This window comes from Bufo bufo, chromosome 7 (genome assembly GCF_905171765.1).
Source record: "Bufo bufo chromosome 7, aBufBuf1.1, whole genome shotgun sequence".
Classification (NCBI taxonomy): domain Eukaryota; kingdom Metazoa; phylum Chordata; class Amphibia; order Anura; family Bufonidae; genus Bufo; species Bufo bufo.
The window spans coordinates 45,445,806-45,517,894 of NC_053395.1; the positions used below are offsets into that span (position 1 = coordinate 45,445,806).

The 72,089-nt window shown below is 44.9% G+C and overlaps 1 protein-coding gene across 1 annotated transcript; it reads right to left on the bottom strand.

Moving 5' to 3' along the window:
* Positions 1–13,627: 13,627 nt before the first annotated feature.
* LOC121008187 (zona pellucida sperm-binding protein 2-like) lies at positions 13,628–55,261 on the bottom strand. Its single transcript, XM_040440589.1, has 18 exons — positions 55,200–55,261; positions 55,025–55,086; positions 50,342–50,428; positions 50,124–50,209; positions 48,003–48,140; positions 47,651–47,698; positions 46,982–47,158; positions 46,811–46,907; positions 46,528–46,709; positions 46,332–46,443; positions 46,030–46,214; positions 44,711–44,802; positions 43,994–44,121; positions 43,738–43,927; positions 43,028–43,160; positions 32,618–32,711; positions 13,825–13,914; positions 13,628–13,750 (listed from the first exon to the last, which is right to left on the bottom strand). Exons 1-18 carry the CDS (start codon positions 55,259–55,261, stop codon positions 13,635–13,637), a joined length of 2,079 nt encoding a protein of 692 aa, XP_040296523.1. The 3' UTR covers positions 13,628–13,634.
* Between the last annotated feature and the right edge of the window lie 16,828 nt (positions 55,262–72,089).

The following is a 72,089-nucleotide window of genomic DNA, read 5'->3' on the forward strand; positions in this document are numbered from 1 at the left end:
ATCTGGTGACTGTGGGGGCCATTTTAGTACAGTGAACTCATTGTCATGTTCAAGAAACCAATTTTAAATGATTCGAGCTTTGTGACATGGTGCATTATCCTGCTGGAAGTAGCCATCAGAGGATGGGTATATGGTGGTCATGAAGGGATGGACATGGTCAGAAACAATGCTCAGGTAGCCCGTGGCATTTAAACGATGCCCAATTGGCACTAAGGGGCCTAAAGTGTGCCCAGAAAACATCCCCCACACCATTACACCACCACCACCAGCCTGGACAGTGGTAACAAGGTATGATGGATACATATTCTCATTCTGTTTACGCCAAATTCGAACTCTACCATTTGAATGTCTCAACAGAAATCGAGACTCATCAGACCAGGCAACATTTTTCCAGTCTTCAACAGTCCAATTTTGGTGAGCTCGTGCAAATTGTAGCCTCTTTTTCCTATTTGTAGTGGAGAAGAGTGGTACTCGGTGGGGTCTTCTGCTGTTGTAGCCCATCCGCCTCAAGATTGTGCATGTTGTGGCTTCACAAATGCTTTGCTGCATACCTCGGTTGTAACGAGTGGTTATTTCAGTCAACGTTGCTCTTCTATCAGCTTGAATCAGTCGGCCCATTCTCCTCTGACCTCTAGCATCCACAAGGCATTTTCGCCCACAGGACTGCCGCATACTGGATGTTTTTCCCTTTTTACACCATTCTTTGTAAACCCTAGAAATGGTTGTGCGTGAAAATCCCAGTAACTGAGCAGATTGTGAAATAATCAGACCGGCCCGTCTGGCACCAACAACCATGCCACGCTCAAAATTGCTTAAATCACCTTTCTTTCCCATTCTGACATTCAGTTTGGAGTTCAGGAGATTGTCTTGACCAGGACCACACCTCTAAATGCATTGAAGCAACTGCCATGTGATTGGTTGACTAGATAATTGCATTAATGAGAAATAGAACAGGTGTTTCTAATAATTCTTTAGGTGAGTGTAGTTACTGAGTTATTCACTGAAATCTGTCTGTATAGCGCCACCTGCTGTTTGTTCTTTTTCTAATTTCTCTGTCCCGCTCACTGAGGTGGATGCACATGCTCAGTTCCATCCTTTAACTGCCCGCTTGCAATAAATCTAGCCAAGCAATTCCAGCAATGAATGGGGAGATCTCTGGATCCATGTGAGGTACAGGGCTGGTTCTAGCTTTGTTAGAAAGAGATTGTCATGTACTATATGATGTCTGATTTTAATTTTTTTCTTTAATCATAGGATAATCCCTTTAATCATTGAAAAATACATAAAAAGTACATAAAAATTCCAACAGGACAGACAACATGGCAAATATAGACCATGGCACTATCACATGTAATCACCAAATATATGCAACACTTACAACAGTATTATATGGACTGTATGCAAAGTCATGAACAGCACTAACACCTAAACCATAAGGGTATGGTAGAGATAAAAATGATAATGCAAAACAATTTGCATGCAAGTAGAATGAATCATAAATACAGACCAGAGTGGTGGCGCAGCAAGAACCCCAAGGGGGGTTCATTGTACTCACGTGCAAATTGTAAAGCTTTATGATTTTTATCTCTACCATGCCTTTTTAGTTTAGGTGTTAGTCCTGCTCGTGACTTTGCATACAGGCTGTATAATACTGTTATACTGTTTATGTATTTTTTAAATGACAAATTAATAAAGCCACATAACAATTAAGAAAAAGCTGCTCTCACCTGCTCCTTCTCTGCTGTGAGCACGGAAAAAAACGCACCTGGATGCGGGTAACTTGAAGTCCAAACGAAAAGCAATATCCAGCTCAGTCTCGCAGAGGTAAAATCAAAACTTTATTGAAGCGGTATAAAAATACATCCAGGAAAAACAATCTTTTTAGTCTACGACATGAGTAAGGGCTTACATTCTAAGTAGCCCGAAACATTTAGACTAAGATTGTTTATCCTGGATGTATTTTTATACCGCTTCAATAAAGTTTTGATTTTACCTCTGCGAGACTGAGCTGGATTTTGCTTTTCGTTTGGACTTCAAATTAATAAAGCCGTATTTATATTGGCATCATTTATGGCAAAGTGTAGTCTTTTTTGTTAGTTTTGGGGTATATGATCTTGAGTAAGCATGTGTCTAGTTTGAGGAGAAGATCATTTAAGGGATTATGGACAGTTGGATACAAAGCTTTGTGTATGGAGCTTGTATGGCAGAGCATGGAGTCACACAGCATTCATTCTAGGGTAGAGTACCTCCATACAGTACATAGGTCTGCAGGGGCGTAGCTAAACGTTCATGGGCCCTGGTGCAAGAGTTCAGCTTGGGCCTTCGTCCCCTCAGTGTTTTGTGGCCAGGAGCAGGGAAGTACATAGTCTTCGTGCTGCCTGAGGCAAAAATTAAAACAGTATCCCCTGCATGCCAAATTCTTGACTTAGCCCCTTCCCTCCAGTCACAGGTGTAACTTGACTTGTATGTACTTTCTATAATACGAGTATCTTCTTATGTGGCACAAGGGTCTTTGGGCCCCCTCAGGCTCCCCAGCCCGGTAGCGACTATTACCTCTGCACCCCCTATAGCTACATCCCTGTAGGTCTGATAGAACATGCCGCAATGTTGGTTATGTGTGCAGTGCAGCCAATGCCTGCACACAGCAGTGATGTGTCTCTCCAAGTAACACATGACCCAGTGACATGCTGCTTGTGCAACGATACCGCCCCCCAGGAGCAATGGTGTCCCAGGTTGATAGAAATGCTGAGTGGTGTGGTGCAGCCTTAAAGGGAACCTGTCACCTCCCAAAACCATCCCAAGCCGCCAGCAATACCTGCGTGTAGCCCGCAGTGTGTTTCTGATGATGCTGAAAACGTTGTTTTATCCCCTGCCCGGCGCGCTTCTCCACACATGCTTGAAGTCACGGAGGCAGCGGCCTACTTGCTTCAAGAATCGGTAACCACGCACCCTTCACTGCCCCTTCGCATATTTTTGATGCACCTGTTCCACTTTTTCCTACAGGTGACTTTTTTCATGACATTTTTTTTTTTTATAACAGTTTCTTCCGCTTAATAAAATAAAACATCAGAAATTTTGGGGCATTGTACTTTGCATTCCACACTGCCTAGGACTGTTTGACGCACACATACATATGTAACGCCCCGCTAGGGGGGCATTACCATTTTTTTCCCCCATCACTGATTCCTATGGTAATGTAATGTCACCATACTTAATTACTGCAAGTGTTTTATAAATGTGCATTGATTTCCTATGTAAGTGTTGTGTTCATGCAGTGTGCCTGGTTCACCAGCAGATGGCGCCAACAATGGCAGAGCATGTTTCCCTAGAATGGAACCTCCTATCCATTCTAGCTTTCTCTAGAGAGGGAGGAGTTTAGTTATTGAAGGTCAGTCTAGCTTACCCCCTCCAAGGGGAAGCAGCAGGCCCTCGTCCCTGCTGGACGAGCCTGCAGTAGCAGGCCCAATCCCTGCTGGGTCCGGAGGCCTAAGCTGAATGCCTCCAGAGTCAAGAGTAAGGATTCCCTGAATAAAGACAGAACTAAGGATACAGAGATAAAGAGAACGATAAAGCTAAAGATACCAAGACAGAGATAAAGAGATAAAGTCAGAGTCAGACTACCAAGCTAAGTACAGCAGAAAGGAAACGTTTCTATTTGATCTGATAGCACAGCAGAGCTAAAGAAAGTGACAGATGTAGCAGTGCCAAATGTGTTGGCTTGCCAGAACTTATGCCAAAGCCTGCTGGTGACCAAGATAAAGTTGGAAGATTGTTCTCTGATGCAAGTTTATTCAAGTAAAGCTGTTTTCAATGTTAATACAAGTCTGGACTCAGTTTATTTCATCCTCCCCTTCATCACCTATCCATCTTAGTTTCACTGCTGCGGACGACTACGCCTGGGGGTTCCAGGATATCCAGGTGGGAGCACCGTGACATGTACACAGCCACACCTCAAGGGACATTATAGGCAACCCTTACACCACTCTGGCGATCCTACACCTGGATACCACCAATACCATCTACTTAGGGGGACCCAGTCCCTCGAAGAAATGCAACTGGTGTCACAACAAACTCTTAACCTTTATTAACATCTTAAAGGGACCCCCTGGCCGACGTCGCACTCGTGGTGCGCTGCACATACACATAAATTGGTGACTAAGTTTTGCTATTGGGCCCTATAAAATCTGTGTACCCCCTTGACTGGAACCTTGTGGTGGAGGTATATGTTGGGAAATTAATATATACCCCCCAATGGAAGGCTTAAACACAGTGTGCATGAAGCATAAATTACATACAAAAAGAGTAAAAATAGGTTAATTGAACCTGCAGATGTAATTCATTTATGTTATAAAGGCAAACTTTTTGGAAAGGCTGCACCTGTTTAATATTCAGACTGGTTAGATTTCCAGTTGCATGAATTGGGAAGAGAATGTATTTTTATTCCCCCAGATGGTGTGGGTGGAAATATCTATTAGGCTGTACGGAAATCCATTTGTATTTCTAGCTTTAAAATCTAGGCTTAGTATTATTTAGCATGCAGCATTTATGTCCGCTCTCTTGCTAATTGTATGCCGAGTAGGACTACTTCCCAGCTTCTGCCTCTGATGGTATATCGGAGTCTGCCACTCAAGTCTAATGAGGGATTCAGATGGTAATTCCACTTAAACAGAATCTGTACATTTAACCTGAGTACATCATTTATTTCCATGGGGTTCACCAATGTTAACCCTTTCACCCCCAGTTACTTTTATTCTACAGGTCAGTACGAATCCGACGATACCTTATATGTATAGTTTTTCTTGCGTTTTGATAGTGATAAAAAAATTAAAATGTGGGGGAAAAAAATCTGTTTTATTTTTTTGTCGCCATATTATGACCCCTATAACTTTTTTGTAATTATGTGTACGGTGATATATGGGGGCTCAGTTTTTGCTGGGCGATCTGAACTTTTCAGTGAAACCATTCTGGGGTGTGTATGACTTTTTGATCACTTTTTATTAAAAAAAATTGTAGAAAATGAAGCGATCAAAAACGGAGAATTGCCCATTTGGACGCTTTTTTCAGTTTTGCTGTTTGCCGTATGGGGAATATATTTTTATATTTTTATACTATGGGCGTTTTCGCTAGCAATCGGACATTTGTCACCTATTGTTGGAACAACCCCTTTAATAGTGTCATAAAGTTAGACTGCATAAATCTAAACTTTTATTTTTTTTAATCCAACCCCAGCCAGCAGGACATGTATATAAATCTTTACGTACCTGGCCTCCACCTCTTCGTTCCTGCTCACTAACTCCTGGGCTGTCTTCACTTGACTTCAAGTCTCCATCTGCCAACTTCCTCCGCAGATGGGCTCACCAGCACCGCTTGGGTGTACGTGACCGTCTGTGCAGGAAACTGACTGCATTCAATACATAGCATTTAACACATGAACAGTATGCAGTAAGTTCCTGAGCTCCCCCTGGTGGTGGCTGCAGGAAGTGAAAATGCTACCATTTGGCTGTGTTTTTGCAGTCATGATGAGCCCATGCTCATTGTTTTGAGAGCCGTTAGCCTTCAATATGGGTCAGTGCATAGGCATTGACATTTATACAGCAGGGCATTTATGAAACAAGCTATAAATGCAAAAAGACATCTCTATTGAAAATACAGGGGAAGCCTAATGTGCTTTTCTGTGGAAACTGCTGCGCTTGCTGCATTTTCGAAACTAAATTTCCCAGTAGATTAAAGTAGTGAAGAATATATTTTAACTCACAGCAGTTGCAGTCTCTAGACTCCACTGTGTGAGTCAGAACATTTACTATAGGAAACATAACAGATGCTGATTAGCTATAACGGAGTGGATGTGGATCCACTGAGTCATTGGAACAGATCTGCCCTGGAACTGCTCCTAAGTGCATTATCTAAGTGCCCGTCTGGTCTTTACCCTTTAAGCCCTGTACAGGGATCTGGACTTCGGATCAGGGGAACCACCAGGCCGCTAACTTTTGGAGTAGTCTCTGTTCAAGTGACTGCTGAATCACAATGGTCAAGAGACACTGGAGCAGGGCACCGAGGGATTAGGCAGAACACAGTGAGCAGAGCAAGTACATAAAAGTAACCCTAGTCTGATTATATATATATTGATGGTTCTTGTCACTTTTTTCTTCCCCATATAAAGAACTGAAATGAGGACGCAATGAAACACAGTCAGGATTGAAGCAGCAGAGCCGGACACGATGGCGGATAAAAAAAAGTCAAATGTTCTATTATTTGATCAGAAATGAATGACAACCCCTTTAGGTATAAGGAAACATTGCAAGCAAAGTCATCCTAAGCCTGAAGCTCACTCCATTAACCTTCATTTATAGGATCTGGTGGGAGCATCAAGACCTTCAAAAAAAACAATTCTGTTCAGATAAACGCCTAAGGAATCAGGTAAGTGATTGGAGTGGGTAAGACTGTGCCCCTATGAATACCACTAAATTACAATTTTTGTCTGGCTAATAATTTCAATCACTCTGGATAGCCATGTCAGTCTACAGGAGTCTCTATGGTTGAGATGACCTCACGGTCAAGTCTATAATATCTTTGAATTCAGATCCATATGGTCGACCTTGTAGCCTCATTCTATTTTAATTTGCTGTTACTTTTAGATGTGAACATAAAAATTAACCTTATTTCCATTTCTGATCCAGGCATGTAGTACTGCAGAATAGCAATCATACTATTTATATTACCAGCCAAGTAAGCTCAAAGCCTATTAGTAGCCTACAGTATGCGCAGCACATATAGAGTGTTAAAGCTCACCTTGTTAAATGAGCTACTGTAAGCCCCATGTACCGTAGTATTCAATCCACCATACCTTCATATATGTATATTTGTCATGCAATTTAGAAAAATATCTCTCACAGAAAATGTCATGTTGAAGGCTTATTATCTGAACATGTTCTTTTTCCTCTTAGAAGAATACTGTGCATTCCTACTAAAAACTTCCACTTTTGTCTCATTTCTTTATAGAATGTTTTCTCAGACACATTGTGGAGCATCTTGGTGGTCATAGTGCAGTGGCTGTGTTTGGGGTGGTCACAAAGCTACGCTGTGTCCCCTGGACACTGTTGAGGTGCTGCTGCTCTCCGGAAGGTATGGTAAGGCATGGTGCACCCCAATACGAAATTAGTCCAGATAGTCAGGGTCTGCAGTAAACCAGTGTGCTTCTTTACTGGAGGAACTCCAGTGCAAAATAATACAGGTGAGGCATAGGGCTGGCTTGTCCAGTCTCCTCCCTGGCAGAAGAAGTTTTGATGCACAGGAAAGGCCAGTTGTCCCTCTATCTCTCAGAAGGCTGGTACCCTGGACAAAGGCTGGTGATTCAGGGTCTTTGGCAGCGTATCCCTGTATCAGCGCCTTCTTCTGGTCACTCAAGTAGTCTGGCAGTCTCCTCTTCTAAGCACTGTTTCCCATGGTTCAGATGACCTCACTGTCAAGTCTATAATACAGTTGCAAGAAAAAGTATGTGAACCCCTTTGGAATGATATGGATTTCTGCACAAATTGGTCATAAAATGTGATCTGATCTTCATCTAAGTCAGAACAATCACAGTCTGCTTAAATGGGTTGGCCACTCTTTAAATACTCTCCACTACAGTGTGGCAGGCAGGGAAAAAATGAAGTTCCTAATATAAATCATTAAACACATCTGCCTGCTTCTCCCCCTTAGTCCTGCTCTACCTTGCAGCTGAGTTCGTCCATGGCTGCACAAGACATTGGGGGAGCTTGAGAGGAAGCTCGTCCATGCGCATGTGCAGTCTGCTCCTGTCAGTGGTCGGGTCCCTGCTGCCCGCTCCAACTGTGACAGGAATCAGCTGCTTGTTCCCTCTCTACAAACAGCTGATTCCTGTCAGAAGCTGGCTGTAATGAAAACCTTCATAGTCCCTACTGCAGAAGCTACTTAGTCAATCCCCATCCCCCCTGCACTATCACTACACAGCCGACCCGCTAAGCCACGCCTACCGGTTCCATTAGACCACGCCCCCTGCAACCAACAGGGAAAGCAGGACATCTAGCCAGGAACTATGATTTTAAACATTGCGTCCATATGGGTGAATAATCTTTTTTCTATTTTCATCTAATGAGAGTGCTGTTGTTTTGCTTTAAATGTATATATATATATATATGCACACGTGTGTGTGTGTGTGTGTGTGTGTGTGTGTATATATATATATATATATATATATATACACATACATATTTATTTATACACAAAGTATAACACACGTGTTTAATATATTTATATGTGTATATACATTGCGGTCCGCAATGCATGGGCACTGACCGTATGTGTATATATATGTATATATGTGTGTCTGTATCTATATGTATGTGTGTGTATGTATTTATGTCTAAGGGTCCATTCACAGATCTGTGTGTGTTTTGCGGATCCACGGATCCGCAAAACACGGACAGCGGCAATGTGCGTTCCGCATTTTGCGGACCGCACATTGCCGTCACTAAGAGAATATGCCTATTCTTGTCCGCTATTGCGGCCCTATAGAAATGTATGGGTCTGCAATTCCGTTCCGCAAAGTGCGGAATGGAATTGCGGATGTGTGAATGGAGCCTAAGTATGTGTACATATAAATATATATATACACTGCTCAAAAAAATAAAGGGAACACAAAAATAACACATCCTAGATCTGAGTTAATTAAATATTCTTCTGAAATACTTTGTTCTTTACATAGTTGAATGTGCTGACAACAAAATCGCACAAATAAAAAAATGGAAATCAAATTTTTCGACCCATGGAGGTCTGGATTTGGAGTCACTCAAAATTAAAGTGGAAAAACACTACAGGCTGATCCAACTTTGATGTAATGTCCTTAAAACAAGTCAAAATGAGGCTCAGTAGTGTGTGTGGCCTCCACGTGCCTGTATGACCTCCCTACAACGCCTGTGCATGCTCCTGATGAGGTGGCAGACGGTCTCCTGAGGGATCTCTTCCCAGACCTGGACTAAAGCATCTGCCAACTCCTGGACAGTCTGTGGTGCAACGTGACGTTGGTGGATAGAGCGAGACATGATGTCCCAGATGTGCTCAATTGGATTCAGGTCTGGGGAACGGGCTGGCCAGTCCATAGCATCAATGCCTTCGTCTTGCAGGAACTGCTGACACACTCCAGCCACATGAGGTCTAGCATTGTCTTGCATTAGGAGGAACCCAGGGCCAACCGCACCAGCATATGGTCTCACAAGGGGTCTGAGAATCTCATCTCGGTACCTAATGGCAGTCAGGCTACCTCTGGCGAGCATATGGAGGGCTGTGCAGCCCTCCAAAGAAATGCCACCCCACACCATTACTGACCCAATGCCAAACCGTTCATGCTGGAGGATGTTGCAGGCAGCAGAACGTTCTCCACGGCCTCTCCAGACTCTGTCACATGTGCTCAGTGTGAACCTGCTTTCATCTGTGAAGAGCACAGGGCGCCAGTGGCGAATTTGCCAATCTTGGTGTTCTCTGGCAAATTACAAACGTCCTGCACGGTGTTGGGCTGTAAGCACAACCCCCACCTGTGGACGTCGGGCCCTCATGGAGTCTGTTTCTGACCGTTTGAGCAGACACATGCACATTTGTGGCCTGCTGGAGGTCATTTTACAGGGCTCTGGCAGTGCTCCTCTTGTTCCTCCTTGCACAAAGGCGGAGGTAGCGGTCCTGCTGCTGGGTTGTTGCCCTCCTACGGCCTCCTCCTGATGTACTGGCCTGTCTTCTTGTAGCGCCTCCATGCTCTGGACACCACGCTGACAGACACAGCAAACCTTCTTGCCACAGCTCGCATTAATGGGCCATCCTGGATAAGCTGCACTACCTGAGCCACTTGTGTGGGTTGTAGACTCCGTCTCATGCTACCACTAGAGTGAAAGCACCGCCAGCATTCAAAAGTGACCAAAACATCAGCCAGGAAGCATAGGAACTGAGAAGTGGTCTGTGGTCACCACCTGCAGAACCACTCCTTTATTGGGGGTGTCTTGCTAATTGCTTATAATTTCCACCTGTTGTCTATCCCATTTACACAACAGCATGTGAAATTGATTGTCACTTAGTGTTGCTTCCTAAGTGGACAGTTTGATTTCATAGAAGTGTGATTGACTTGGAGTTACATTGTGTTGTTTAAGTGTTCCCTTTATTTTTTTGAGCAGTGTATTTAGAGCGCTCTTGAGGACATAGGGGTCCGATGCTGATAGATGACGTTTGGCTGGGGGGGGGTCCTCTCACCATACACATTTCAGAGATCTCAGTCTCCTTCCTCAGTGGTTAGGAGACCCCCAGATATAGTAGACCTTTTATAGTGTTATTAGGTCAGTATCTTAGATCGGCTGGAAAACCTGATATGGACTCATTCTGCCACTGGAGATGGTATAGCTATATCTGAAGTAGATGCGGTTTAACCAAACACATTGCGGTTTTTAGATATACATTTAATTTAAAATACAGAATTATAAATATGTGAAAAAGAAAATAGTAGGGTAACCAGTTTGAACATATGACAGATTTAGTGAAGTTATATGATAATTATAAACATAGATCCTTTTATACAATTGTATGTGATCTAATTAGGTAGTGATGTGTATACTAATATATAAGAAAAAAGGGGGGGGGGGGAGAAAAAAAAAGATCAAGTTCTACCAAGGGATGGTTGAGGGGTGCAAATTTTAGGTAAGATGATTGGGAACCAGACCTTCACATTAGCATTAATGTTCTAAGACTTTATCCAAGTTTTTTTTTACCATCCACTGTTCTTGCAGTTACCACAAGTACTCCACAAATTTAGGCTAGGTTCACTTCTGCAGCATGGATTCCGGCAGAGAACAGCCTGCTGGAATTCTCTAGATCTGGCCCTGGCAGATGCAAACATAATGCTTGCTGACCATATTAAGTATAGAGGAGTCTGGCAAAAATGCTGAGAATCAGCTGGACACAAAGTGATGCACGCTGCGGTTTGTGTCCAGCTGATTTCTGGCATTCTCTGCCAGATCACCGTGCAGCAGATGTGACACTAGCCTTACAGTTCTTGTGGTAAAGAAGCCTTAATGCCTTTTGAGACTGAACTTTTTCTCCTCCAGACAGAGTGCCTCCTTGTTTTTTTAGAGAATTTTACATGGAAAAGCTTGTCCCCATATTTTTTGTACAGCTCATTTATATATTTGTAGAGGTTAATTATGTCCCCCCTTAGACACCTCTTTGGAATCTTTCCTCATAACTAAAGGATGCCCCTTATCAGTTTAGTCAGTCACTCTCTAGCTCCAGGGCATCCTTTCTATGGACTGGTGCCCAGAACTGAACAGCATATTTCAGATGCCACACCAACGCTTCGTAAAGTGGCGATTAGTGTTGAGCAAACTTGTGTTTTAAGTTCGGCGTCTAAGGTTCGGATTATCAAAGAATCGCATTATGGATTCTGCTACCACGGACCAGAACTTTAGACGCCGAACTTAACCCAAGCTTGCTCAACACTAGTGGTGATCACATTTTTTTGATGTATGGGAAACTATGGGAAGACCTAGCTCATGGAGACTCCATGGCCAAAGTTACAGGATCCATGTCCACAACAATTCCAAGTACCCCAAGACTGTATGACATGGCACACCACCCAACTTTTTGGATGTTGAAGAGGGACACTTGTAGCTTAGTTTTACAAAATAAGCATTTACTGGCTGAAACCGGTCATTGTTGCAGTCAGTGATTGAACAGCGGTCTTAGCAATTTCAAGATAGCTGAAAGTGAAGGGCAGCAGGGACCTAAAAGCCGGAACTGCAGCAGCTGGGGGTGGGGGGGAATCTGAGGCAAGTAGGAATTTATTTAATTTATTTTTTCTACAGCTTTGGGAGTTGTTTTTTTTTGCGCTTCACTAGGACTCATTCACATGTGTTTAGATAAACCCACAAGTGCAACCTTGTTAGTGTCCACTCCTAACAAGGTACAATCAGTATCAGTCACATAGAAGTGGATTACATGAGCACTACATCTCCAATCAGACCTCAATCCCCAAAACGCTAGGATAGGTGATGTGTTTGTTGAAATGACCCCTGTAAGGATAGCAATGTCAACACTGAAGAGGTCTTTCAGTGTTGGCACCATTGTATGCAACTTAAGGTAGCACTCCGTACAAACATTTATACATATTGCAAGATCTTAAGGCCCGTTAACAGAGGCCAATGATCAGGGTATTTATTAGAAGGAACATTAATGGGAATGCTCAATAGTGCTCTGTGAAGGTGTCCCCGATCATCCGGTGAACAAGCAAACATTTGCTGATAACATGAAGGCATTTCTAAATCAGTCATCTAAATCATTGATTCTGATCAGTAGAGGATGCTGTGTAAGCCAGAATTAGATGCCCAGAAATAATGAATCTGTATGGGGGGGGGGGGGGGGGAGCAATAAGTAGTCCCCCACAAAGGAGATGACAGCTCACATCCTCTTATTAGCAGGCAGTTATAAAAACTGAAAGGTTCATTTCTGAATAAATGCCTGCAAGGTTAGCCCATGTAAATGGGCCTTTGGAGGTGGTTCATGACCATGGTTTCTCTAAATCCTTGCGAGAAGGACCAGGCCAGGACCAGGAGAGGCAGCTTTAGCCAGATTGTAGAGTGAATGCCAGAGAACAAGTCGTTGGCAGCACAAGACCTGGTTGGTGGTGATCAGCTTTGTTATATGGTCCACAAAGCAGCATATAGGAGACAGTGGCACACAAGAGCATCAATTCTTTGTTCTACCAATTGAGGCTTTGGGGGGGTTCTGGTGGTGTTTAGCAAGTTTCTGCAGCCTGTACCCTGAGAGTGAAGATTTTTACATATTCTCTACACCTCCATTGTGTCCATATTCGTCCCCGCAATGTTCTGGCAGTGCATAGTGACATGCACTGCCATAGCTAATGACTGGCATCAGTGGTGATATGCTTCTTGTGGCCACAAGTGTTGGGACCAGTCGATGGCTACAGTGTAAAGGACTGGAGCAGTGGGGAACAGGCAAATATGAATTTTCCATTTCAAGGTGCAGGCTGGGTACTTGCTAAGAAATTGATGGAACCCTCTTTAAAGAAGTTACTGTGAAAAAGCTGCAGTCCATTAACTCATGGTCTACCCAGTTATAGCCTCCACTTATTGTATGCAGCGAAACTCAGATGTACACACGGAGCATATACAGTGTTCGACTGACATGCTAAAATTGTAGTTGGCAACCTTGGGACCTGAAAGCCCTGGACTGGGAATGCTCCTAAACCTACATGGACCACCTGTGAAATTTAGTGACCGTCCCAGCAAATTCAAGACTGCTGCCAACTATGCATTGAAATGGAGGACATGTGTCCTTATAGCCTCCAATCTACAAAGATTTATAGCAGGTACACTTTTTACAGTGTACTCTATTGGCCTGTATCTTAGTTAGCCTACACAGTAGGCCAAGTCAAATACCACCAGGACTTTTCCAAAATACAAATCAAATGTACAATTTACACAGTAGCAGGGTTGTGTAGATATTAAGCATCTCCTTCTCAGCTATTCCTGCTGGGTAAACATTAGGGGGCACGATCTTACGTACACATTTGCAGAGGACACAAGTTTTTCTTTTTTATATTTATTCCAAAAAGTGCTTTGAGCTCAAGATTTTGGTTTGCATTTGAGGTTTATGAACACAGCAACTAAGGCAATCACAGCAACCAGGGCAAAGGCAGGTAGGACTCCAATGGTCACTTGCGTTATAACATCTTGCTCATCTAGACGAAAGGAAAAAAAGTTACCACTTGTTCTTATTTAGAAGGTTGGGACAGAGTACAGGGCAAGATCTTACCTTCAGAAGTCAGGGAGGCCTCAGAATCTAACAGCCAGACAGGACCAGGAGGACTAGCTAAGGTTGAGTGTCTGTGCAGGAAGAGCTCATCTAAAGAAGAAATACTAGTCAGCATAGTTATACCCACTACCTCATGTCATTAGATAAAGGGCAACTGCACTACATCTTGTTGCATTTGTCTGGTATTGCAGTTCAGGCCAACATGGCAAATCCTAGTATGGGCCCACTGTACATGCGTCAAGCACTACCAGGCAATGCAGAACATATGCAACGTCCCAGATTTGACAACTTAGTTTTTTAAAAAAAGTGGAAGAAATTTCAAAATATAAAATAAATCTCAAAAAAGTTGCATTTAGCCTCACTATCTGACTTGTGTTGGAAATAGTGGAACAGGTGCTTCAAAATATATGCTGCTCATGCTGACCCCCATATTTGTCAATGTATTTACACCTGAAAACTAGCAAAATACAAATATGTTCTGTTTCTCTTCTGTTACAAAGCTAGCTGCCTGAAGCCACCACTAGAGGGAGCTCAGTGAAAAGGAATTAAATACTGCTACCAAGGAAGCTGTAATCTTTGCATTGAGCTCCCCTAGTGGCAGCTATATGAAAATTCAGTCTTCACACAGGGAAGAGAAGAGCAAGTGTGTGGGGCCCCCTCCCTCTGGGCCCCATAGTCACATGGTCTGCCTCTATTGTAGGTATACCACTGTCCATAGACTTGAATGTTATTAGCTGCAATACCACCTAGAGTACATGGACAAATGGCATTCCTTAGAGGTGTGGGGACAAAAACTATTACACTTTCCTTTTCATGAATCCCTATGACATTCCATGAGAAATGACCCTTCAACCAGATAGGGACAGGAAGAGTAAAATTAGACCCTCCTCCAGTTCCCCCCAGTGTCTTTCTGGACTGAGCTTAGAGAGTCTTATCACCAATTACTCAAACTAATAAATTTTCTAAATCTATACAACTTAGAATTCATAGGCAAATTGTAATTAACCGGTAAGTGTTATCCAGTTTTTCCATTTCATCCTCCACAACGGCATACCATGAGATTTAAACAAAACAACTTTTAGTGTGGGACAATAGCCTGCAGTACTTTCCTGCCAAGTCCTAACCTGCACTGATATCTACTCTAGTGCGCTACAGATTTGTTCAATAGTTGCATCCACCTTCTCAGCTCAAGAAGTTGCGACTGATCTGGTAGAATGCACCTTAAAAACTAGGTTCTTTATTCAAATTTTTGTAGCCCTTAAATTGCTGTTTAACAAGTCGGGCAATTTAACAGTGTGCCCCTAGTTTGTCTCTTGAAACTGAAACAAATAATTAGATTTCCTTAAAGGGAATCTGTCACTAGCAATTTACCATTTTTTTTTTTTCATGAATCCATGTTTAACAGAGTACCTTTTTTCCCCATCGGTCTTGTTCTTTGATTTTCCATCTTGTCATTTCTTCAAAAAATCGATTCTTGTGATATGTAAATGACGCTGTAAGGAGCCCAGAGGGGCGTTCTTCTTTCTCCACGGTGCCCAGGAACGCCCCTCTGAAGTGCCGTGCCCGGCTAAATTTGAAATCTAATAACGCCTCCAAGTTCATCTAAATCCCCTCCCAGAGGCGCGGCTAAGTGCTCAACACCCCCCCTCCTCAGCGCCGCGCTCTGCGGCAAACACCCCGATCCTCCTCTCGCCGGCATCCCAAATCCCGTGCAGGCGCAGTGCCGACAGTAATCTTATTATAGCCCAGGCAATCGCTGGCACTGCGCCTGCGCGGGATTTGGGATGCCGGCGAGAGGAGGATCGGGGTGTTTGCCGCAGAGCGCGGCGCTGAGGAGGGGGGGTGTTGAGCACTTAGCCGCGCCTCTGGGAGGGGATTTAGATGAACTTGGAGGCGTTATTAGATTTCAAATTTAGCCGGGCACGGCACTTCAGAGGGGCGTTCCTGGGCACCGTGGAGAAAGAAGAACGCCCCTCTGGGCTCCTTACAGCGTCATTTACATATCACAAGAATCGATTTTTTGAAGAAATGACAAGACGGAAAATCAAAACAAGACCGATGGAAAAAAGGTACTCTGTTAAACATGGATTCATGAAAAAAAAAATTAGGTAAATTGCTAGTGACAGATTCCCTTTAAGGAAATCAAAGTGGTTGCCAGGTATTTGAGGACCACACGTTTCACAACAAGAGAATTAAATTTCTCTTCCCCCTAAAGATTTTGGATGTTTGCAGAAAGGGGACAGATTTCCTCCTGTCTGAAAAATTACTACTTTTGGTAGAAAATATGTATCGAAACAAAACAATCTTGTGGAACATTTTTTCAGTGTTTTCCAGACCATCTTCAGAGCCTGAATCTCACTCTACATGTAATAGCAACTAGCAGTTTAAGGCTCCATTCACACGTCCGCAAAATGGGTCCGCATCCGTTCCGCAATTTTGCGGAACGGGTGCGGACCCATTCATTCTTTATGGGGACGGAATGGATGCGGACAGCACAGTGTGCGGTCTGCAGCCGCAATTGCGGAGCGCAGCCCCGATATTAGAGTCTGCAGCTCCGCAAAAGATAGAACATGTCCTATTGTCCGCAACTTGCGGACAAGAATAGGCATTTCTATAGGGGTGCCGTGCGGGTGTGTGGCGGATCTTCAATTTGCGGTCAGCAACACACCACGGACGTGTGAATGGAGCCTTAAGAGTAAGAAACTAAGAAATTACAGAGTGGTTCAAATGGAGACAGAGTCCCAACATCAGGTTGGGGGTCCCAGGGAGGTACAAGGGGTCCAAGAGTGGAGTGCAACTTATCTGCTCCTTTAAGGAACCCAACTACCCATGGGTGGTCTGCAATCTTTATATCAATAACTAGACCAAAATGTCAAAAGTTCACATTTCAGCACTAAGATCAAAAGACTTTAAATCCCAATACCACCTCAATGGAAAAATCTTGGGACAATTTAGATTCAACACCAGGAGCAGAACCTCCTCCAAACTTTAGAATTTTTGGAAGTAGATTCCTTCCTATTAGCCACCATAATGTTATAGAATCTGAAAGACCTTTAGATCTTAATGTTACTCTTTCAGATTCCATGCCGCTAAGGTGTAGTTTTTGCATAGGGATGGCAGACTGGTCCCTGGCTTAGGAGGTCTGTCCACCAAGGATGGACCCAAGGACTGAGAATGGATAAAAAAAAAAAAAATTTAGAAGAGGATACCACGATTTCTTTGGCGATAAGGGGGCTATTAGACATGAGCCCTCTTGCCAAATTTTTTAGCACTCTTGAACTAGTGGAAGAGGGAATGCATATGAGTGGAAAATTCCACCTCTGGTTAAGTGCATCCACCCCAGCATTTCCCTTATTAGGATTCAGAAGGAGGGGGGGGGGGGGGGGTTTAAACACACCACACCTTAGATCTGTTTGCTTCCTCACAAAACTTCCATCTTGGAGTGACAGATCTGAGTGAAAACCTCCCTGTGCAGACTACTCCCCTGACTGGAGTCAAACTCTGCTCAGATTGTCAGTTCACTTGAAGGACCATCTAAACATCTAAATGTAATGGCTGACTAAGATCTCAGGTGATTCTCTACCCAGGAAAATAATTTATTTAGCCTAGGATCACACTTCGTTCCTCCCTGTTGATTCTGGTATCCTACTAGAGTGTTGTCAGATTATATTTGTACATCTTTCCCTGGTAGCTCCGACCACCCTTTTAGCTCTTCCCAAACTGGCAGAAGTTCTTTGGTCTGAGGAAAATCCATCATGCAGAACTGAACACCGTCTCTGTACAGAGTTGCAGGCAAGGCACACCCCAGCCCCAATGACTTGTGTCTATAGTTAGTTACTAAGTCCTTGAAGCTCCAGGGAGCCACCAGGTTAGGGACTCACCAGCTGGAGAAAAAAAAAAAAAAATATATATATATTATATATATATAAAAAAAATAGTTTTCCCAAGGTGTTCTGGTCCTTGTCCCAGCTCTCCAGTAACGACTTTTGAGTCACCCGAGAATGGAACTGGGCCCATTTGACTAAAGGAATACAGAAATTCAGGGATCCTAGTAGAGACATGGCTTCCCTGACCAGGACTGTTCCAAGAAAGATACCTTGGACACTAACCTTTTACCCGTTGGGTAGGGCATGGACTAGACTTTTCCCAGTTTATTAACTATCCTAGCTGATACAGTAACTGGAAGGTCTGAAATACATTGCTTTCTAAAGATGCCAAGGTCCCTATTACCAGGTTGTCTAAATGGACTATGATGACGTTCAGCCTCCTCAAGTGATCCACCAAGAACACTGGAATAGTACCCAGTTTCTATTTGGTTTTGTGGTATACAAACAATCGCATTTAGATGTAAGAGTTCTGAAAGGTCTTTCCAACTTTAATTGGTGCGATTTCAAAAATATTTAAAGGAGGGGGTGATTAAAAGAAATGCCATAGCCTACTTTTAGGATCTCCAACATCCACAGATTTGATGTAATGTTACCCAATTTCCCTGAAAAAACCTTAACCTTCCCCAACCTCGCTTTTGGCGTCATTGTTTAGAGGGTTCTGCATTTTTGGGGTTGAACAATAAACCTCTATTCTTGTTTGTTTCTGGACTTTTAAAAGAGAAAAAAAGGGAAGTTTCCTTTCCTGCATTTACAAAAAGGAAATTTCCATTTCCTCCTCCAGTGGGAAGCATTTTCTTGTATCAGAAGACTTCAAGGATTTTTTTTTCTAGATCCTGGCCAAATATCTCACTGTAAAACGGGAACATTAAACAATTTGTTAAGTCACTGGCCCAAGATGTTAACTGAAACAGTGAGCAGTTGATCTAGCAGTCTTACAGATTCTGCAGTCGTGTCAGAAAATCTATTGCCTTATGTTACATGCACACGACAGTGAAAAAAAAAAAAAAAAAGGACACATTAACGGACGTTTCTCATTGATGTCTGAGAAACTTAAAGACAGACCCATTCAATTGTATGGAGCAACCTGCAAGTGAAAAAACAGACAAGCTAGAACATGTTCTATTTGTTGATGTCTGTTTTTCCACTAACCATAAAATAAAAAGCCATGTGAATAACCCCATAGACTACCATTGGTCTTAAAATGGACGTGGGATGACTGTTAAATGTCTGTTTTTCACTGTCATGTGCAAGTAGCCTTAACCACCTCCGGACCACCTAACGCAGATTCGCGTTCCGGAGGTGGCAGCGCTGCGCACAGTCACGCATATACGAGTCATCTCGCGAGACTTCGCTCAAAGCCGGCCCGCGCATCGCGGGCCGGCAAAAGTTAAAGAACAATTTCGTCACCAGCCTGCCAGCAATGATCATTGGCTGGCAGGCTGGCGATTTTCAAAAAAACCAATCACAAGCCATATAACAGATCATATTAGTAAATATGATCTGTTATATGGCTTGTCTGCTCCTCTGCTGGTCCTTTTCGTCGGTTGGATCCAGCAGAGGAGCAGACTGAACTGTGAGTAGCACCAACACTACACCTTAGCCCCAGATCACCCCCTGCACCCCAATTAACCCTTTGATCGCCCCTGTCAATCACTTAGTGAAAGACAAAAAGTGATCAGTGTAAACTGACACTTTTTTTCACTAGTATTGGCTGTTAGGTTTTAGGCTAGTTTAGGCCCCTTGGTTAGGTAGTTAGCGATCGGTTAGCGCCCAGCCCACCGCAGTCACTGATTCGCTGATTAGCGTATCGCTAATCAGCATTTGTACTTTTATAGTATCTGTAAGTGATCAAAACTGATCACGGTCAGATCTATAATTGTATTAGTGTCACCTTAGCTCACCCTCCACCCAAAACGCAGTGTTTGCCCGATCAGGCCTGATTGGTTACCCACACGTGCATTCACCCATGCCCGCCCCACCGCAGTGACAAAAAAAAAATATTTTTTGATCACTGCACATTCATTTTACACGCACTGCGGCGATAAAAAAAAAATCAGTTTTGATATTTATCAACCGCAGCGGCCTCCGGTACTTCGCTAGCCTCCCCTTTGTAAGACAGGCTTGCTTTTTTCTTGGGTAGTCTCAGGGAATACCCCTAAATTTAGTAGTCCAAAATGTCAAACAGGGGGTATTCTTCTGAAGAGGCCTACAGGATTCTGACCCAGTCGGATGAGGAATGGGAACCCTCATCTGACGAATCTAGCGGGTCAGAATATGAACCTGTAGAAAGCAGTGGCTCTCTGACCCAAAGTTCGGACAAGGAGGTGGTGGTCCCTGATAGCACCAGGCGTACCAGGCCCCGTGTCGCTAGACCACAGGTTGTGCAGGATCCACTTCAAGAGCAGCAGAGTGGGGCTGGTGCTGCCGGATCACGTGGTGAGGCATACACCAGCAGCGCAGCCCTGCCTGGACCTAGTACCAGCACTGCTGTACAACATAGTGAGGTGGCGAGCACCAGAAGGGCAGTTGAAGCTGGTACGTGCAGTAGTTACCCCGTCGCAGCCACCGCACAGACAGGCCAGTAGAGCCCCTAGAATCCCTGAGGTGCTGGCAAACCCTGATTGGCAGTCACCAACTTCAGCCGCACCATTAGTTCCCCCTTTCACCGCCCAGTCTGGAGTTCGGGTTGAGACGGCTCAAATCGGTTCAGCCCTGGGATTTTGAGCTGTTCTTGACTGCGGAGCTCTTGGACTTAGTCGTGGCAGAGACAAACCGGTATGCCACACAATTTATATCCGCCAACCCGGGAAGCTTTTATGCCCAGCCTTTCCGGTGGAAACCAGTCCAAGTTTCCGAACTTCAAATTTTTTTTGGGCCTTCTCCTCAACATGGGTCTAACTAAAAAGCATGAATTGCGGTCATATTGGTCCACGAACCAGATTCATCACATGCCCATGTTCTCTGCTGCTATGTCCAGGGCACGATTTGAGGCCATCCTCCGTTTCCTGCATTTTAGCGACAACACCACCTCCCGTCCCAGAGGCCACCCAGCTTTTGACCGGCTCCACAAAATTCGGCCCCTCATAGACCATTTCAACCAGAAATTTGCAGATTTGTATACCCCAGAGCAAAACATCTGCGTAGACGAGTCCCTAATACATTTTACCGGGTGCCTTGGCTTCAAACAATACATCACAAGCAAGCGTGCCTGGTATGGGGTCAAATTGTATAAGCTCTGTGAAAGGGCCACAGGCTATACCCACAAATTTCGGATCTATGAGGGAAAAGATCAGACCCTGGAGCCGGTCGGTTGCCCTGACTACCTGGGGAGCAGTGGGAAGACAGTCTGGGACTTGGTGTCACCCTTATTCGGCAAGGGGTACCATCTTTATGTGGACAATTTCTACACAAGTGTGGCCCTCTTTAGGCATTTGTTTCTAGAACGGATTTGCGCCTGTGGCACCGCGCGAACTAGTCGCGTGGGCTTCCCCCAACGGCTCATTACCACCCGTCTTACAAGGGGGGAGAGGGCTGCCTTGTGTAACGAAGAACTGCTCGCGGTGAAATGGAGAGACAAGCGTGACGTTTACATGCTCTCCTCCATTCACGCAGACACGACAATACAAATTGAGCGAGCAACCAGTGTCATTGAAAAGCCCCTCAGTCCACAACTATAATGCGCTCATGGGAGGGGTGGACTTCAATGACCAGATGTTGTCTCCGTATTTAGTTTCCCACAGAACCAGACGCTGGTATAAGAAGGTGTCTGTATATTTAATTCAATTGGCGCTGTATAATAGTTTTGTTCTCTACAGTAAGGCTGTGAGAACACGATCCTTCCTCAAATTCCAGGAAGAGATCATCGAGAACCTCCTTTATCCAGGAGGTTCCGTGGCCCCATCCACCAGTGTAGTTAGCCGTCTACACGAGCGACATTTCCCCAGTGTCGTTCCTGGTACCTCAACCCAACCGTCACCCCGAAAAAGATGTCGTGTCTGTAGCAGGAGTGGAATAAGGCGTGACACCCGCTATTTCTGTCCTGACCACCCTGCCCTATGCTATGGAGAGTGTTTCCAGAAGTACCACACACAGGTACACTTAGCATAGGGATTGCATCTCACAGGACAGGCACACAGGGCTATTAGGGCCCTTTTACTCACAGCTGCTGCAAACCTCTCCTTTCACCTGGGATAAAGTGCATAACGTACTTCGCCACATCTTTGGGCGATTTGCGCTTTGCACATTGTCCCATGGGGAAGGAGAGGTTTGTTCTATAAAAGGTAAAAAAAAAAAATACCGGTAAGTAAAAAGGTTAACGTTCAGTTAAAAAAAGTTTATATGTTCTGTTCAAAAGTTAATAAATTTATTGCGTTGCGGCCTGGTTTTTTCTTTTTTGTTTTGTTTTTTTTACCTTCCAGGTGGACCAACCGATCGACTAGCTGCAGCACTGATGTGCATTCGGACAGAAGCATTGCACTGCTGTCAGATTACACGCAAGTCGGTGTATGCGGCGCTGCAAGACGAGATTTCTCCTCTGCAGTAAAAGATACGTTTGCCGAGGCATATGAGCTGAGGAGGTGGCGGTGTTCATATACTTTGGCAAACACTTTGTATATATAAAAAAAAATCCCGGCAATGATTTATTCATCCACATCGATTGATGTGAATGGAGAAATCTGGTTTGCCAGGGCATACGAGCTAAGTGGGTATGGATGTTGGGCGGAGCTCCTATGTCCTGGCAGACGCCTTTCCCCTCCTTTTTCTGGCAGAGATTTTTTCATCCACATTGATCGATGCGAATGAAGAAATCTGTGCCGTTCATTTTTTTCTTTCAGCCCAGAGGCTGAACGGAAAAAAATAATCTCATTACCTGTATGCTCAATATAAGGAGAATAGCAGAAACTCCTAATGCTGGGCATACATGTAATGATTGCGGAGACCCTCAAATGCCAGGGCAGTACAAACACCCCACAAATAACACCATTTTGGAAAGAAGACACCCCAAGGTATTCGCTGAGGGGCATATTGAGTCCATGAAAGATTGAAATTTTTGTCCCAAGTTAGCGGAAAAAGGAGACTGAGAAAAAAAAAAAAAAATAAAAAAAAAAAAAATCAATTTCCGCTAACTTGTCCCAAATTTTTTTTTTTTCTATGAACTCGCCATGCCCCTCATTGAATACCTTGGGGTGTCTTTCCAAAATGGGGTCACATGTGGGGTATTTATACTGCCCTGGCATTTAAGGGGCCCCAAAGCGTGAGAAGAAGTCTGGTATCCAAATATCTAAAAATGCCCTCCTAAAAGGAATTTGGGCACCTTTGCCCACCTAGGCTGCAAAAAAGTGTCACACATGTGGTATCTCCGTATTCAGGAGAAGTTGGGGAATGTGTTTTTGGGGTGTCATTTTACATATACCCATGCTGGGTGAGATAAATATCTTGGTCAAATGCCAACTTTGTATAAAAAAAAGGGAAAAGTTGTCTTTTGCCAAGATATTTTGCTCACCCAGCATGGGTATATGTAAAATGACACCCCAAAACACATTCCAACTTCTCCTGAATACGGAGATACCACATGTGTGACACTTTTTTGCAGCCTAGGTGGGCAAAGGGGCCCACATTCCAAAGAGCACCTTTCGGATTTCACTGGCCATTTTTTACAGAATTTCATTTCAGACTCCTTACCACACATTTGGGCCCCTAGAATGCCAGGGCAGTATAACTACCCCACAAGTGACCCCATTTTGGAAAAAAGACACCCCAAGGTATTCCGTGAGGGGCATGGAAAGTTCCTAGAATTTTTTATTTTTTGTCACAAGTTAGTGGAAAATGATGATTTTTTTTTTCTTCTTCTTACAAAGTCTCATATTCCACTAACTTGTGACAAAAAATAAAAACTTCCATGAACTCACTATGCCCATCAGCGAATACCTTAGGGTGTCTACTTTCCGAAATGGGGTCATTTGTGCGGTGTTTGTACTGTCTGGCCATTGTAGAACCTCAGGAAACATGACAGGTGCTCAGAAAGTCAGAGCTGCTTCAAAAAGCGGAAATTCACATTTTTGTACCATAGTTTGTAAACGCTATAACTTTTACCCAAACATTTTTTTTTTTATCAAAGACATGTATAACAATAAAAATTTAGAGCAAAATTTATATATGGATGTCGTTTTTTTTGCAAAATTTTACAACTGAAAGTGAAGTCATTTTTTTGCAAAAAAAATCGTTAAATTTCGATTAACAAAAAAAGTAAAAGTCAGCAGCAATGAAATACCACCAAATGAAAGCTCTATTAGTGAGAAGAAAAGGAGGTAAAATTCATTTGGGTGGTAAGTTGCATGACCGAGCAATAAACGGTGAAAGTAGTGTAGGTCAGAAGTGTAAAAAGTGGCCTGGTCTTTCAGGGTGTTTAAGCCATAGGGGCCGAGGTGGTTAAAGAGCAAAGGCTCATGCACACCGCCGTTGCCCAGCCCACATCATGGATGCAGACCCATTGTGGTCCCCAATGCACAGAACTGCCGACAATAATTTTTCAAAGATCTTAGAGGTTGCAGCAAGATTAGGTTTAAATAATGCAGCTGCCGAATCCCAAGATCTTTTAAGGCAGGCATCCACCTTTTTCATTCATGGGATCCTTTAAGGGCCCCACGTCTTCAAAGGGTAGAACTTTACCATTTACCAACTTGGTTAAAGATACATCCATCTTAGGGCACAGAGTTAGTAACATTTCATCTTCCTCACTAAACAGAAGTCTACATTTAATGGTTCTAGGAATGAAAAGTTTCCCGTCAAGTACTTTCCATTCCCTTTTAATTAAAGGATGTACATTTTTGTGGACAGGGAACACTGTTACAATCCACTAAACATTTCATCTTGAACTGATCTATGAATTCTCTCATCTCATAGGAGGTTCCAATTCCCTTAATTAGCTCCTTAGTACCTTCCAAGGAGAATAAAAAAAAAAAAATTTAAATTCAGATCCAGACAATTCATCTGAATAAGCAGTATCAGCCTCAGAAGCGAAATCTGAGGAAGAGTAGTCAGAGGTAGCAATGGTTTACTCACTAGAAGGAGCGGGTTCAAAGTGCAACTGGAAAGTGCTGAATGTATCTGCTTCATAACCTTCCTCAATTCTTCTTTCAGGGAAGGAGCAATATCCATAATATTTCCAGTACATTTTAGGCATAACTTGCTTAAAGAGGATTTAGGTAATTTAGCACACTTTCTAATCTTAGAAGCTGCCTTTGTTGTGTGAGCCTTCTGATGGGATATATGTGACTCCATTTTGTCTCATTTAGCCACGTGTATTACATTTGGTTAGTGTACTACAAAATACCCCTTCCCCCTATGGAATGTGAGACACTTCCTTAAACTGTTTCAGGAAATCCACACATGTTGAAAGTTTGAACAGCCTTCCTACCATAAAAGGCCATCTGCCTCAACTGTATGCTAGCCTATGTGTATATACCTGATTGGTCAAATGCTGTTACTATGAGTCAGCTATTATGTTAATGCAGAGCTTATGTGTGACCATACTATTGGTCAAATACTAATGCTAACATATGATTGGATGTAAAGGAAGCTCAACCCCCTCTATTAAAACTGTTTGCCCGCTGTGAATAAACCAGAATGGATTGGAAATAGACATGTGTTCATCTGGTCAATCTAGTTCATTCTCCCGGTACCGGTAAGACTTAATTCAAGCTGGCCACTGAAATCATGTGTCAGGGACACACCGTTAGGCAAGAGAGCAAATTTTCCTAACAGCTTTGGGGGCTCAGTTTCCGGGATTGGGAGGGTCAACTCTTCAGGTCCACAGTGAAAGACATCAATTCTTGTCCGCCTTGGACCTGGGAGCAATGACCAAAATCCCATTCAAGTAAGTCGAACCATCTATTTATGATTTCAGTGGACTGCGATGTCTGGGACACGCAAATGTTGATTGTAAGCGGCTCATATCATTGAGTCCATATCGTTATAAAATGTTGATTGTAAGAGGCTCATTTGAGTCCGTATCGTTAGATAGTGCACTAAGAATAATCTGTTCCGGGAACAGAAGGATACAAGCTTGAATTAACTCTTATGTATATATAGTATAAGTATTTTAGAAGTATTAAGATTATCTGTCTGTGTGAGATGTTGGCCGGGTGGTAAGTTTACGGTCGCATCCCGCTTTGAAATCATTCTGTTTCTATCACTGCCAACATGTAAACTTTGTTGCACGGTCTAGTCCCACAAATTATTTCCTAGTTAACACATGAGTAGACAATTGGGCTAGGGTGAGTGACAAGACACAGCAGAGTCAGGAAGTTAATTCATGGCAAGGAAAAAAGTGTTTCAGTGTTTGCAATTAGAAAGGGCTTGTGTTAAACGTTCAGAAATGAACTGGTTAAGTTTTGTTGCCCTAATGATCTGTGTGTGTTTAAATAGTGACGATTTATAGTCCTAAAATTAGAGATTACAGCACTAAAAGATGGACAGTTAATGCATAAGTGTATTGATAGTTGGAGAGAAGTTGTTGAAGGATAATAATAGCCTGGTGCAAGCTGAGTTATGGTGAAAAAGTGTATAGGGAAGTGACAGAGAACTTGAAGTTAGAGAAATGAAATGAGGAGCATTTCTTATTTCAAGATGGAGGATTTTGAATCCTATAGAGAACAAAGAAGTTGCCATGAGGCATCCCTCCCCCCCCCCCCCCCACCACATCTGCAGTGAACTCCAAAATGTCACTTGTAGTCCCACAAAAAAAAAAAATATTTCTTCCTGTTCTGTCTGAGATGTGTTTTCAGAGAGAGCCCCCTCCCATCTCACCCCCCTCCTCTGCTCAGGAATTTCATATGGGGGTTGAGGGGGGGGGGGAGGGGGGCTGCTAATTGCTAAATGCATGAGCAGAATGTGAAGATACTAACCTGTGTTATTTCTAAGATATTCCAGACAGGGCTCCAGTATTGGATTAGATCTTTCCCAATTGTATGTTCCGATGGTTTAAAATGTGCCTGCAGTGATGATGCTAATTGGAAGTGTCCACTCGTATCAATCTAAGGTTGCACCCAATAAGTCCTTATTCAGATGTGAGTAAAAGTTTGAGGAACATGTGGTACAGCTGAACGTCTTGATGTATTGCTTTACTTCCCCTGTTTGAACACTCCTGAAATGGGAGACGCAAGACAAGAGGAAGTAGAAGGCATGGTTGTGTACGGTGGGGGGCGATGTGTGTAACACTAAACAAAAAAACTACATGGCATATAAGATGATTTGTTAATTTTAACAAAATGACTGTATGATTAACATGTACATTGTTTTACAGTGACAGACCATCAGCAATTCTGGGTGTGGTATGAATATTTGCTTCCCGGAAAGCTGTGTTTGTCTGTGCTGCAAATTTTGGAATGTAACAAAGATTGTGTGATTGGGTGAAAGATACATGATTCAGTGGAATGTGAATGGGTGTGGCTCTGAGTTGTATGTACGTAGCAGAGCTGTGTGTGCAATTCATATTTTATGTATAAGGGCGTGGTTATGAGCTGGTTTGTGAAGATGAGTACATAAAAATGTATATGAATGCGTATGTAATACGGTATTTGTTTTTAAATATGCGCATTAAGAATTTTATTTTATTGGAAGTTTTTTGGTTTTTTATTGGTACCAACAGCATTGATCAAGCTGTACATTTTTATTTCAATGAAAAGTTTTTATGGGCCCTTTGTGTGTTCATGTCTGTATTGTCAGATCTGTTTGTTTCAATGTTTGCAGTTACATGTTACATGTTCAGTGTTGTGCTTAACATCAGAGCTCTGCTCGTATGGACAGCTAAAGATACTAATGGCAGAACAGAGGACAGACCAAAGCGTCCACCAAAAGGGGTGGACTTAGGTGACTCAGAGTGGGAGGAAGGAAATGTGAGCCCTCTATGGGAATAAATGGGGTACCGACAAGGACATACAGAACAGATTCCTTACCAGTAGAAACCATGGACAGGGAATACATCATGTCATGTATTTAGCATTATACTAGATTGCCCAGTCAGCCTATTAGGGAGAGATTTGTTCATTAAGCTTGACTTGCAGGTATCAGCAAAGAATCAGGACATAGGAGTACACTCAGGTCTCATTCCAGTCTCTACACCAGTGCCACTGATTCTTGCAAACATACAGGACCACCCAGAATAACATTAACCCTGCATTATGGTCCTCAAATGAATATGACACAGGATTCATAGATTGCACACATTACACAGCTACTGTGAAACCAGGTGTCATCTCAGTGTTCCAGAAACAATACCTGCTGTTAAAAGAGAAACTTGATGGGCCTAGGCCAATGATAGAAGAATTCCTACAAAAGGGAATCCTGGAAGAGGTGATTTCACCCTACAGCACGCCCGTGAATCCAGTGACAAAGGCAGATGGTGCTGCCCGCTTTGTACAGGATTTAAGGGCCATCAACAACATCATTGTGCCTATAGCCCCTGTTGTACCTGATGTCACTTAATTATTATCTGCCATTCCAGCAGACGCTGTTTGGTTCAGTGTGATAGATCTGAAAAATGCTCTCTTTTCTATCCCAGTTGATAAGATAACCAGACTACTTTTTGCTTTTTCCCTTGACAGACGCCAACTGACCTGGTGCAGAAATGCCCCAGGGATATGCCGATTCACCTGTAGTGTACAGCATAGTCCTCCGAGCGATGTTAGAGTCATGGTACATCCCCCCAAGGTTCTGTGCTGCTGCAATGTCGATGATTTATTACTGTGTAGCATGTCAGCGGAGGCCAGCATTCAGGATGGTTTATCACTGTTATAATGGTTGTCAGGATGTGGTCACAAAGTGACACTTAAGCAAATGCAATGGTGTAAAATGCAGGTTGAATAATTGGGCTTTGTCCTCACAAAAGGTGAACGGAGAATCAGAAAGAGTCCAGTCTATTGCGGGTTTGGTCGCCCCACACACCAAGAAGGAAATGTTATCTTTCCTTGGTATGATAAACGGTAGACAATGGATTACTGATTGCTCCCACTATTGACAATGTTTTGAGGCAAGCCACTCTGGAAGAAAATCCAGATTTGATTAAATGGTTTTCTGAAATGTACAATGCATTTGATTATCTGAAATGTTCGCTCATGTCGAGTCCAGGGTTGGGCCTCCCTGACTATAATATGCCTTTCCACAGGTTTGCACGCCAAAATTGTAAAACCATGGCGGGTGTACTGACACAAGAAAACGGAGGCAAGTTGCGTCCTTGTGTGTTTTTCTCAAAGGTAATGCCCACCTCTGTCCAGGGGATGCCGGCATGTCTGCGTTCTCTTGCAGCCTGTGCTATGATGGTAGAGTCGGCAAATTCTTTCACAATGTGACATTACACCATTTTGCACACCACTCATGATGTTGTAGGCCTACTCAAGGACATCCGCACTCAACACAGCAGGCAGCTGAGCTTATTGCACTCACTAGGACATGTATTCTACATGCTGATAGACCTGTCACCATTCATACTGAGAGTAGGTACACACATGGGGTAGTGTGGGACCATGGTATGATCTGGCAGAGGAGAGGATTTACGGCAGCAGATGGTAAGGATCATGTCTCACAGGGCAATGCGCTGGCAGTTAAGATGGCGAAATGAGTGGCCAAAAGCAACCTCACAGGTTTGTATAACCATTGGGAGATGCCATGTTTGGCACCTCCAACCCCTGAGATGTTGCAAATGCTTACTGATCTTCAGTGGTATGCCACTGAACAGGAACAACAAGACTGGTGTTATCCAGTATTGCAGAAAAATCCTGAGATAGGATTAGAATTATTCTGCAAAGAGGGGAAGTTATGCATTCCCCCAATATAGTGCTTCCATCTTAATAGCACATTTCCACAGAGTAGGACATAAACAGCATTGAGATACTCATGGGTAGGCCTTTCCCCACACCATGGGCAAGACGCCCCCTGGTAGTACAGGAAGGGGACTTGGACCTGATCAGGGAGGAGTATGTTACTAATCTGATCAAAGTCCTCAGTAAAACTGAAGAATAAGTTGCTTGTAAGTCTCCTTCTCTTTCACAGGAATCAACCCGTCCATTCCGGATAGGCGACCAGGTGATGATCAAGATCTTAAAGAAGGGAAAGGAACCAGGAAGCTTCACCTACGGACCACCCACCGAGGTAGTCGGGATCACCAGAACAGCAGTCCTCACTGAACAATCGCCCACGTGGATCCACGCCACAAGGATTAAGTTGGTGAAGAAAAGAGAGGTACTAACGGGGGCAGATAGCCCTGACCTCCAACGAGGCCCAGAGGTACTAACGGAGGCAGACAGCCTTGACCTCGAAGAAGATACAGAAGGGGTACTAACGGAGGCAGACAGCCTTGACCCCCAACAAGATGACGCAGTCGGGAAATTCCTCGAGATGGCTGAGATGTAGTGCCTTAATAATTGTAATTTTGTGTCTCCTACTTACTGTCCCATGGCTGTGGAAAAGACAGATATACCTGGAAACAGAATGCAGAGGGGAAGACAGTCTATGCAAGACAAAGGAGAACTTATGGCTGTACCTGGCCAAAACTCTGAACTTAACTGACTTTTGTCTCCAAACCACTTTATCGGCATCTAACATTTTGGAGACATGTCTGGTAGCGGTCCCCACCCCAGTAGATGTATGGACGGAGCTACTACGTTCCCAATGGAATGACGCAGATATGGAGGATCATGATGTTAAATATGGATATGTAAATCCTTATCATGCTTGTTATGACTGTCCAACATATGAGAATCTGCAGAGTAATATGATAGAAGTAATTACAGGTCTTGTCACAGCAGCAGAAATATGTTATAACTTCACCTGTGATGAGACACTATTGCCTCCCTGCATACAAGCAAAAATGCAGAACAAGACTAAGCCAAATATTTGTGATAGATATTTAGGTAGTTGTAAAAAGATAATATCAGGAAAGAATATGCAATGTATTACTAAAACAGTACCATCCCTAGACAAACATGTACCTCTACCAACAGGATGGGTATTGGCCTGTGGGAATACTAGTTACACATACATACCGGCCAATATTACAGAGGGACCCTGTACAATAGCCAGGCTGACATTAGCAATGATACCACTATTCCCAGCAATGCAGACACGACTCACGAGAGACACTTCTCTACAGTTACCAGAAAATTGTGATTATAATGTGAATCTCCTCTCTAGATCAGAATATATGAGTTTAGGGGTATCTTTGATAGGGGTACCAGGGTTGGCCATATATAACCACAGGACAATATCAAAACTTGCCTGTTTTATGGTAAAACAGATAAATGTCACTGGTGCAGTTCTGCAAGATATGCTGCTGGATATACAATCGTATGAAAAGGCTATCTTGCAGAATAGGGCAACTATTGACTATTTATTGTTCCAACATGGTGTAGGATGCTCAGCGTTCGCAGGGATGTGTTGTTTCAATTTATTAGATCACTCCCGTGGAATAAAAGATAAAATAGGCCAATTAGAGGAGATGAGAAAACATATAAAACAAGATGTTGACCAAGGTTGGTGGGACTGGCTTTTTGGCTGAGTACCTGACTTTGGTCAAATAAGATATGTTTTAGGAGTGGTACTCGCCGTGGTCGCTGCAATAGTGAGTGTCTGCTGTTGTCTACAGTGTGCGCCCTCCCTTCTTGTCATATGTAAAAAATGTGGCCGAAAGAGGGGTACACTCAACATTCCTCTATACTCTGGTAGAGGTAGAAGAGGCAAACACAACCCCAACAAAGCCTGAGGATTATACTCCTGAAGGGTATATGGAACACCTAAAGGCTTATAAGCAAACCAAGGAAGAGCAGAGAAAGAACTAATATATATATATATATATATATATATATATGGTTCTAAGAGGGGATTTGATGGGATATATGTGACTCCATTTTGTCTCATTTAGCCACGTGTATTACATTTGGTTAGTGTACTACAAAACCTCCCTCCCCCCTATGGAATGTGAGACACTTCCTTAAACTGTTTCAGGAAATCCACACATGTTGAAAGTTTGAACAGCCTTCCTACCATAAAAGGCCATCTGCCTCAACTGTATGCTAGCCTATGTGTATATACCTGATTGGTCAAATGCTGTTACTATGAGTCAGCTATTATGTTAATGCAGAGCTTATGTGTGACCATACTATTGGTCAAATACTAATGCTAACATATGATTGGATGTAAAGGAAGCTCAACCCCCTCTATTAAAACTGTTTGCCAGCTGTGAATAAACCAGAATGGATTGGAAATAGACATGTGTTCATCTGGTCAATCTAGATCATTCTCCCGGTACGACTTAATTTAAGCTGGCCACTGAAATCATGTGTCAGGGACACACCGTTAGGCAAGAGAGCAAATTTTCCTAACACCTTCTATCACCACACATGCAGGGAGAGAGAGGGAAAACAATCGCCTTAATCAGCGCTCCTTAATAGTGGTGCAGAGCGTGGCCACAGGAGGAAGCCCCAGCAGGCAACCACATGCCTAGGCTCCAAGGCACCTTCAGACATATCCCTGCCAGATCTGGACCCATGTGTTAGCTGGGGGGGGGGGGTACCTTAACTGGAGGGACTCAGTGTTCAGGTATCACATGGGCTCTCCCTGCTGGCACACACACACCTCCAGTGAGACAATCAGACCTTGATCCTGCCATGGACCAGCCAGGAACTCCAGGTACTGCCCCTGAGTGGTCTTGCAGCATTGCCATTAGAGACTACCTCTCCCCACCTGGAAGGAACAGGAAGACACTGAAGAGAACTGAGGAGGGTCTAATTTTTTTTTCTTCCTGTTCCTACGTGGTTGGAGAAAAGTCATTGCCCTGAACGTATGCTGTCTGAGGATGAAATGGAAAACAAATCTTTACCAGTCCTAGATAGGACAAATATATAAGCACTTACCCCTTCTTTTTCTGGATGGGGGACACCTCTTTGAACAGAGTGACGAGTCTGGGGAAGTGATGTCACATATAATGGCACGGCAGTGGAAGTAGACCTTAAAAGCAAAAAAGACTAGTCAGGAAATCAGTATGAAATAAAGAACTCATGCCAGTGCACTCACCATGGAAGGTGTTCACACAAAGGCCTACATCTAGTACAAGTGCACCTCCATGTTACAAGCTACAATTGTGCAGGTTTGCACACTTGGGGGGGGGGAATAAAAATCTCCGTACCCAGTTCATTCAGGGGTGGCTTAACAAAGGGAGTGTGGGCTAAGCCAGTTGCGGACATACAGTCTGTGGATGCTGCGGTGGGGCAGGGGAGAGGCGTCTACCTTCCCCAGTCCTCATAGGCTACAGGCCTAGTGTCTGTAGCCTATCAGAGGGTGGTGCAGGCGGCGCGATGAAGTCATCACGCCGCCTGAGCCGTACAGCGTGGGACACAGGCCAGAAGAGGCTTGCATCGCATTGCTGAAAGCTGCAAGTAGGTAAGTATGCGAGTTTATATATTTTAATTACTGACACATGGGGGGCACTATGGAGGGGGGAGTACAATTGGGGCCCTATTTTATTTACTGGCACTATGGAGGGGGAGGAGCACTATGGGGGGCCCTATTTTAAAATACTGACACATGGGGGCACTATGGAGGGCGGGGGGGGGGGGGGGAGTACTTTTGGGGCCCCATTTTATTTACTGGCACTCTGGAGGGGGAGGAACACTATAGGGGGCCCCATCTTAGTTACTGGCACACATGGGGGTACTATAAGGGGGAGGAGCACTATGGGGACCTTATGTTATATACTGGCACACATGGTGGGGCACTATGGAGAAGGGGCAGAGTAGCACTATTGGGGTATCTTCTGGGGCTCTATATACACTGCTCAAAAAAATAAAGGGAACACTTAAACAACACAATGTAACTCCAAGTCAATCACACTTCTGTGAAATCAAACTGTCTACTTAGGACGCAACACTGAGTGACAATCAATTTCACATGCTGTTGTGCAAATGGGATAGACAACAGGTGGAAATTATAGGCAATTAGCAAGACACCCCCAATAAAGGAGTGGTTCTGCAGGTGGTGACCACAGACCACTTCTCAGTTCCTATGCTTCCTGGCTGATGTTTTGGTCACTTTTGAATGCTGGCGGTGCTTTCACTCTAGTGGTAACATGAGATGGAGTCTACAACCCACACAAGTGGCTCAGGTAGTGAAGCTTATCCAGGATGGCACATCAATGTGAGCTGTGGCAAGAAGGTTTGCTGTGTCTGTCAGCGTAGTGTCCAGAGCATGGAGGCGCTACCAGGAGACAGGCCAGTACATCAGGAGACGTGGAGGAGGCCGTAGAAGGGCAACAACCCAGCAGCAGGACCGCTACCTCCGCCTTTGTGCAAGGAGGAACAGGAGGAGCACTGCCAGAGCAGGCCACAAATGTGCATGTGTCTGCTGAAACGGTCAGAAACAGCCTCCATGAGGGCGATATATGAGGGCCCGACGTCCACAGGTGGGGGTTGTGCTTACAGCCCAACACCGTGCAGGACGTTTGGCATTTGCCAGAGAACACCAAGATTGGCAAATTCGCCACTGGCGCCCTGTGCTCTTCACAGATGAAAGCAGGTTCACACTGAGCACGTGACAGACGTGACAGTCTGGAGACGCCGTGGAGAACGTTCTGCTGCCTGCAACATCCTCCAGCATGACAGGTTTGGCATTGGGTCAGTAATGGTGTGGGGTGGCATTTCTTTGGAGGGCCGCACAGCCCTCCATGTGCTCGCCAGAGGCAGCCTGACTTCCATTAGGTACCGAGATGAGATTCTCAGACCCCTTGTGAGACAATATGCTGGTGCGGTTGGCCCTGGGTTCCTCCTAATGCAAGACAATGCTAGACTTCATGTGGCTGGAGTGTGTCAGCAGTTCCTGCAAGATGAAGGCATTGATGCTATGGACATGCCTGCCCGTTCCCCAGACCTGAATACAATTGAGCACATCTGGGACATCATGTCTCGCTCTATCGACCAACGTCACGTTGCACCACAGACTGTCCAGGAGTTGGCAGATGCTTTAGTCCAGGTCTGGGAGGAGATCCCTCAGGAGACCGTCCGCCACCTCATCAGGAGCATGCACAGGCGTAGGGAGGTCATACAGGCACGTGGAGGCCACACACACACACACACACACACTACTGAGCCTCATTTTGACTTGTTTTAAGGACATTACATCAAAGTTGGATCAGCCTGTAGCGTTTTTCCACTTTAATTTTGAGTGACTCCAAATCCAGACCTCCATGGGTTGAAAAATTTGATTTCCATTTTTTTTATTTGTGCGATTTTGTTGTCAGCACATTCAACTATGTAAAGAACAAAGTATTTCAGAAGAATATTTAATTAACTCAGATCTAGGATGTGTTATTTTTGTGTTCCCTTTATTTTTTTGAGCAGTGTATATTGGCAGACATGTGGGGCACTATGTAGGGGGAGTAGCACTATGGGGGCCTCATCATATGCTAGCACACATGAGAGGCACTATGGAGAAGGGGGAACACTATGGGGGCATCTACTGGTGACCTTATTTTAAATACTAGCACATTATGGGGGCATTTTATACTGGCACTATGGGGACAACAGGGCACTTATGTACTGCGCACATTATAAGGGGGCATTTTTCTACTGTTACACATTATAAAGAGAATTATTACTACTGGGGGCATTATGGTGGGCTTTATTACAGTTCAAGGACTATGAGACACTTGAATACTAGTATGAGCACTATGAGAGCATTATTATTACTTCTGGGACACAATGGGGACATTACTGTAGGGGCACTATTACTACTACGTGTTGTCTGGTAGAAAATTATTTATATTGGTGGGATTTTGGGGAGCACTGCTACTTTGGTGGGCACCCTGGCACAGGATCAGCTTAGCACACTTATTTTTGGTGAACATTAGGTTTACACTTAGTGTCAGGGACACTGTTTCCTGGGTGCAGTTATTTTTTAGGACACTGTGCCAAAAATTATTTAAGGGGAACTATCTGTGTGCAACTTGTATAGGGAGCACAGCAGGCACAGTATTAGAGGGGTGTTGATTAGGTGGGAGGATGATGGGAAAACTAGGAAACTAAGATGTCTGTCTGTCAAACCCTGCAGAGAGAAGAGATGACTGAAAGAAATCATGGCAGTGTGGTCTGAAAGGAGAAGATGAGGACAGAGAACATCTACATCAACTAAGACGTCCCTGGATGTAAGAGGTATGTAGATCTGTATTAGGCTACCTTTACATCTCAATTAGTGATTCTGGCAGGCTCTTCCAGCAGAGAACAGCCTGCCGGAATGCTCCAGCACTGCTGAATGCAGACAGAATGTACGCCGGCCACATTAACTATAATGGGGTCTGGCAGATCGGCCACAATCTGGCAAAAATGCAGAGAATCAGAGGGACACAAACCGCTGCATGCCTGAGTTGTGTACGGCCAATTCCATGCATTCTCTGCCGGATGAGGTGGATGGAGCGTAGTGCTGCAGGTGTGAAAGTAGCCTTAACCTGTATGTTTTGTATTGCTATAAGTAATGTTAGGACAGAATAGGTTATGTTGAGAATTTGGCATTGGGTTGCGGGGGGGGGGGGGGGGGGGCAGTCATTCTTTACACAGGGGCCCTCTGCTGTCTGTGTCCGCCCCTGGGCTAAGCTAACATTGTGCACCACAATCCTGGCACAAGACTATTGCAAACTTAGCCAGCCAATAGTTGGTAGAAAGTTAGACAAAGTGACTAGCCATGTGCCATCCTCCAGCCTGAGCCACTGATACATTTGGTACATGTTTAGACAGTCTGCCCCTATGAGCACAGACTCTCCTGATTTTCAAGAAGTCTTTGTGGTGCTGCTGCCATGGATCCTTTGATATTCCTGTTAAGGCCAACCTCAGAACATCAATGGTGCAAAAGGAAGACCTGATTTTTTTTTGACACTGCCGTAATGATTCTTAGTGTCTTCCAGAATTACTATGGTTTTTAACATATGCTCTTGTAGTTGCTTACCCAAGTACATTCTCCCTGTGTAATCCAAATCACTCTATTTAGCACTTTGTTCCTGTATCCAACCAAACCCACGACTCACTTCAAGCACCTCTTCCAACACCCAGCTAGTTTATTGCTCCTCCCATCCAGCTGGTTACAGACACTCCCCTATTACTGCCGCTTACTCCCATGGACAGAGGAAATAAGAGCTGCATGGTTATGTGACCACAGCCCAGAACATTAAATACAAAAAATACATTACAAAGTTAGTGACCTTTATAAATTTTTAATGTGGACACAAACTAGGAAATCCTTCAGGGTCCATAGTTTTCTGGAACAGGTGAGGACCCATTCATTTTAATGGGGCTGCAAGAGATGGACAGCACACTGTGCTGTCAGCGCCCGTAGTTCTGTTCTGCGCCCCCACAAAAATAGAAATGCCTATTGTCCGCAATTGCGGACAATAAGACATGGTATAATGGTCCGTAAAAAGCGGAACGCACACAACTCGTACCTGCAAATCTTATGTTTGTGTGAATATACTCTAGACCATTTATATATAAAAACATATGTTTAGTTTACCGGTAAACTGCTTTCCAGGAGTCCGGAATGACAGCACCCATGGAGGATGTCCTTACTGGTTTCTGTTGGGACAGGAAGAGAGACAGTTTAAAGGGCCCCTCCCCACCCCCTTGCTCCAGTGTTTATAACTTACACCGGATAGGCTGCCACATCTTTATTTCAAGAACAAGTGTTAATTCACACTGTATACAGTAGCAGTACAAATATACAAACCAAAAAAGTGTCCCGGAAGGAACAAAAAATGGGGGGGGGGGGGGGGGGGTAGTATTGGGTGCTGTCATTCCGGGCTCCTGGAAAGCAGTTTACCGGTAAACTAAACATATGTTTCCAGGACGTCCTCCATGACAGCGCCCATGGAGAACTAACAACTTAGAACGCCATATTAGGGGAGGGGGGACGGGACCACTGCTTGTAGGACCTTACGGCCAAAAGCCAAGTCCTGATTGGCCATAGAGTCCAGTCTGTAGTGTCTGACAAAGGTAGTGGAGGAAGACCAGGTTGCCGCCCTGCAGATCTGGTCGATGGAAGATCCAGCTTTCTCCGCCCAGGTTGCAGACATGGCTCTGGTAGAATGAGCCCTCAACGTTATGGGGCAGGATGAATTCTGCAGTCTATAACATTCCCTGATGGTCTCCTTGATCCAGCGGGCTAAAGAGGTTTTAGAGGCTTTGCTTCCCTTGTTTCTACCACCGAATTGGATGAAGAGATTCGCTGACTTTCTCCAGGGTTTTGTCCGCTTGATGTAGGCGAGGACTGTTCTTCTTACATCTAGACAGTGGAACCACTCCTCCTGTATGTTTTTGGGGAGGTACAAAACGAAGGGAGAATTATCTCCTGTTCTCTGTGAAACGTTGAGACAACTTTGGGAAGAAAGGAATGATCCAGCTTAAGAACTATCCTATCGTCTAGGACCTTCAAAAAGGGTTCCCTAACTGACAGGGCCTGAATTTCGCCTATCCTACGAGCAGTAGTGATAGCTAGTAAAAACACCGCCTTGAGGGATAGAAGTTTGACGGGAATATCCTCAATAGGTTCGAAGGGAGTATCACATAGGCTGTTTAGAACTATATTTAGGTCCCACTCGGGAACTGTTTGTCTCAGGGTGGGTCGCATTCTGGAGACTGCTCTGACAAATCTCTTGACCCACCTGTGTTCTGCTAATGGTACATCTAAGCAGCAACTTAAGGCTGAGATCTGTACCTTGAGGGTGCTTGGTTTTAGACCTATATCAAACCCTTTCTGGAGAAAATCTAGTATATTGCCTATGGATGGATTACTAGACTCTGGATGATTCTGAACTAGCCAAGATGAGAATTTCTTCCAGATATATGGCTGAAGTCACAGGTTTACGGCATTGCTGCAGTGTTGATATTACCTGATCGGAGAGACCCTTCTTCCTCAGGGTTTGCCTCTCAGGATCCAAGCAGTCAGTCTCAACTTGTTGAGATTGGGATGCTCCAGAGGTCCCTGCGTTAACAGATCTTTTCTGTCTGGAAGGGGGTACGGGTCTTTGATCGACATCTCCTTCAAGATGGGATACCAAGCTCTCTTGGGCCAGTCTGGTGCGACCAGGATCAGAGTGGTGGCACTGGTCATCTTCTTTAGGACTGCCGGGATTAGGGGAAAAGGAGGAAAGGCGTAGGCCAGTTTCATGTCCCAAGTCTGGGCTAAAGCGTCTATTGCCACTGGGTTTTCGCTGGGGTTTAGCGAGTAAAAACAGTCCAGCTGAGAATTTCCCCTGGATGCGAAGAGGTCTATTTCTGGATAACCCCATAGCTGGCAGACCTGTCTGAAAACCTGTTTGTTCAGATTCCATTCTCCCGCGTCGATCCTGTGACGGCTTAGGAAGTCAGCTCTTGAGTTCTGAGACCCCTTTAGATGGGTTGCTGAAATGGACCGAACTTCCCTCTGCCCATATGAAGATCTGATCTGCTAGATCCTGAAGGAGCGGGCATCTGGTACCGCCCTGTCTTTTTAGATAACATACCGTAGTAATGTTGTCGGATAGGATCCTGACGTGCTGATCTTTGAGAAGATGTTTGGCTGCTCTCAGAGTCTTCAGCACTGCCTTCAGTTCCCGGTAGTTTGAGGATTTTATTTTGTCTTGAGGAACCCAGGAACCCTGGAAGAGATGCTGGTCCACATGCCCCCCCCCCCCCCCAGCCATTCAGACTTGAGTCCGTGGTGACGGTTATGGCTGGAGTCAGATTCCACGGGACTCCTTTCTCCAGATTCCCTGGTTCTATCCACCAGGACAGGGATTTTACCACTTTTCCCGATATTTTCATCCTGGAGTTCAGAGAGCGGTGGTCTCTGTTCCAGGCCGTCAAAACTGCCTTCTGGAGGGTCCTGGAGTGGAACTGGGCCCAGGGTACTATTGAGATGCAGGAGGTAATCAGTCCCAGGATCTGCATGGCTTCCCTGATTGAGTGGGTTCTCTTCTTTTTGAACAGCTCTATCTTTTGTCTCAGATTGATCTGTTTTCTCTCTGGAAGAAAGGAGTGTTGTATCCTTGTATCTAAGAGAGTGCCCAGGAATTCCTTCCTCGTGTCTGGTACCAGGTCCGATTTTGGGTAGTTCACGATCCACCCCAAGTCCTTGAATATGGCTAAGGTCTGATGGATGTCCCCCAGTAATTTTTGAACCAAGTCTGCTATCAGCAAGAAGTCGTCCAGGTAGGGCACGATTGTAATTGCATTCTGGCAAAGGTAGGCCATTTCGGATACTACTTTTGTGAATAGACGGGGGGCAGATGAGATCCCGAACGGCAGGCACTGAAACTGGTAGTGAAAGGTCTCCTCTCTGTACTTGACCGCAAACCTTAAATACTGTTGGTGTTGAAGATGTATTGGGATGTGGTAGTACGCATCCTTGAGGTCCAATGTGCAAAGGTGAGCACCTGGAGGGATCAGAGGAGTGGAGGATTTTATTGACTCCATCTTGAACCTGTAGTACGTCACCCACCTGTTCAGAAATTTTAAGTTGATTGTCCTCACCGACCCGTCTGGCTTCTTCAAAGAAAAGTCTTGAGTAGTGGCCTGTGAACTGCTGGGGAGGAGGAACCTGGGTGATAGCTCCCAGAGCCAGAAGGCTTTGAATATGTGACCGTAGTTGCTGTTGGAGGAGAGGAGATTCGAAATAGGTCACCTGGAACGTTTGTGGAGGAGGAGTTCTGAAATCTATCCTGAAGCCGTCCCTGATGGAGTCCAGGATCCATTGATTGCAAGTAACTCTCTTCCATCTTTCCCAAAAGTGACGAAGTCTCCCTCCCACTGGTCTGGCGTCATGGTTTCCCTGTATTGGTGTTGGGGTTGAAGAGGAAACCCCTACCTCTACCCTTGGGGTAGCTCCAGCGGCCCGATTTTCCTTTCCCTCTATAGGCCCTGGCCTGATTTTGGCCCGAGGGTCTACGAAAGGGCTGGGGCTTTTTAGGCTTCTCCTCAGGGAACCCTTTCTTGTTATCTGCCGCATTCTGGAGGATTGAGTCCAAAACTGGGCCGAACATAAAAGAGCCAGAGAACGGAATGGAGCAGAGTCTGTTCTTTGACGCTACGTCCCCAGACCAGGACTTGAGCCAGAGGGCCCGTCTAGCAGCGTTAGTCTGAGACTGGGACTTGGCTGCGAATCTAATGGTCTCCGCTGAGGCATCCGCCAGGAAACTAGAGGCCATTTTTAGAAGCGGGAGAGACTCTAGGATTTCTTCCCTGGATGTTCTTGCCCTGAGGTGACTCTCCAGTTGATTAATCCATAAGATTAAGGCTCTGGAAACCGAAGTGGCTGCAATGTTGGTATTAATTGCGGTCGCCCCTGACTCCCAGGATTTTTTCAACAGGCCATCTAACTTCCTATCCATGGGGTCCCTTAGCTGTGACGAATCCTCAAAGGGTATTGAGGTTTTTTTCACGACCTTGGCCACCTGGATATCTACTTTGGGAACCTCATCCCAGAGGTTAGTGTCCTTTGAGTCAAAACGCAGGCGATTTTTAAAGTCCCTGGGAATAAAGAGCTTCCTTTCGCCGTCAGCCCATTCCTCTGATGAGATCTTTAAGATTTTCATTTACTGGGAAGACCTTCTTTCTCCTGACTTTAAGACCCCCGAACATCTCGTCCTCAACCGAACGAGTCTGTTCCTCCTCCTCAATAGCCATGGTCTGTCTAATGGCGGTGAGCAGGGAATCTAAGTCCTCGGACGAAAAGAAGTATCTTCTCTGCTCATTCTGATAGAGGGACTCTGTGTCGTCGTTGTCTGAGACACAACCCTTCTTCCTCCGAGTCAGAGCCTGACTGGATCCTGGCTTTTTTGGAGGAGGGGGGGGGGGGGATGGAGGAGGGGGGTGTCTGGCTAGAGGTTGCCGCCTGCACCTCCTCTCTTACAATATCCCTTAAATCTGAAAGCAGGGATGCCCGTTCGTCCTTCATAATTTTGGAAATACATTCTGGGCATAGCTGTTTTTTATATGACTCCAGCAGCTTTGTTTGGCAGGTTGGGCATTTCCTGCCCTTCTTTTTGGGGTCCCCATGAGGCCTGTGCCCTGGTTCCTTAGAAGTCTAAGAGAAAGGGAGGATAAGGCCATTAGGGACTGCTGAGCCAAGAAAACCTATCCCTGTTCAAAGTACGCAAGGTGACTACTTACAGGGGCCTGGACGGGGGAGTCTGAACAAGTTTCAAGCTTGCTGGACGCCTGGACCTCCATGATCCAACCTACCAGGCTGCCATCTGGCGTCTTAAATAAGATTTAGCTGACTTACCGGTCCGCCCGTTGCCGGCTGACTCCGCCTCCGCTTGCTCTTTCCCAGGGGGACTCATTCCGGGGAAGAGTCAACCCCCAGGACATGCGAGACCACCGGATCGGCGTGTCTCCAGCATGCTGATGCGCGTCGCCATACACTTCCGGTGACGCGTACTGGCTTCCGGTCACGTGAGCGCGGCCGGGAATCTGACGTCAGAGGAGGCAGGAGCCGTAGCAGAGCCCAGAGCTCCGATGGGGAGAAGCGGCAACAGCGTCCCCGATTCATGCGGCCGGCCAGAGAGAGAATCGGGGACTTAACCAGGGGACCGCTTCCCAGAGTGGTGCTGGTTCGGGGGCCTGCCGGAGTCTGAAGAGGAGAGGTAGGTACCCCCCGACCAGACTCGCCCTGTTCCCTACCTATCTTGCTAGGAGAGAGCTGTCTAACTCCTCCCATCCCTGTTGGGACAGGAAGAACACTGGCGCAAGGGGCCCTTTAAACTGTCTCTCTTCCTGTCCCAACAGAAACCATTAAGGACATCCTCCATGGGTGCTGTCATGGAGGACGTCCTGGAAAAAATAAATAAAGTGAGATTTACTAATCCTGTAGACATGTACACCAGCTGTTTAGACCTAAAGAGTTCAGTGACTCAGGCTGGATGAATATGGTGCATGGCTAGAAGCTGATCAACTTTATACCAACTGTTGGCTGAGCTAGTCTGACAGTTATGCCAAGATTGTGGCACATCTTAGGCCATGCACCTTCCCTGCCAAATCGGGTCTTTCCTAGCAACCCACACCCACTTAGTGACCGGCACAGGATGTCCTCACAAACCGTTGCACCAGACAGGTTTCAACATCCATTATTAAGCCAGCGAGTTTCAGACCCAAACCTAGCCCTTCACATTTTACTCAGTTGCATGAATGTTTGAGATTCAGGTTTCTTCCACCTGCACTAGATACAAGTCACATTAATACTTTATATTAGGACCAAAGCCAAGTGGCATTTTTGAACATACAAGGTAGTTGTCAGCAAGCAATACTCACAAAGTTGGTTGATAGTTGACCACCCTGCATAAAAGCAAAGGCTTTCACTTCAAAACGTTTGCGGTATGTAGCTAGTGGCACATTATTAACAGGATGAAAGACTGTAAGATAGCTATCATGACTCTCTTGGCATCTGAGAAAATAAAAACAGCATTATCCAGGGTAGTTGGAGATTCACGCACCTTTCCTTACCCCCCCACCCCAATCCATTTAGCCAAGCCAGGCTCTGTAATAGAAAGCCACTTTAGTTGTGGTGGTTTCATAAGCAATGGTGGCAGAACACTGCTTTGTCAACTAGTGCAGTTCTTAGCAGAAAACCAGAGCGTATTTCCTACATCTTTGGTTACTTTCACATAACTGTATTTTCAAGCCAAAACTAGGAATGGGTCCATGTCTTCCTATCCTAGTTTTTCCTTAGCAGATTCTACTCCTAATTTTGTCCTACAGTTGCTAATACAAAATACTAACCAAATTATTAAAGTTAAAATAAAACCTTTGTTTCAGGGTAGGTTCACATCTCTGCTAAAGTTATCCGGTATTCAGTTCCAGCAGAGGAACAAGCTACTGAAGTCACCATATCCCCAAACATAATGGCACAGAGGCTAAATGCCTGCTTTCTGCCAGAAATAACAAATAACCACTATAGTGGAGCTGTGAACCTACCCTTCTCCAGTCTGCAAACCTGAATTGCAGAATGTCCAAGTACATACCCGTCAACTACAACATTCCACTGGGGTAAAGCTTCTGGGTCTTGTGACATTGTTGCCCAGCAGTCATCTAGAACCAGTTCAATGTTTGGATCGTTGCGATTTAAAACCTGCACTTCTAAGTAGATTGGATCACGCAAGGTCTTCAGAATTGGATACTGATCATCACTGTAGGGTGTCTGGTAAGAGATATCTGAAAGAAATGTTAGCATGTAGGGCATGTAAAGGAACGAAGATACGCACCTTTTTAATACCATACCTGGGTAGACACTCATCACAATTAAGAGGGGGCCATCATTTCTGGAAGACACTGGTGGTGGTGGTGTGACCACACTGACATTAATAGGTTTAGAGTCAGTGCCATTATAGAAACACCGGATTGTCTCTCTGTAAAGAAAATAAAACAGTAAATACTGTATGTATACAAAGAGGCAAAAGTGCCAGCTTCAACACAAGTTACCAATTCCTCAAGGCCCCTTTACACTGCTCAGCAGACTATCAAAGGAAGATTCTTCTTCCGCACCCCCCCCCGCCCCAAAAAAAATAAAAAATAAAAATTGCCTGCTTGTCAGTGAATGAGACCACTGCATTTACATACAGCGATCCCCTTCACAGTTTAGGGGATAACTATTGGATTGGTGAGGGTCTTACCTCTGGGACCTCCACAGATCATGAGAACAGGGGCCTGTAGCCCCCTGAAAAGAACAGAGTGGCTGCTCTATTCATTTCTATGGGAGTTCCAGAGATAGTTGAGCGCTGTACTCTGGAACACCGGTATATAATAGGGCAGCCACACGCATGTGCGACCAGCCACTCCATCTTCAGGGGGCTTGTCGTGATCACTGGTGGGTAACAGATCGGTGGGGGGGGGGGGCCCTACTGCTAATGGTTATCCCCTATCTTATGGATAGAGGACAACTTAACTAGAATACCCCAAAAAGGTCAGTAAGAACCTCTTCATTTACTTGCACAATACCTTAGTTCACTTTCTCTTGAGATACTCCTTCGTGGTAGATCCTTCCAGAGGGCACTGACTTCATTTTCATAAAGTAATTTTCCACCTACATTCTGAAGTATAGTGTTATTCTAACTATACAGGCTATCAAAACACACATGCTATACAATTAGACCACAACAGACAATAGGTTTCTTAGTCTAAAACATGGTATGGGGGAGCAGTGAAATGAATGAAGTCATCTGCTGTACTGCATTTTAAAGAGGAACTGTCACCATAAAATGCAGAGCACTCTGCAAGCAGCATGTTCTAGAGCAGAAGGAGCTGAGCAAACAGATAACGTTGTGGGAAAAGATGCAACAAGTTGTAATTTTATACATTCAAGTTTGTGCTTTTTGGCTCAAGATGGCCCATTAGGCATCAGAGATAGAAGTCTGTACAGATATGGTTTGTCTTAGGGACTGAAAGCTGGGTACAACTGAACTCCGTTTTGCTGAATCTTCCCACAAAGATGCAATTTGCTCAACTCCTTCTGCTCTAGAATGTGCAGCAGGTTCTCTTTAAGAAGAGCTTAGACTTATTGAGGGGTCATTTACCAAGTACTGTCATTTTATGCCATACCACATCCTGTGCCACCCTAGTCATAAATAAGCTGCCAGTCCATGCAACTAGCTTAGTTTACTCCAGCCCCTGAGGGTGGCATAAAAATGTTGCATGTAGCTCAATTTAGGTGCAAAACAGGGTGACTACAGCAAAACCTGGAATAGGGAGCCATAAATGACCCACCTTCAAGTCCAGGAAACTTCATGAGACATCTGCATTTCCTGGACTGAACACTGTTCCTCCGCCCCGAACCCAGAATACACAGTATGATGCTGTGTCTGACCATGGATCTGCTGAGCTGTACTTCTGGTATTATGCAATTACTGATCAGTAGACCCACAGCCACAGTTATAAAGCGGTGATTTCAGGGTATAGGAGCAAATGTTCAATCCTGGAAATACAACAATTCTGGACAGAGATTGGCCATTAGGAGATTCATAATGAAGATATGGCATGGCCAGATACCATTTAATTCAGGTCACATTTGCAAATCTCCTGGTTCTCCGAAATGAAGTGCAGCAGTCTGAGCAGTGGTCATGCACAACGAGTTCCATACAAATCTAGAACTACCCTCGCAAGTGTCAGTACAGGAAGGGCTAGGGTTCCAAATGCATTTTGATTTGTACAGAACCCAGTATGGGATGACAGACAATAACTAAGTGTTTTCTTAGGCAGTGGGACAATTTTAGGTCTCCAACTCAAGACACATTACACAGAAGTAATAAAACAGAGCTTACTTTTTCCGTAGTTCCACATGTATTTAGAGCAAATTTAAAATAAATTCTGTTACTAGTCTTTTCTTGCGGCTGGCAACTGCGATCTCTTACAGTGACGGTATTTAAATCCAAGTTAGGTTTGGTGAGCGTTGCTAGGACTTCAAACCTCATAAACCCATCTGGTGTGCACTCGAAGTTAACTGGTCAAGAAACATTGTTAGTTTAAAGGTTCAGATTATAGTCCAGAACAGCTTGTGAAAAAAAAAAAAGGGGGGGGGGGGGAGAGAAAATAAAAATAAACACAGATCACTTACAGGGAGGACTTTCAAGGACACACTGAAGATTTAAGTTCATTGGTACAGTCAGTTCATCAATAAGGAACACCAGTGTGAGAGATCGCAAATAGTAAGATTGCTGGTTAGGAGCAGTAACAACCTGTGTGGAAGCAGCGTCACATAGCATGTATAATAGCCAAGTAAGTGTCACTATCAGAACCAGTCTTACATTGTTTTCCCATACCTGCAGTTTAGCTAGTTCAAAGCTCAGCTGGACACCACTTCCCGTGTCTAGTGTTATCCCTTCTTCTTTAAGTGCATATGTAGTCAATTCCACCAGTTTATTGCCAATTTCAATATACTGGAGAACACCACCAAAATTAGGCATTGATAGAGTCATGTGGGTTTTATTGCATGCAGGAGGTCCTAGGTCAAAAAATTTTTTGTTTAGCCCTACAGAAATCTAAAAGCTCATACCCTTGAGGGATTCATGGCCTAAAATAATCTAAAGTGTAGACAGCTCTTACCCGTAGCGCAGATCAGTTTCACATCAACTCTAATCTTTGGGTTTTGCCTTTCCTGGATCAGCGCGATGTTCCCACTGTAAAACTTCTGTCCTTGTGACTAAGGATTAAGAACAGTCAGAAAGCATTTTGTACTTCTGTTCCCATCTAGGTCTCTGGTAGGATTAGACTTACAATGAGTTCTTGAATTCCAAAGGCCTTTACTTTGACACGGATAGTCAGGGAAGTTTCATTACTAGTTAGGTCATATCCAAGTCCCTTGGCAGTTGGCAAATTGAGTTTGACAAGCGTGCCATCATCAATTCCAATGGTCCATGTGGATGCAGGAGGTTGTGGTTTACTGATGAAACCCTACAGGAGCAATAAAAAAAAAAAAAAAAAAAAAAAAATTCAAATCTGTCCCAAATTCTTTTACGATTCACTACTGATTTTGGCAACTCAGTCAGGAAACCCTAAGGCTACATCCACATGGGAGGGTCTGATTTTGTTCTAGAACTCTGCAGTGGCAAAAGTTACACCAACTGGAGCATTTTTTGTTGAGGGTGAAATCTGCAGCCATTACAATATGAATCTGTGACCAAAGGGTGAATTCTGCAACACAAGTTGACATTTAAAGAGGTAGTCACCAGGATCAACCGTATTGAACCAAGCATACTGCCTGGTAGGGCCCATCATGCAGTTTCCGAAGCATGTGGATGGCTTCTGAAAATCTTACCACTTTGCTGCCACTGTATATTTTCTATATGCAGTTCAATAGTATGTAGATGTACATCAAGAGTGAGTGAAGCATTAGACAAGTTGCAACTGTGTGTAACTTGTCCATATTTACCCACTGAAAGTCACAAATCCTACCTCCTCGTCAAAGCCAGACAGCTTCCTTGATATTGTAGCCTAGAACAAAATAAGATTTGACAGTCAGTCATCTTTCTACCAGTTTAATGCAACTGCCAACATAATTTTATTTATTTCCATGGGGCTCAGGAGTTGGGATATCCAAGTTCTGGTCAAATAAAGCATGCCCAGCCAGGACCTCCACGTCTAAAGAAAATTATATCTTAATTGGGGGGGGGAGAAGGTATCAGAACTTCTTGACTTGGGCAACTACTCCATTTTACTTTTGCACCAGTTTTCAAAGATCTCCAAAAGTGCCACTCAATATATGGACTTTGTGCTATAATCAAATAGATCAGTTTACTTCCATGTATTCCGGAGTACACCGTATAACTGGTTCCATGTATTCAGAGTCAGCTTGTTCATCTTTGCAAGATATTTGGAAGACCACGTTATTCCCCACTGAATCCCTCAAGGAAAGATGTGCAACCCGTCCTCCAGTCTGAAAGAAAACAGATTAATAAAGCTTCCTTTTGAAGGCGCAGCACTCAACTGAAAGGACAATGACTGTTAAGGAGAGGAGCAGAACAGGCCTACTTTGAGTACTGCAATTATGAACTTTTACTCTAGTTTCTGCTCCTTACATGCCCAGGAGGCAGAGTTTCATTGACAGGATGTCTGCAATGAATTGCTTTACAACCCCTCCCCTAAGGGTACTTCAGTGACACTTAGCTCTGGGCACTTAAAAGGGCCCACCCATCTCATACATTGAGGCACATCACTAGGATATGTTCCAATCTCTGATTGGTACGGGTCCCACTCTGGGACTTGCACCTCTCTAGAATAGAGTCCAATGTGAAGGAGAGCAGACTATGCCCCTCCATTTATTTCTACGGGACAGCAAAAAATAGCCAAGTGCGCCACAGCCATTTTCAGGTCTCCCATAGAATTAAATAGAGGGTGGCTGCGCATGTGCAGACCACTCCTTCACTTTGCATGCTCTGTTGTGGTGTATGTCCCACTTAGGATTGCACTGGGTAGCAAGCTTTTGATATCGGGATTTGCCGTTTTCCAATACTAGGCTGTGCTAGGGAGAGAACCTCCCTCCCCACTGATGTGGCAATCACTGCCACTAATCAAAGATTAAGGGGAGGGGCTGTGAAGCTGCAACCAATGAATATAATACTGAGGGGTGGGGGGGGGGCTGTTGGCATAATTAACACGTAAATACAAATGTAGGCAGCAGGTGTATCACAGCTGGCACCTGGTCTCAATGACAGGAAATGGCAATCCCACCAAACCACCCGTCAGGTGCCGTGATCAACACAGATTGTGGCACATGAGTGACAAGGTTCGGTGAGATCCCCGTCATTGAGGCTGGGTGCCTGCTGTATCACACCACCTATATTTGTATTCAGGTGTTAGTCATTAGTGGTGCACTGGCCACCCCCCCACCCCAAGTATTTTCATTGGTGGCAGTAGCAGCTTCTGATCAGAGCCTCAGCAGTGAAATTGTGGGGCACTGATCGGTTACCATGCCAGGACACTACTAAAGCCATCCATGGCAAGCTACCTGTTGCTGTGTGCACAAAGCCCAGGGCAGCAGAGACGGTAAAATCCTACTTACCCTAATAGGGCTCTGTTGGGGTGAAAAGGGGCTAATTATTAAAAAAAAAAAAAACTTTCCCAATTTTACATATACATTAAACACACCCGAAAAAGTAAAAATAAATAAATTATATAATAGAACTGTTCTATTATGGGCCAGATGTTCCCTAAAATGCAGAATGGCTTTTCTGGAGTTGTATTTTTCTTTTGCGTGGTATTGAATATTGCAATACTTTTTGATCGAATCAAAATGTTAGTATCATGACAAACCTAGTCCTGCTATGGGGACCTACACTTACCACACATTCACCAGGATATGCCCCAATGAACGAGACGGGCCAACCCTTTTAAGGAACAGAATAAAACTGCACTAATTTTCACTATGCCCAACAACTATGTTTTCCCTATTCTCCTCAGCCCCTACCTAGTGCTGTCAGCAGATCAGCATGGTTAGAACTGCTAACAGACCCTTTTAAAAAGGGATCCCTTGACCACCTTACAAGATCCTGGTTTACATCTAAAGGCTAGAAGCCCAAGTTCATACACTTAATTATATTCTTGTCCAAGTGGATCAGAACATCAACTTTATTAAAGCAGACCATACGTGAAGTTATTGTTGACAGATGCGAGTGTAGTCTCAACTGCCCCCCTCCCCCCCCCCCCCAAAAAAAAACACAGAAGTGATGGATCCATCACAAACCAATGGCACCCATCAGAACCCACTGATAAAGGGTCTGTTGATTTCCATCAGAGCACAGGATTGAGACAGTATGGTACAGCAGGCTTCATTATTCTGTCCCACCTGCAACAGAGGACCCTAATGGAGCTTTACGTGGCAACAGCAAAGACATACGTGCCAGTATAATGACAGTAGTACCTCATGATTGATACATTTCTCAGGTATAGTCAGCAAACTGCCTTCAGGAAGGATCTGACAGGCATCCACTTCAAATCCAGATGAATCTGTCCGGCAAAATAGGTTAGGGATAAGTTAGTGGAAGTGTCTACAAAATCCAACTTCTACCATAGCACAGTATGATGTATGCAAGAATCTTTCCTTCAATTGGTTATCACCTATAATGCACAGCTACCTACCTATAACATGAAGACCCTGCCATGTAAGCCAAGGAACATCTTTAGGCTTCTTTATTTGGATCTCAACGTCCAGACAAAAAGTAGATCCTAGAACAAAACAGTTTGGAAAGTAGTTTTATTTTATTTTTTTAATATAAGCACTTCCAGCTGCTTACATGGAAAGTAACGGTTATCCAATCTGTCCAGTTTTGTAGTTTTATGACAAAAGATCTGAAATAAGTGGATCATAGGCTGTCCCACCAATTGGCCAAAGCAGAAACAGCACAAAAGTGTTGAACTCTGGACCAAGGTCCTCCTGAGACCTTCTTCCATCCATTAACTGATAATATATCAATATGGTATCAATCTATTACCCAACATATGCATCTTCAATCAATGGACAACCATTTACACAAATGTGTACCATGCAAAATCTAGAAAGAATCCTAGTAAATTTTACCAGCCCTAGATGAGAAGTGTGGGCAGAGTTTACTCAACCCAAGTGGTGAACCATCAAGTTTTTGCTTAAAGTGGCAAAAGGCCACAATTTATATATAAAAAAAAAAAAAAAAACTTACTTGCGGTGTCACTTTAGACAGTTTTGAAGCGCACATGCAACTGGTTAAGCCAATCACAAAGCTTGTATCTGTTCAACTGTATTAAAGCAGGGGTGGACTGGGAACTTGAAGTGGCCATGGAAACCTAAAAGTGGCCCCATGTTGTAGGAGAGTCCAAATTGAGAGAAGGTGGGGGCAACACAAGTAAAGATGGGACAATACAACTAGGCAGGGCCAGCAATACTGTAGTGCAGCACAAGATACCTCCCCTGCAGAACCAAATACCACAGTGCAGCACAAAATATCACCACCCTAGCTGCGGTATTCAAGTGCATCACTGTCCTGAGGACAACAATGCAGTTGAATTCAGGAGGGCACCTGTGGCCACAGGCCAGGTGAAGCAGCGTCTGATACTCCTACATTAATGTTGACAGCATCAGATTATGTACCTGGACGGGGGCCGTGATGAGGGCTCAGATGGCCCCCTGGGTATCCGTCCACCAGGAAGTTTCCCTGTAGGGTTCAGGCCACCCCTGGTAATAATCCATATTCATAAAGCACAGAAACTTACTGTGAGCTCTGGGACATATAGATTTATGCGATTTGGTTCAGGATTTAAGTAAAAGTTAAATCCCAACAGGATTCTAAGGAGAGACAGTCCTGATCATGCTGCCCACAGAAATACTGTTACAGGGGTGCTGTCAGTCAAACAGAAATCTGTCAATTACACTGTGGGCAGCATATTCAGGACTCACGGGGGAGAGATGCACTGAGGAATTATGGGCGGAAAAATCTGCAGCATATTAGGTGACGACCACACGGTGTGATCACGTTGCGGTTGCACTGCAGTCAAGTACTGTATGGCTGTACAAGCTACAGCTGGCTACTGTTCTAATGAGGATGATGGTTTAGTCGGTCTGCATCATTAATGGTCACACAGTCATTAATAATGCAGACCAGACTAAACCGTAAAGTCCCAGGTGGCTTAGCCACCTCAGCCCCCCTAGCTTAAACACCCTTAATGACCAGGCCACTTTTTACACTTCTGCACTACACTACTTTCAGTTTATTGCTCGGTCATGCAACTTACCACCCAAATGAGTGTTACCTCCTTTTCTTCTCACTAATAGAGCTTTCATTTGGTGGTATTTCATTGCTGCTGACATTTTAACTTTTTTTTGTTATTAATCAAAATGTAACGAAATTTTTGCAAAAAAAAAAAAAAGACATTTTTCACTTTCAGTTGTAAAATTTTTCAAAAAAAACGGCATCCATATATACATTTTTCTCTAAATTTATTGTTCTACATGTCTTTGATAAAAAAAAATGGTTTGGGTAAAAGTTATAGCGTTTACAAACTATGGTACAAAAATGTGAATTTCTGCTTTTTGAAGCAGCTCTGACTTTGAGCACCTGTCATGTTTCCTGAGGTTCTACAATGCCCAGACAGTACAAACACCCCACAAATGACCCCATTTCAGAAAGTAGACACCCTAAGGTATTCGCTGATTGGCATAGTGAGTTCATAGAATTTTTTTTATTTTTTGTCACAAGTTAGCGGAAAATGAAGATTTATTTTTATTTTTATTTTTTTACAGGCCGGGGGGGGGGGGGGGGGGGGGGGAAAGATGCTTCTGTTTGGTCCCCATTCATTGTCAAGGGGGACAAAACAGAACATATTCCATTCTGTGGCATCTCCATCCCCCATTGACTTACAATGGTTTTAGAGCGATCCGTCATGGCAATTTTAGAGATAATACAATTGGATGCATCCATAACGGATGCATGTGGTTGTATTATCAGAACGGAGGACTTTTTGCTGATCCATGACGATCCAGCAAAAATGCCTATTTGGATTTTTTATAGACCAATTCTTAAGTTTAACTTTTAAGACTTATGCGATTTATGTAGGTACGCTTTTTTGCACCTGAATTTGTTACAAAAACAGTCTAATGTGTTCTGTCAGTGGTTTTAGAGGGAAGTGTGCTCAAAGCTGAGCAGTGTCCATGGAATCTAGAGGGCAATAACAGACGGAATCCCCATGGATGTTACACAAACGAGGACCTAAACTGTTATTTTAAACCCACTGCGCGTTTCCCCATGCTGCAGATTTTACCCTTTAGAATGCACAAGGTGAAATCTACAGAAAAAGCTGCAACAAATCCTCATGTAACTCAGGGCGCAACAGCCACATGCAACAATGTCCTGCCCAGGGCCATCTTTAACACGGGGCAAAAGGGGCAGCTGCCCCGGCCCAGTTGCAGTGGCATACCGCCAATATAGGCAGGCCACGCCGTTGCTATAGGGCCTGGAGCGCATGGAAGGCCCCGTACCTATGTCTACTCTGCCCAAGACAGACTGTAGACCGTTTTTATTCATGGTTAATGCATTGAGGCGGCCCACCCACTTCTCCCTATGGCTCCGAGTAACAAGTCAACCCAACTGCCTTAATCAGCGTGAGGAGACTTCTAGGCCATACATGCTCCTCTGGAATTCAGTGAGGAAAGGGATGCAAATGAGCTCTTAAGCTCTGCCTCTAATGCCACCAGATGTAAGGCAGCTATCCTATAAGTCAATGTTCAGCTCTTTAAGCCTTGAGACATGACTGATATTAAATAGGCCAGCATCTCATCTGCAGACAGCTGTTTCAGGGCGATTGCCCCTCATCAGTGCAGAGCAGAGTGTACTGGCTTGACTAGGAGCATGTATGGCCTACAAGTCTAACGCTGATTAAGGCGCTCTCTCCCTAAGGAGAGATAGTAACCCCCCCCCCCCCCTAACAGGCCTCTAACCCAGTACTCTGCACTGATGAGGGGCAATCACCCCAAAACAGCTGTCTGCAGATGAGGTGCTGGCTTATTTAATATCCAAGTCATGTCTCAAGGCTCATCTTAAGAGCTGAACATTGACTTATAGGATAGCTGCCTTACATCTGGTGGCATCAGAGGCAGAGCTTGTTAAGAGCTCATTTGTATCCCTTTCCTCTGCAAGCTTTTTAATGTAAACACTTTCAGAAAAAAGGCAGTATTTACATTACTGGCCAAGGAACACCTCTAGTGGCTACTCATCATTAAAGTTTATTACTCTACAGAGGTGTGTGGATTTTTTGTGTGTGTGTTGTGGTGGAGGGCGTGATTGCATACAAGGGTGTGGTAAGGCAGGATCCAGGGGGCCCAAGTAAATTCTTGTCCAGGGTCCAATCAATATTAAAGACAACCCTGGCCATGCCCCCCCCCCCCCAAAAAGCAAGTGCCAGAGGGGTAGAGTTAGGCTACATTCACATGACCTACCGTATGTGTTTTGCAGTCCGCAAAAAATACAGATTACGTCTTTTTTTGTGGACCCATTGGAATAAATGGGTCCCCATCCAAGCCGGGAAAAAAATAAAAAATGCAAGACAAGACATTTGATAACACAGCCTTAGGGTAAGGGGATATGTCCAGGTTCAACACTGAACCCAGATAATCCATTTCAGGGCATAGCCAGTTTTTTTTATTTTTTATTTTTTTTACACGGAAAACTCACAGCATAAGGGCTCATTCCGACAGCTGTATGCGGTCCACAAAAAAGCAGACCTATTCACTTCTATGGGGCCTTTTTCTGTTCTATGGCACTTGAAAAGAAATAAGACATGTCCTATAGTTTTAAGTGAAAATCAGGACATGGCCCCATTGAAGTCTACGAGTCATCAAAAATGCAGCTGAACTGTCCTAAAAACATTGTGGACAGCATACGGCCATCTGAATGAGCTCTAGTTCAGTACCAACTGAGTAGATGAAACTTTCAGAGTTTCTAAAATTTGCAGTGAGCAAGCAACACATGAAATATCAGTGCAGAAACAGCAATGTAAGAATAAGAGGGAAAGTACAAAAGGCCTCATGCACACAACCGTTGTTTTGGTGCAGGTCTTATTCTTGTCCATTTTGCAGACAATAGGCAATTTCTACAGTGGGCCACCCGTTCCTCAAAATTGCAGAAGGCACACGGGCGGCTTCCGCTTTTTGCGGATCCGGGGACCACAAAAAAACAGAACGGTCATGTGCATGAGGCCTAAACTACACTGCTGTGTGCATGTGCCCTAAGGGTTAGCCTGTACAAACCACATCCACTTACAGCAAATGCAACAATCTAAAAAGACATTACTAACCTGGGAAATCCTTCACCTGCACAGCATCAGACAAGACAAACAGAAGACATACAAGTAAAAACCTGCAGAAGAAAGGAAAAAACTAAAATAAAAATCATAAGACTGAACCAAATCCTATAAAATACAGTTACTACAACTACCCCTCAACACATTGGTTATGACAACATATCACTACCTCATCACAAAAGGTTTTCTCCAAAATGTGGGCACATTAGTGCCTGTACCACAGAGCCCCATCAGCACAAACTAAAACTCCAGCCTCCCACTGGACACATGGTGGCGCCCTCCTCAGGCATCTATATATACTTCAGGTGGCTGCAAATAATTAGCTCACACCCCATTTATCCCAATTCATTGATTATCACCACATTTGTGTGCGTCCTTTGCACAATGGGGGTCTTTTTATGACCCTGCCTTTTAAGCTAGGGTTACACAAAAACATGTGTCGCACGACATATTTTGTAATGCTAGTCTATAGTGTCGCACTGCGACCGCAAAAAATCCATTCAGGTTGGATATTTGTGCAACAGTGCGACACCATAGACTAGCGGTACAAAATATGTTGCGTGACACATGGTGCAGTGTAGTTGTACCCTATATGTTACCGTGTAGCCCTCGCCTTACTTCTCGTTTGCTCTGGCTTTCCACATGGAAGATGCAACTAATTTATGTGCGTCTCCTCATATATTAGGCGCATCTTCAGCAGTCCGTGCGCCTGGTGGAAAAACTAGACCAGTCCCTGGCTGGAGTAGTTATTCTCCAACATTCACACCTGTTTCCAGGTGTAAATATTAGGCCTCCTGCACACAAGCGTTTTAGTTTTTTTCCGTTTACGGGTCGTTTTTTGCGTTCCGTATACGGAACCATTCATTTCAATGGTTCCGCAAAAAAAAAATGGAATGTACTCTGTATGCAGAAGTATTGAAACAAACAATTGGACGGCACTGCGCTCTGGTAAGGTCCGGGTGCGCGGTCAGTAGGTCGGATCCCTCTAGTAATATGTTTAGAAAGACCAGCACTCCGTTTTGCTGAGCTGAAAACTTCTTTATTCGTCACCCATGTGACGCACGTTTCGGCATAAGGTTTGCCTTTATCAAATAAAGGTGATGATAGCTCAATACAACACATGTAATGCACCATTTGAAACGTGCGTCACATGGGTGACGAATAAAGAAGTTTTCAGCTCAGCAAAACGGAGTGCTGTACTCCGTATGCATTCTGTTTCCGTATTTCCGTTCCGTTAAAAGATAGAACATGTCCTATTATTGCCCGCAAATCACGTTCCGTGACTCCATTCAAGTCAATGAGTCCGCCCAAAAATCGGAACACATACGGAATGTACTCTGTATGTCTTCCGTATACGTTCAGTTTTTTGCTGAACCATCTATTGAAAATTTTATGCCCAGCCCAATTTTTTCTATGTAATTACTGTATACTGTATATGCCATACGGAAAAACGGAACGGAAATGTAAACACAAAAACGGGCCGCAAAACACTGAAAAAGCCATACGGTCGTGTGTAGGCGTCCTTAGTAAATTTGTGTGGGCCGAAGTCCCGGCCCCTGTCGCACCCTTGACACTTCTATGTGTTGAATGCAGTACAAAAAGGGGTTCTTGCATCATTTTTACACCAAGAACTGGCTTAAAAATGTTCAGAAATGACCTCCACAATGTGCTCTCCACATCTTTTGCGGCCCCGTTGAAATTCAATGGGTTCACAAAAGATCTGCAAAAAATGCAGATCGGATGCAGACTGAAAATATGCATGCACAACTTTTGTCTCCGCTCCAAAATCATCTTCTGAGCGGAAACATAACGGACCCCATTATAGTCTATGGGGTCCTTAGGCTCAGTTATGTGCCTTCTCCGTCCTTTCCGTTCTCCTGCTCCTAAACGGAGTAGGAAAACGGAAAGGCTGAAGGGTGATGTGAACGAAGCCTAAGAAGAGTATTTGGTTGAGGTTCCTCTGCCTCCCCAATGACTTCTATGAAATCCACAATGAGATCCAAGAAATCGGCTAAAAAAAATCTATCCGTTTAGGGCTCATGCACACAAACGTATTTTTCTTCCGTGTCTGTTCTGTTTTCTTTTGCTGCCTGAACCATTCACTTCAATGGGGCGGCAAAAAACTGAAATGACTCCGCGTGCATTCCGTGTTCGTATGTCCACGTGGCCGTTCCGCCAAAAAATAGAACATGTCCCATTATTGTCCGCATTACGGACAAGTATAGGACTGTTCTATTATGGGACGGACATTCCGTTCCGCAAAATGCGGAATGCACACAGCCGGTATCCGTGTTTTGCGACTATGCAATTTGCAGAGCGCAAAACATCCAATGGTCGTGTGGCATGAGCCTTTAGGCACACAACTGTATTCATTTTACAGTCCGCAAATTGCGTTTCCGAAATACATGGCTGGACAAATACCGCGTTCAGCCTTTCCACTCTCCTGCTCCGTTGAAGATTTTTGACGTGGAGACAAAAGTCTTGCGCGCACAACTTTTGTCTCTGCTTCAAAAATCTTCCTCTGTGCGGAAACCTAACAAACCCCATTATAGGATATGGGGTCCGTAGGCTCCGTTCGGGTCAGTCATGTTCCGAATCCTTCCTTTCCTATAACGGAGCATGAAAACGGAAAGGCTGAACGCTGATGTGAACTCAGCCTTAGGGATCATGCACAGAACCGTTTGTAATTTGCGGTCCACAAAAAACGGATCCACAAAAAATACGAATGACGTCCGTGTGCATTCTGTATTTTTCGGAACGGAACCACTCGCCCCTAATAAACCAGTACTATCCTTGTCCATAATGCAGACAATTTTTTTACGGAACGGAAATACGGACATACAGAAACAGAATGCACATGGAGTAACTTCCGTTTTTCTTGCGGACCCATGGTTCCGCATACTGTCTGCAAAAAATTCTGAACAGACACTGAAAGAAAATACGTTTGTGTGCATGAGCCCTTAGGCCCCTTGCAGACGAGCGTGTCCGGATTAGGTCCGGATGCGTTGCGGATGCTTCAGTGAAAACTGTGCGGTTTCGCAAGAAAGTTCATTAGTTTTATTTCGCGTTCAGTTTTTATCGCGCGGGTGCAATGCGCAATGATGCGCTTTTCACAGACGTGATAAATAACTGAATGTTTACAAACACCATCTCTTAGCAACCACCCGTGAAAATCGCATCGCATCCGCACTTGCTTGCAGATGCTTGCGTTTTTCACGCAGCCCCATTCACTTCAATGGGGCCAGCGTTGCGTGAAAAACGCAGAATATAGAACATGCTGCGATTTTCACGCAACGCGCAAGTGATGCGTGAAAATCCCCGCTCATGTGCACAGCCCCATAGAAATGAATGGGTCCGGATTCAGTGCTGGTGCAATGCGTTCACCTCACGCATCGCATCCGCGGGGAAATCTCGCCCGTGTGAAAGAGGCCTTAGGGTGCATTCACATTACCGTTTAGCTTTCTGCTTTTCTAAACCGTCAGAAGAAGAGAGAGAGAAAACAGGATCCTGTAACAAAACTCATCCTGTTGCATCAGTTGTCATCAGTTTGAGCCATTTCTGTCTGAGATCCGTTTTTTTTTACCACACATCCGTGTCATCCATGTTCTGTCAGTGGTTTTTCACAGACTGAGGCCTCATGCACACGGCCGTTGTTTGGGTCCGAATCCGAGCCGCCGTTTTGGCGGCTCGGATGCGGACCCATTCACTTCAATGGGGCCGCAAAAGATGCGGACAGCACTCTGTGTGCTGTCCAAATCCATAGCTCCGTTCCGCTGCCCCGTTAAAAAAATATAACATGTCCTATTCTTGCCCGCGCTTTGCGGGCAAGAATATGCATTTATATTGCCGGCGCCCGTTCCGTTCTACAAATTGTGGAAGGCAACACGGGCGGCTTCCGTTTTTTGCGGATCCGCGGTTTGCGGACTGCAAAAAAACGGCACGTCCGTGTGCATGAGGCCTAAGGAATGATCTATAGGAGTGTATTATTGTAGTGCAGCGGCGGCATGAAGCGCACGGCGTCATAGCAACCAATGACGCCTTGCGCTCCTGCTCTCAGCAGGAATAAATACACGGGCACCGTTCCGTGTGCATTCCACATCACGGATGCGGACCCATTCACTTCAATGGGTCCGCAAATCCGGAGATGCAGAGTGCTTCCGTGGGGTTTCATCCTGTACTTCCGTTCCGCAAAAAGATAGAACATGTCCTATCTTTTTGCGGAACGGCCAGATCGCGGGCACATTAAAGTGAATGGGTCCGCGATCTGCTACGGCTGCCCCCCCAGTGGGTATTCGTGCATTGGGCCTCTTGCACACAAACGTTTTTTTTTTACGTTCTGTTTTTTGTGTTCATTATATGGACCGTATTACGGAATTATTCATTTCAAAGGATCCACAAAAAAAAAACAGAAGGTACTCCGTTCAAAGATAGAACGTGTCCCATTATTGTCTGCATAACGGACAAGGATAGTTCCCTTTCGTCCTAACCAGCAGCACAAGTGGGGGATTCGCCCCTGTGAAGCTGGTCAGGACAGGCGGAATTTTTGCTGAATAAAATTCTGCATCATTAGTAATTAATTAGTTAATTAATTCCCCCCTCCTTATATAGGCCGCCCTCCATAGGGCTAGTTGCTTTTTTTCTGTCCTGTGGGTTTGGTCAGACAGGCATGACTCTACCCAGAGTCTCTCCCCCTGTAGTTTTGGGGAGAAATTGCTAATTTCTGCATTTATTTTTATATTTATTCTTATATTTATAAATCTTCTCTTACAGGTTCAGGCAGAGGACGGCTGTCTCCTGCCTGTCAGCGGGCGTAAGTATGAGAACATCCTGGCTATATGTAGCCGGTAAGTTAGACAGGGGAGTGCACGTGTCCAAAATACGTGCGGAGCTCCCTTCCCCCTGTCCTTTCTCCGCTCCTGTCCGTCCCCTCACCTCCCCTCCCCTCCCTCTGTACCTTCGGTCCGGCCTCTGAGATCGCGTCTCAGCTCCGGTGAGTCGGACGCGAAACCGGAAGTGCGTCACTGGACACTTCCGGTCCGCAGTTCAAAGTGGACGAGTTCAGGGACGCGACAAAATACAGTTGATAATCTGTATTATTCTTGCGGGGGGGGGGGGGAGGGAAATATCTAGGTCTTAGTGGGAACTTTCTATATTTCATAAGTTAGTCCCACAGTGGGGAGCCTGGGGATTGTTGGAGGAGGAGCTGTTGCTCCCTCCTCCCCCCTCCCTCCCCTTCCTGCTATATAAGGCCAGGCTGCTGGCTGGGTCAGTGTTGCACTCAGTTTCTGTGTGCAGCTGACCTTGACTGTTGGCTGATCCAGTGTTCTTCTTCCTTACTCTGATCAGAGGGCTCAAGGTTGTGCTCAAAATTCTTAGTCATGACGTCCCCTTCTCACAGTAAGATTGACGTCTGGGGTAGACCCTTTTTTTTTTTTTTGCGTTGGAACTATTTAATAGTGCTTATTTCTTTTCTTAGGAAAAGCTGCCCACAAGCAAAAGCACCTGACTTGTTCCGGTTGTGGCACCCCGTTACCTGATGCCTACGAGTTCCATCGGTGTCCAGGCTGTCGCCCTAGGCCAGCCAATCCTGACCCTACGGTCGTAGAAATGTTCTTGTGGATGAAGGAGTTCATGGACACGTCCATCGCGGAGATCAAGGGGGGCGGTTTCCAATAAGAGACCTAGGCAGGCCTCTCCTGGGCCTGTTCCAATGTCCGAAGACGTGATCTCGCTTGGCGAGAATTCCTCCTCTGAGGAAGGAGTCGGTCTTTTCCTTTCCAGCCGAAAAGACACAGAGATTACTGCGCTCTATCAGGTCAAGGGACCAGGATGTTGAGCATGGGGAAGCTCCACACTCCACCGCTAGGGGGCCAAGGGCCTTAAAAGTGGACGAGTCGCTTAAAAAATTAATGGCGACAGAATGGAAACATCCAGAGAAAGGCACTGTCTTAACCAAGAGGTTCAAACTTATGTTCCCCCTACAGGACTGGGACTCCCTGGATTGGGTCCCACCACCTAAGGTGGATATGGCAATAGCCAAGCTTTCCAGGAGAACCTTGGTGCCTTCCGATGACTGGAGTAATCTTAAGGATCCCCTGGATAGACGCGCAGAATGTTCGCTGAGGCGTAATTATGCTGCGGCGTCCGCCTCTGCCTCTGTGGCCATAGCCGGTACCGAAGTGTCTGATTTCATTCGCGCCCGCACGCTAAAGATCCAAGCAGACATAGATTCGGGAGTCGCCAGAGATGACATCCTGGATCAATTTAAAACCCTGTTATTGGGCATAGATTTTATGGCGGATGCGTCTCAGCAGCAGCTAAGGCTAGCTGCTAAATCAATGGCTTTGTCTGCTGCCAGCAGACGGCCTTTATGGCTGAAGCCCTGGGTAGCGGACAATATATCCAAATTTAATTTGTGCACCCTCCCTTACGAGCCCGGCAGGTTGTTCGGCTCCGAGCTAGACCGCCTCATGGAAAATCTAGCGGACAAGAAGGGAAAATCACTCCCTCAGCAATCCTTTCGAGGACGTGGGAGAGGCAGAGGTGGAAGATTCCAGGGAAGAGAGAGGAACCAGAGACGTTCCGAAGGTAACGGTAGAGGTCGCGGTCGCGGGAACCGCAGGGCTGATCAATGACTCTCGGCAGCCCACCACCTCCCCATCCTCACCCCCCACGCTTCCACACGAATCTCCCTGCCTGAATCCTCCAGTAGGAGGTCGTTTATTTTTGTTCAAAGATTTTTGGAAGCAAATAATTCCAGATCCTTGGGTGCTGCAGGTCATCATGACCGGTTACAGGATCGATTTCATTTCCCAACCTCAAGAGAGGTTCGTCCTTACAGGACGTCTAACACCCAGCAGACAACTGGTCCTGGAGGACTCTGTACTCCAGTACATTGTCAAAGGGGCCTTAGAGGAGGTTCCTCCTCGCGAGCTCGGTCAGGGAGTGTATTCTCCCATTTTTCTTGTTCCAAAGCCGTCAGGAGACTGGCGCATGATTATCGATCTGCGTTACCTAAATCGGTTCATCAGAAAGAAGCGTTTCCGGATGGAAACCATTCGCTCAGTCCTAAACATCCTGAACCCGGCAGACGTGATGGTAACGATAGATCTGAAGGATGCTTACCTTCATGTTCCTATCTGTCCGGCCCACAGGAAATATCTCAGAGTTGCTGTCTTCATAAAAGAGGTAGTGAAGCACTACCAGTTTGCTGTGTTGCCCTTTGGCATCTCCTCTGCGCCACACACCTTCACAAAGGTTGTGGCTCCTGTGGTCGCCCACTTAAGGCTCCTCGGCTTAGAAGTCGTCCCTTATTTAGACGACTGGCTTTTAAAAGCCGCGTCCGCAGACATCTTACAAGTCCAGCTTTAACAAGCTCTCCACACTCTGCAGAACCTGGGATGGCTCGTGAATTGGGACAAATCAGAGTTGGTCCCCTCTACCACAAGGCGGTTTCTGGGGTTTGTGATAGATTCACAACTAATGACCCTATATCTGTCTCCACAGAGGAGAGACAAAGTAATAAAAGCTGCAGAGTTTCTCCTACCCCCCAGACGGGTGTCTATTCGGGTTCTCATGAGGATGTTAGGCCATATGTCAGCGTCTGCAGAGGCAGTACCTTGGGCCTTGTGGCATCTTCGGCCACTACAAGAGGAAGTCTTAGCGGTTTGGAATCGCAAACCCAGAGACCTAGATCGGAATCACTCCCTGTCTGTAGAAGTCCGTTCCTCCCTCAGGTGGTGGAAGAACCTAGTGGATGGAATGCCTTTATCCCAACCTACTTGGGTGATCCTGACCACGGACGCCTCCCTTCTAGGCTGGGGAGCCCATCTGGGACACAATACAGTTCAGAATACCTGGAATCCTCAGGAGAGACTCCTATCGTCCAATCTGAGGGAGCTAAGGGCGGTCAGGTTAGCCCTCAATAACTTCTCACCTCTCATCCAAGGTCAAGCCGTGAGAGTACGGACCGACAACACGACTGTGGTTGCTTATCTAAACAGACAGGGAGGAACGAGATCCCGGACCCTCCTGAGGGAGGTGGGATTAATTTTATCTTGGGCAGAGAGCAATCTATCTCATCTAGTGGCAGTCCACATCAGAGGGGATCTCAATATAGTAGCAGATCGTCTAAGTCGGGGCCTTCCGGTACCAGGAGAATGGTCCCTGAACGACAACATCTTCTCCAGGATAGTCCAACGCTGGGGGACTCCCGAGATCGATTTGATGGCAACTCGTCTGAACGCCAAAGTAAGTAAATTCTGCTCCTTGTACAAGGAGGACAATCCGGTAGCGATAGATGCTCTGTCCATAACATGGAGGTTCAGGCTGGCCTATGTATTCCCTCCAATTTCCATGATACCAAGGGTATTGATGAAGATCAAGCAAGACCAGACCTCAGTGATAGCCATCATTCCATTCTGGCCGAAGAGGTCTTGGTTCACCCAGCTCATGCAGATGAGTCAGGGCAATTATTGGAGACTTCCCCTAATACAGAACCTAGTGTACCAGAACACAGGTCCCTGTCTAGATCTGAGGAGGCTCAGTCTGACAGCCTGGAGACTGACCGGTCCCTTCTAGAAGCTAGAGGGCTTTCAGTGTAGGTCCTGAGAACAATCTCTCACTCCAGAGCGGATTCTACGAATCAGAAATATTCCCGCATATTCAAAATATTTATGCGATGGTGCACGGATAGAGAGGTAGTTTCCTCAGATCCTCCTCTCTCTGATATTCTTCAATTCCTGCAAGATGGTCTAGACAAGGGTCTAAGCCCATCTACATTGAGAGCTCACGTTGCTGCCTTGTCAGCATGCCTTGGTAAACCAATTTCTCAGGACCCCCTAATCAAGAGGTTCCTTAAAGGTGCTCAGAGGCTTAGGCCCAGCATCCAGAGACCAGTCCCTCAGTGGGAGCTGCCAGTGGTCCTAAGGGGGTTGTGCTCCCCCCCCCCCCCCCCCCTTCGAGCCTTTGGAACAGGTAGACTTAAAATACCTTTCCCTCAAAGTTACCTTTCTCTTGGCCATAACCTCAGCCAAGAGGGTTGGGGAGCTCCAGGCTCTGGGGGCAGCGGAACCATATTTAAGTTTTCTGCAGGACAAGGTCCTGTTAAGATTTCTGCCTACCTTTCTACCAAAGGTTCCTTCGTTTGTGAATACCAACCAGACAATAACACTGCCGGTGTTTTCTCCTACTTCTAACACTCCTGAGGAGGAGAGATTACTTTCCTTGGACATCCCAAGGGTCCTCAGAATATACTTGAACAGAACTGAAGAGTTCAGGAGATCAGAAAATCTGCTGATCTCTTATTCAGGGAACAACAGAGGGCTCAAAGTTTCCAAGCCCACCTTGAGCAGATGGATTAAAGAGGCTATTAAGCTGGCGTTTACGTCCCAAGACTTACCACCGCCATCCTTCTTATCTGCCCATTCTACAAGGGCAGTTTCTACATCATATGCGGAAAGGAAACTAATCCCTTTAGAGCAAATTTGTGCTGCTGCCTCGTGGAGTACGCAAAACACCTTTATTTCCCATTACCGCCTGGAGAATAGGCGTTCAGAGGGAACAGCCTTTGGACGGTCTGTGTTAAATGCTGCTCGTCCATAGGTCAGCTCTCTAACTCCTGTGGGATAATTCAACTACTTAGTAGAAGTCCTTTAGCCCTCCCAAAATTTGTGCGAGGTTCCTTGCTACTTCCCCACTTGTGCTGCTGGTTAGGACGAAAGGGAAGCGTCAATTTTGACGTAAATTTGTTTTCCCTTAGTCCTAACAGCGGCACACAAATATGCTTTTTTAACAAGTAATCATAACAGCATAGAGGGAGGGCCCTCTATGCTGTTATGATTACTTGTTAAAAAAGCAACTAGCCCTATGGAGGGCGGCCTATATAAGGAGGGGGGAATTAATTAACTAATTACTAATGATGCAGAATTTTATTCAGCAAAAATTATGCCTGTCCTGACCAGCTTCACAGGGGCGAATACCCCACTTGTGCTGCTGTTAGGACTAAGGGAAAACAAATTTACGTCAAAATTGACGCTACTGTTCTATCAGGGGTCAGCTAAAAAACGGAATGCACACAGACGTCATCCGTATTTTTTGTGGATCCGTTATTTGCAGACCGTAAAATACTGATAAGGTCATGTGCAATAGGCCTAAGGGTACTTTCGCACTAGCTTTTTTCTTATCCGGTGTTGAGTTCCGTCACAGGAGCTCAATACCAGAAAATTGAACAGTTTTATCCTAATGCATTCTGAATGGAGAGCATTCCGTTCAGATGCATCAGTTCAGTCCCTCTTACGATTTTTGGCTGGAGAAAATACCGCAGCATGCTGCAGTTTCCTCTCCGGCCAAAAATCCTGAACACTTGCCTGAATGCCGGATTCGGCATTCATTTCCATTGAAATGTATTAGTGCCGGGTCCGGCATTAAGTGTTCCGCCAAAAGGGAACCAGTTTTCCCGGTTTGCGCATGCGCAGACCTTTAAAAATGCAAAAAAATTAAAATACCGGATCCGTTTTTTTTCAGGATGACACCGGAGAGACGGATCCAGTATTTTAATGCATTTGTCAGACGGATCCGCATCCGGATCCGTCTGACAAATGCCATCCGTTTGCGTCCGGATTGCCAGATCGGCGGATCTGATTGCGACGGAACTGCCTGCCAGAATCCTCTGCCGCAAGTGTTAAAGTACCCTAAGTCTACATGCACACGACTGTATGTGTCTTTGGGTCCGCAAATTGCGGATACGCAAAAAAACTGATGACGTCCGTATGTCATCCGTTTTTTTTTGCAGATCCATTGTAACAATGCCTATCCTTGTCCTCAAAACAGACAAGAATAGGACATGTTATATTTTTTTTGCGGGGCTACGGAACGGACATAGGGATGCGGATATCACGCGGTGTGCTGTCCGCATTTTTTGCCGACCCATTCAAATGAATGGGTCCGCATCCTATCCGCAAAAAAAACGCAACAGACAAAACAAACAAAATACGTTCATGTGCATGAGGCCTAATAGACGTCAATGGGAGTTTTTGGTCCACATCATGGACGAAAGTAGTACTGTACATGTCCCGTGATTTATTTTTTTTCCACTGATTTCACACATTCAGTAAAAAAATACTCATGTGTGAACAGACACATTAAAATCAATGAGTACGTGTGCTGTCCATGGAAAATGCAGGTAGCACACGTCCATGAAAAACAGAAATGAGATTGAGGCCTTAGGGAGTATTCACAGGATACAGTCATATTGCAGCCTTTGTTTTTATATACTCATTTTTTCCCTGGTTTGCCAGTGTAGATTTGACCTCTCACAACGCAATGAGATTTATAAAAACTATGTAAAATTACAGGAGATAAAAACAGAATAGGTGTAAAAACTGGTACGGCAGTTTTATCAAATTCAGGAAGCACCTAAATAAATGTTTATGAATTTGGTGTGAAAAGCTTCATCAGTACATTTTTACTCCCACTCCATGATCATTTGAAATTTTTCTACTTCTTTATATACGTTGTGTTACCTTACCTTGCCCTCTTTTTCCAACTTAAAGGGGTTTTCCCATCTCAGACAATGGGGGCATATCGCTAGGATATGCCCCCATTGTCTGATAGGTGCGGGTCCCCGCTGGGACCCGCACCTATATCGACAAAGGAGCCCCGAAAGTGAAGGAGGGCGCACTGCGCATGGGCAGCTGCCCTCCATTCTTTTCTATGGGGCCGCCAAAAATAGCCGAGCCCTGGCTCGCCTATTTCCGTCGGCCTCATAGAAATGAATGGGAGCATGGTCCGCCCTTGGTGGTATACGGACCCCGGGAAATCTGGGGTCCTCCAGCCACATAGCTCCCCGCTCCATATAGGTACGGGACCCACACCTATCAGGCAATAGGGGCATATGCTAGCAATATGCCCCCATTGTCTATGATGGGAATACCCCTTTAAAGGGTATCTGTCAGCAGATTTATACCTATTAAGCTGGCTGTCCTGTTGCATGTGCGCTTGGCAGCTGAAGGCATCTGTGTTGGTCCCATGTTCATATGTGTCCGCATTGCTTAGAAAAATGATGTTTTAATACAGTCCTGATCAAAAGTTTAAGACCACTTAAAAAATGGCAAAAAAATCATATTTAGCATGGCTGGATCTTAACAAGGTTCCAAGTAGAGCTTCAACATACAAATAGAAGAAATGGGAGTGAGACAAAACATTTTTTGAGCATTCAATTTAATGAAAACAACGAATAAATTGAAACAGGATGTTTTTCAGCTGATCAAAAGTTTAGGACCACACCTCCCAAAAAAACGAAACCCCCCAAAACAGAAATCCAACTTCCAAACATGAACTCAGTAATGAGTAGCTCTGCCGTTATTGTTTATCACTTCAAAAATTCGTTTCCATGAGGTGAGTGGGAACATTTCTCCAAGTGGTGAAGACGGCCACACGAAGGCCATCTACTGTCTGGAACTGTTGTCCATTTTTGTAAACTTCTCTTGCCATCCATCCCCAAAGGTTCTCAATTGGATTTAGATCAGGGGAACACGCAGGATAGGCCAAAAGAGTGATGTTATTCTCCTGGAAGAAGTCCCTTGTCCTGCGGGCATTGTGTACTGTAGCGTTGTCCTGCTGAAAAACCCAGTCGTTACCACACAGACGAGGGCCCTCAGTCATGAGGAATGCTCTCTGCAACATCTGGACATAGCCAGCGGCCGTTTGACGCCCCTGCACTTCCTGAAGCTCCATTGTTCCACTGAAGGAAAAAGCACCCCAGACAATTATGGCGCCCCCTCCACTGTGGCGCGTAGAAAACATCTCAGGTGGGATCTGCTTGTCATGCCAGTAACGTTGGAAACCATCAGGACCATCAAGGAAAAAAAAATTCTCATCAGAGAATAAAACTTTCTTCCACCTTTGAATGTCCCATGTTTGGTGCTCTCTTGCAAAGTCCAAACGAGCAGTTCTGTGGCGTTCAAGGAGACGAGGTCTTTAAAGACGTTTTTCGTTTTTGAAGCCCTTCAGTCTCAGATGCCGTCTGATGATTATGGGGCTGCAGTCAGCACCAGTAAGGGATCGTCCAGTGTCTTGACGGACAGCCAATTATATCCTCCGGCTCAGTGCTGATGAATTTTTTTTGGGGTCTTCCACTTGACTTTTTTGTTCCATAACCCTCAAGGATCATTTAAGAAATTCCAAATGTCTTACTGCGTCCCACCTCAGCAGCGATGGCGCGCTGTGAGAGACCCTGCTTATGCAGTTCAACAACCCGACCACGTTCAAAAAGGGAGAGTTTTTTTGCCTTTGCCATCACAACGTGTGACTACCTGACGGAAAATGACAATGAATCCACATCTTTGCACAGATTTGGCCTTTTAAAGGCATGTGATCCTAAAATTTGGATCAGCTGAAAAACAGCCTGTTTCAGTTTAATCGTTATTTTCAATTAATTGAATGCTCCAATTTTTTTTTGTCTCACTCTCATTTCTTCTTGTTGCATGTTGAAGCTCTACTTGGAACCTTGTTAAGATCCAACAATGTAAAATATGATTTTTTGCCATTTTTCAAGTGGTCTTAAACTTTTGATCAGGACTGTATGAAAGAGACGAAATATGTCTGAACAGACATATAGCGCAAATTCCAGTTTTTTTTACGTTTTATGTTGCACTGAATTTTCTGCAAAATATATATATTTTTTTTTATTATTATTATTTATTTTATTTTTTTTTGGGGGGGGGGGGGGTCGGGGTTGCAGTGGATCTTGGGTGAGTTCCCACACTTTTTTCCCCAGGACTTGACCCCTGGAATGTGGGCCACTCGGCGGTCGTTGCGGAGACACTGCAGAATGTAATCGCTCGTGTGTGCCAGGCTGCCCAGAGGCAACAACAAGCTGTCCTCTGTGGGAGGTGTATCATCTGTGTCCTCTGTATCCCCCCAGCCACGCACCAGCGATGGCCATGAGCTGGTTTGGGTGCCACCCTGCTGTGAACACGGTTCCTCCTCCTCCTCCATATCCTCCAGAACCGTGCCCTGGCTGGACAATTGTGTACCTGGCATTTGTGGGTTTAGGAACCCACCCTTGGAGCCACTTGTGAATGACTGGCCGTTAACCCTATGAAATGATCCCTCTTCCTCCTCCTCCTCCTCCTCCTGTGCCACATCCTCTTACATCATCGCCAGAAGCATTTTTTCAAGGAGGTATAGAAGTGGGATAGTAACGCTGAGAATGGCGTTATCGGCACTGGTCATGTTGGTGGGGTACTCGAAACAGCGCAACAAGGAACACAGGTCTCGCATGGAGGCCCAGTCATTGATGGTGAAGTGGTGCTGTTCCGCAGAACGGCTCACGCGTGCGTGCTGCAGCTGAAACTCCACTATCGCCTGCTGCTGCTTGCACAGTCTAGGCCAGCATGTACGAGGTGGAGTTACACCTTGTGGGCACGTCGCATATGAGGCGGTGAGCGGGAAGTCCGAAGTTACACTGCAGCGCTGACAGGCGAGCAGCAGCAGGGTGAGAACACCGAAAGCGCGCACAGACTGCCCGCACTTTCTGCAGCAGCTCTGACATATCGGGGCAATTTTTAAGGAACCTCTGCACCACCTAATTCAGCACATTTGCCAGGCAAGGGATGTGCACCAAACCGGCTAGTCCCAGAGCTGCTACGAGATTTCGCCCATTATTGCACACCACCAGGCTGTGCTTGAGGCTCACTGGCACCAACCACTCATCGGTCTGTTGTTCCATGCCGTCCACAGCTCCTGCGCGGTGTGGGGTTTGTCCCCCAAACAGTTAAGTTTTAAAACTGCCTGCTGTCGTTTACCCCTGGCTGTGCTGAAGTTGGTGGTGAAGGTGTTACGCTGACCTAACTAACAGACGGATAAAAGTTATTTTTCTGTGTCACTGGGCTCAGGGCAGGGTAAAAAGATTGTGCACTGCACCCACAAAACAAAAGATGTAGATGTAGATTGCTGAGTTAACAAGCACTTCTGATTAAAGATTCTTTCCTATTCTCTCCCTCACAGCATCAGCATCCTATCCCTACACTAATCAGAGCAGAGTGACGTGCAGCGCTACATGACTCCAGCTTATATAGAGGCTGAGTCACATGCTGCACTGGCCAATCACAGCCATGCCATTAGTAGGCTTAGCTGTGATGGCTTCTAAGGGCACACAAGTTAAACGCTTGTTGATTGGCTTCGCTGCAGCCTTTCAAAAAGCGCCATTAAATCGCCGAACACCGAACCCGAACCTTTACTGAAAAGTTCGGGTCCGGGGTCCAAAAATCCTAAAGTTCGGGTTTGCTCAACTCTAGTCATGAATCAATAAAAGTACCTTTTTTTTTTATATATACGACAGTTATGGTTGTGGATGATATTTATTGTGGGTGACTGTCACCGTTATTAATTATCTTCAGGACTATTGTATGTATCAGTACAGATATGGTCTAAATAGTGACATTTCCAGTGACTTCTTTCTCCATCATCAAACCATACATTTAATATGCAAACCAAAATTACTATGAGTAATATAGTGGTTGGGTGGGTACTTAAAGTAAATCAGCAGAGTTTTTAAGTAGGGTCTATGTAACTAGCTGGGTGGGAGGAGCTATAAACTAGCTGGGTGTTGTTAGGGGCGGTGCTGGAGCTGTGGCAGAGGAAGGAGAAGTGCATCATGGGTTTGGTTGGATACAGCAAGAGGAAGTGCTACATACAGGAAGGGAACAAACCAAGGGGATTGGTTTACATGGTGAAAACGGGTCAGAAGAGTCTAAATTGAGAAGAAAAAAAACCATGAGGAAGATGTACATGGGGTGAGCAACTACATGAGCATATATTTTAAATCCATTGTAATCCCGGTAAAACCCTTTAAGGACCTTTACACAGGCAGATAATTGCCTAAACCAGGGATCAGCAACCTCCAGCGCTCCAGCTGTTCTGAAACTACAACTCCCAGAATCCTCCTTTCACTTCTATGAAAATTACAAGAACAGCCAAATAAGTGTGCATGCTGGGAATTGTAGTTTCACAGCAGCTGGAGTGCTAGAGGTTGCCGATTTCTGGCCTAAAGGAATGGGCACATGAACAATCACTACTGATGATCATTCGTGTGGTCGGGCATTTTAAATTATTGTTGGCTGATCATCTTGCTGACAAATTAGCATTTTTCTGCCCACATAAAAGAACCGGTCACAAATGAGCAATGGCTAATTTTCTGGGGAGATAAAAAGTAGTGGTTTTTTAAACCCTTTTTGCGGCACTGAAAACAGGAGGCAAATTCTCATAAAATATTTAAAAAAAAAGTAAAGTAGCTATTTATTCTTTTGTCAACGCGTTTCAAGGGCGCTCAGCCCTCTTCATCAGGACAATAAAAGCATGCGCTTTTTTTGTCCTGATGAAGAGGGCTGTGCGCCCTTGAAACGCGTTGACAAAAGAATAAATAGCTACTTTACTTTTTTTAAAAATATTTGATGAGAATTTGCCTCCTGTTTTCAGCGCCGCAAAAAGGGTTAAAAAAACCACTACTTTTTATCTTCATACTTATTTCTCTTGCCACACTTGGGGCAGAGAAAAAGGAACCTTTGGCAGCAGTACAGGACCCCGCATGCTGGACGGGAGAATACCAGCACAAGCTTTTTACAGTTGTTGTGGCTCCACACAACAACATATGGTAAGCGCTTCTTATATATAGTGCATTAAGACCGTAAATACAGCCACACACACGAGGCGCGGCCTCCTGTCTCTTTTCTCTCCCTTCTTTTATAATTTTCTGGGGACACGTTTAAACGCAGCAATGATAGGGCGATTGCTGGGGTTTGGACCCCCACTCATAAATTTCTGTGGGCTATCTTAGGATAGGACATCAATGATTTTGCGACAAAAAGCAGCTTTAACGGTATTACGATGACAAAATTCTAAACGCATTTTATTGCATGCATGAAGACAAACCTTCCAGGTTTACAACGGGTCTTTTTAGTGCATGCAGTGCCATGACCCCTTTTTTTTTCTAGTCCTGGACATACCCACTCAGGATTAGGCTACATTCACACAACCATATGTGTTTTGCGGTCCACAA

Excerpts from the sequence above, each read along its gene's own strand:
- LOC121008187 (XM_040440589.1), bottom strand. The coding sequence starts at position 55,261 with ATGGGGCTCTGTGGTACAGGCACTAATGTGCCCACATTTTGGAGAAAA. Across the intron at positions 32,712-43,027 it reads GTCAACTATCAACCAACTTT|GTCTACTTCCACTGCCGTGC; the intron begins GTGAGTATTGCT and ends TTTGCTTTTAAG. Across the intron at positions 13,915-32,617 it reads CCCATCCAGAAAAAGAAGGG|ATGAGCTCTTCCTGCACAGA; the intron begins GTAAGTGCTTAT and ends TTTCTTCTTTAG.